Here is a 72,089-nt window from a genome sequence, read left to right as displayed (position 1 = left end):
AAAATAAACAAAACTTTTGGTTTTCATGCACTAGCATAATGTTGCAATATATAGATAGATACAGATTATTGGTAGTCTGTATAAATATAATGATCATATATAATTAAGTTTTTGGGTAAGGACCATTACTTTGTTATGTTTTTGTAAAGTATCTAGTACATCAGAGGTCCTGATCCATGACTACCCTTACTGTAATACAAATAATAATAAATAAGAGCATATACAGTGTGTGCATATGTATGAACATGCATATACAAGCACACTAAATAAAGGATATAATTTTTAAACTGATAGTGGTCTCAGTCCTGCAACTATCTTTGTTACCAGACTCCTTGCACCTGCGTAGAGACCCTTTGAAGATAATAGGGCTCCACCAGGGTGCAGGAATCTGCCTGTGCACAGCCAATTGCAAGACTGGGACCAGCATCTCTTCAAAATGTTGTGCTAGGAATTACTAGTCTTATTAAATAGATACAATCTCATTTACCCATTGGTCTATGTGGTATTTTTCAAGAATTCTGAGTTATACACAAAAGAAGAGACTTTATAAATGACTGTTCATTGAAAGGCTCAGGAACAAAGCCTCAGGCCTGTGATGCCATCAGCAGCATAACTTTGTTTTACATAGTCCTTTATTTCCTAAAACACAGACATATAGAGTGGAGCTAAGCTGCTCTCCCTCCCTCATGTCCTGCTGTTCTACATCCTCCACACCTGCTGTTCTCTGACTCCTCTAACTCTTCGCCTTTCTCCCTCCCTCCCCCCGAGGTTTTCAGCTCGAGACTGGTGGACAAAGGTTTCAGTAGCGCTTCCCTCGGCCATGCAGAGTTGTAACTCTTAATTTTTAATAAGGAGTTGATGTTGAGAGAGTTCACTGTGCTCCAAATTTAGCTTTTCAATTTAAAAACCTATAAGCTGGTGTGGCTGCAGGGAAGCAGACTCTAGGACTCCAGCTGGTCAGTTTCTTAAAATCAGCTTTTTATATTCTTTAAGAATATTGCAGCTGCTTAGCCAGTCAAAAGCCAGGTTACCTTCTTTAGAGATCTGACATATTGATCAATAATGGGGGCTAGCACAAAAGGGGGGTCTGAGAGGAAATGTAGCTTCCCCACTTCTGCTATATGCTGAGGGGATCTTCCTTTCCTGTCCCTGGCATGAGCTTGCAGTGCTCCCTCACAGCTCCCCTTCCTGTGGCAGTCTACTTTAACAGCTGTCTCTAGCCATTATTATTGAAAACAACAACTTTATTACTTATTGATGTGACTGTGACGTTCCCAACGGTGGCACAAGAGCGCAAGTACCAACCTCAGGGGAGACTGTTAAAAAAATGGGGCACAAACCCCAAATTGGTCATGCGTTCTAAATGCAGATTTCACCAACCAACTGCACCAAGTACAAACTCCTAAGGCACCTTAACAGCCTTAAATGGAATCACAGCCAGTCCCTTTGGAACTCCAGATTGTCTTGTCGCCCAGATGAGTGTATCTCTGTGACTGATGGCCCTTATGACCAAGAATCACAACAATAATCAGGTTACTCCTAGTCCCAAAGGACCAGTCACTTACTCCAGATCAATTACACCTTAGATTGCACACCAAGGACAATGTTTGTAGCAGATCCTAAAATAAACTATATGAAGATTTATTAAATAGTAAAAGGAAACGAGAGAGTTATTTATAAGATTAAGGCCATGTCTGCATTACAAATTTTGGTCGATGCAAGTTATGTTGGTATTAAGCCACTAGAGTTAGTATATCACTAGTATTACCTGCATAGCTATGTCAGTTAGAGGTGTGGGGTATTTTTTAATGGCACCACTTATGCTTGTAAAAGCCCTACTGTAGGTGTAGCTATACTTACAGTGGTTGGGAGAACCAGCATAAGCTATGCAAATCTAAGCACTTTTATATCAATTACAACACTAGAAGATCTCTCTGTAAATAAGGCCTAAAACTGTAATCTCTTTGGGGCAGGGACTATTTTTATTATTATTGTTGTTGTTGTTGTTATTTATTATATTTTATTTTATTTATTATTACTCCTACTCCCACTACCACATGAGCAGGCCAGGCACAATAAGACCCTCATCCCTAATAGGGCCACTGGATAGTAACAGTACAAATAATAGCCAACAGTAACGTGCAAATCAGTGTTAAAGTGCTATCCATACATTGTCATATAATATGCTTTTAAGATGAATAAAATATCCAGCCGTGGCAGTGACTTGAACTTGTTTGACACTGTTGTTATATTTTGTAAATTCTTCTACTTAATCTTCAGGTTTGTCTTGCTCTTAGTTTTTTTTTTTTAAGTGTAAAATATATTTATAACTTATATTTACCTAACTGTGTTTAAAGATGCAGTATCTTTCCTTCCTGTACTCTGAGATGCTTATGTGTTTTTACATCAAGACTGCTTGTCACATGAAGCAGTTCTTTCTTTTGGCGATCTCTTTCTTTCCAATGACTCACAAGGAAAGACTCCTAGATAAGCAGGCAGACAGGGTGCATAGGCAACCAAAGTTGTGTACACAATAGCACAGTGAGAGCCAAAATGCACCAACTCATTTGACTAAAGCCTGCTAACAAATTCCATCAATTAAACAATAAAACACAGAACAGTGAGCTGACAATATCAAACACTATGGCATCCAGGGTTCAGAGAGGCTATAGAATGAGTTCAGATTACAGTGCAACCAGAAGCTCTCAGCCAGTGAAAATGAAAAGCTGTCTTCCCATTATTTCTCCCTTATATAGCTGCTCTGCTCATTAGCAACATCATCACAGGACCCTCCTCTGGAATTCTCTTTTTTCCCCAATCTCTCTGGGTTGCATTTTCACTAATGAAAATAATAATATACTTTTTCATCAAAGGTTCTCAACCACTTTACAAAGATGAGCGAGTACCATTATTTCCGTAACCTGAACCACAGAGGGGAGAAACATCTTGCCCAAAGCTATGCAGAAGGTCATTGATTGGCCGGGCTTGGAAGAGAACCCCCGGTCTCTTGGCTCCCACCCAGTCCCGTGCCCCACCCACTGGACTTGCCACGTGCTACTGACACTGATAAAACAATGCTTTCCTCATCCCTCCAAGCTTAATGCTCCAAACTCATTTTAAATCCCCCTGTCCAGTCTAACTATTAATAATAAAAAAATTCTCCAGCTATGGCCTTGCAAATTATAACATTCCTATCTCCAACTTCACTTTTGTGGCCAAAGCTTAGGAAACATTTCACCTCTTCGTGTTTCACTTATTCTACCTGCTGCCCTGTCCAAATAGCTCAGGGAGCATCCTGAGCTACACAGCACTTAATCTGACAGTTTCACCCAGCACTAGAGAACAGCAGGCACAAAGGGAGAAGCAAGAAGAGGTCAGGAATGTTCCCTTTATTTTGCAATCAGGGGTTATATAATAGATGCAGTTCCCAGTTTTTCTAAACAAAAAAACCTGATTCAATCATATGCTTGGTCTTCGATGTATAGTACTAGTCTATACTACTAGCATCTGTTTATCTATCTTTGGCATTTTTCACACACCTATCACTGTGGCATCCAGACACCAGTATCTAGTACTAATGCAGTACCCAAGTGTTCAAAAGTCATGAGTCAGGCTTAAAAATATCATGCTCTTGGCCTAGAAATTATGAAATTTTTAAAAAGTGATACATTTGGGTTTCTTTTTACTTGTCTTCTGGTTTCTGATTTGAGGAGCAGGGGCTTAAGGGAAAAATTAAGACTTATGATTGTACTGGGGGTCCCCAGGTACAACCTGGAACTGTGGGACCACTGTGTATCCTTAACTCTCTTGCCTGGGTTGTCTCTCACAAAGCTATGCCAGTGACAAGCAGCAACACCCCTCCAGACACTGTGATCACTCAGCCATCAACATGTGGAGCCCCACACCAGCTGTATTACATGACTGCTCCTTGAGCCACTTATGAATCATACAGAGAGGCACCAATCCCCAGCCTTGGACCCCAGAAATACACCGTCTCGTACTGCTCAAGGTTCCCTTGGACAGTGTAAGCTCATTAATAAGTTCACCATTCTGACAATAGAGTAGTAGATGTGCCCTTGTTAGGTAAAGTTGGTTACCTAAGAAACAAAAATAAATTTGCAGTCTAAATTCTAACTTTAACAGACTAAGCAAAATTTGAATCAAATAGTCTCTGACCCTGCTGGATGTTACAGGCAGCATACAGTTCTCAATGCTCAGACTGAACACCCTTCCAGCCGGGGACCAATCTCCCTCGTTCCAAGTCTTTGTAGTCCAGATGATCTTTCAGGTATTGAGATGGAGGGAGGGGGGAGCGAGATCAAGTGATAATGAAACTGTCTCTCTTTTTATACTTTCTTCCAGCTGCTAGAAATATCCCCGCTGTGACATGGGGACCAAGCAGTCTCCATTGCTGACGTGCACTCTCTGGGAGAGTGGATTCTTTTTGATGGGCCATCAATGCCTGTCTGGCTCTCCTTTGTTGCAACTGAAAGGATAGCTGTGGATGTTTCCCAAACTCACAACATATTTCAGTAACACATATAGCAATACTTCATAACTTCACACATAATGATAGCACATAAAATCCAACAGGATATTAATGTTCAACTGATCAAGACTTTTAAAATGATACCTCACAAAGTATACTTTGTACAAACTGTATCATAATTATATCACAGTGGTGAATGTGGGGTTCCAGGGTGCTACTTTGAGGTATAGAGTGTCACAATGATACAATTGCAAGAGTTGGCAATATTGATTCATAGATTAATAGATTATAAATCCAGAAGAGACTATTGTAATCATCTTGCTTGACTTGAATAACACAGGCGATAGGACTTCCCTGAATTGATTACTGTTTGAACTAGAGCGTCTCTTTCAGGGGAAAAAACATACAATTTTCGATTTAATAATTCCCAGTGACGGAGAATCCATCAAAACGTTTGGTAAATTATTCCAGTGATTAATTACCCTCACTGTTAAAAATGTTTCTAGTCTGAATTGGTTTAAATTCAACTTCAAGCCACTGGGTCTTGTTCTACCTTTCTCGGCTAGTCTGAAAAGCCCTCTATTCTCAAATTTCTGTTTTCTTTGTAGCTACTTTGATCAAGGCACCCTTTAACCTTCTCTTTCTTAAGCTTTCTTAGGATGAGAAGACTAATAATTGGGCCTATCAATTTACTTTAATTGTGAGCTCAGCTGTAAAAAGTATGTGAAAGTTCATAAAATGTCACAATAACTATAATAACACATGTTGATGGAAAAAGGCACAAAAAGGAGACAAAGACTGAATTAGTCTAAACACAAAGGCTACTGATAGAACTCAAGGAATGTGTTAAGATCATGCTTGGTAAACACAAAATATGGGTCCAGAAATCAGTGAACCAAAATAGGTGTGTCGGCAACTAGACCTAATAGATGGGCAAAATAATGAGGGGATGGGCTATTCCACCCACTGTGCTTTTTGTGGGTCCTTAAAGAAAGAGCCTTTGTGGGAGGGGGAGAAAAAAGAACAGGATGGAGGCTACTGGAGCGAGCTTCGCCATCATCGCTACCACCCCACCATTTCTTGGGACCACAAGCCTTAGTCCTCCTGATCCTGAGGGATGTCCTGACCAGAGCAGGCCAGAGACAGGGATCCAGCTGACATCACCACTCCTACCCAAACACCACCTGAGATGAAATGGGATCAGACTTTAACAATAACGGCTCCAGCTTATCATGACAAACTTTTTTTTTATATGGAGATATACCTATCTCATAGAACTGGAAGGGACCCTGAAAGGTCATCAAGTCCAACCCCCTGCCTTCACTAGCAGGACCAAGTACTGATTTTGTCCCAGATCCCTAAGTGGCCCTCTTTTCCCCAAAAGGACAGTTATTGCTGTCTTTGATACCATCTAAGAAACTGTCTTTAAAAGAGGGGGGGAGGGCTTTCTGAAAACTCTCTCCAGCTAAAAGGAAAGGGGTCAAGGGATGTTGTTAAAACAAAAGACTTTTGTAATATTTTACATTTCAAATCTAACTGTTTTTCCTTCTTTTTTTTATCTTTAATAAAAAGTGAAAAGGATGTTTAATGAGGTGTGTGCCATGGTACTAAGCATGCTGAGGTCTCCTAAGGTCTGGGGTTTGGTATACACTGTTAAATGTCAGACAGTGACTGGATTATGTTAAAATCTTTGGCCCATATATTCCATCTAATCCAGTGGTCTCCAACCTTTTTACACATAACATCACTTTTTGAATGTAAGTGCAACCCAGGATCTACCCCGCCCCTTCCCCAAAGCCCTGCCCCACTCACTCCATCCCCCCTCCCTCTGTTGCTCGTTCTCCCCCACCCTCACTCACTTTCACCAGGTTGGGGCAGGGGGTTGGGGAGGGGGTGTTGGCTCTGGGTTGGGGACGAGGAGTTCGGAGTGTGGGAAGGGGCTCCAGGCTGAGCCTCAAGCAGGGGGTTGGAGTGAAGGAGGAGGTGAGGGATGCAAGCTCTGGGAGGGAGTTTGGGTGCAGGAGGGGGCTCCGGGCTGGGGCACAGTGTTGGGGTGCAGGAGGGGGTATGGGGTGCTGGGTCCAGGAGGGGGCTCAGGGTTAGGGGTTGTGGTACGGGCTTCCGTTGGGCAGCACTTACCTCAGGCAGTTGCTGGGCAACAGCGCAGCGGGGCTAAGGCAGGCTCCCTGCCTGCCCCAGCCCCACGCCACTCCCGGAAACAGCCAACACACCCCAGCGGCCCCTGGGTGGGGGCACGTGGCTCTGCGTGCTGCTCCTGCCTACAGGCACCGCCCCCGCAGCTCCCATTGGCCAGGAATGGGGAACTGCGGCCAATGGGAGCTGCAGGGGTGGTGCTTGCAGGCAGGAGCAAAGCGCTGATACCCCTGCCCCCGCAAGGGACCGTGGAGGCGTGCCGGCCGCTTCCAGGAGCAGCATGGGGCTGGGGCAGGCAGGGAGCCTACCTTAGCCCCGCTGCACCACCGGACTTTTAGCTGCTGGAGATTGCGATCGACAGGCAGAGGCTCCAGGATCGACCAGTCAATCGCGATCTACAGGTTGGTGATCACTGATCTAAACTAATACAACAGCTCCCTCAGTCTTTTAATATAAGCCATGTTTCCCAATCTTTTAATCATTGTCATGGCTCTTCTCTTCTCTGCAATCTATCAACATTCTTCTTGAATTGTGGACACAAGAAATGGACATACTATTCCAGTAACAGTCACACCAGTACCACATACCTGCTTGATATTCCCCGTTCATACATCCAAGGATCGCATTAGCCATTTTGGCCACAACATTGCACTAGAGCTCATGTTCAGCTGATTATCCACCCATACCTGCAAATCTCTTTGAGTTACTGCTTCCCAGCATAGAGTCTCCCATCCTGTAAGTATGGCCTACATTCTTTTTTCCTAGATTTATGACTTTACATTTGATCTTGTTGAAATGCATATTGTTTGCTTGTGCCCAGTTTACCAAGCGATCCAAATCTCTCTGTAGCAGTGACATGCCCTCTTCATTATTTACCACTCCCTCAATCTTTATGTCATCTGTAAAATTTATCAGTTGTGATTTTATTTCTTCCAGGTCATTGATAAAAATGTTAAATAGAATAGCAACAAAAATAGGTCCCCTTTTGACCCCACTAAAAACACACCTGCTCAATGATGATGCCTTGTTTGGTTACGTCTGGAGATCTGTCCATTTAATGTGTGCCATAAGTTGATTTTGTATCATTCTAGTTTCTTAATCAAAATGTCATGAGTTAGCAAGTCAAATGCCTTACAGCATTGTAAGTATATCACATTAACACTGTTACCTTTATCAACCAAATTTGTAATCTCATGATAAAAACAAGTTAGTTTGACAGGGTTTATTTTCCATAAACCCAGGTTGATTGGCTTTAGTTTTATTACCCTCCTTTTTCTTTGTTAATAGAGTCCCGAATCAGCCACTCTGTTATCTTGCCTGTGATCGATGTCAGACTGAAAGGCCTATAATTACCCAGGTCGTTCTGCTTACCCTTGGCACATGAGCCTTTTTCCAGTCCTCTGGAACTTTCCCAGTGTTCCAACACTTACTGAAAATCAACGTTAATATTCCACAGAACTCTTGATTAGCTCTTTTAAAACTCTTGGATACAAGTTATCTGGACCTGCTAATTTTAAAAATGTCTAGCTTTTGTAACTGGTGTTTAACATCATCCTTAGTTACTGTTGGAATGGATAAGAATGATATGGCTACATCATCTGGCTTTTTCCCAAATACAGAACAGAAATATTTATTGAACACTTCTGCCTCATTTGAATTATTATTGACAGTTCTACCATTTCAATCTTGTAATGGATCAAATCCATTTGTTAGGATTCCTTTTGTTCCTGATATACTTTAAAAACTCCTGATTTTCCTTAACTCTCCTTAAGTCTTTTTACTTCCTTAATCAATTTTCTACAATTCCTGTGTTATATTTGTTACTATCAACTTCCCCTTTCTTCTAATATTTTTGCATTTTTATAGCTGCTTTTACTTCCCCTCTAAGCCAGGCTGGTTTATTAACCAATCTGGCCTTCTTTCTCATTTGTGGCTTTTGGGGTATATAGTAAAATGTTCTTAATAAGTACCCAGTTGTTGTTTGCATTTTTCTCTTTAAATTCTTTCTCCCAACAGATTTAACTTATAATTGATTTCAGGTTAGTAAAATTGGCCCTTTGAAAGCAGTTTCAAACAATTATATATGACAATTTCCTAACTCATAGTTAGGACAATTTCTTAACATATATAAAATTGATTTGGATTTTATTCTATTTGCACATAACAAACATAATCAAATCATAAATCACTTGTATCAGAGGGCACGTCTTCACTACCCGCCGGATCGGCGGGTAGCAATCGATCTATCGGGGATCGACTTATCGCGTCTAGTGAAGACGCGATAAACTCGATCCCCGATGGCTCTGCCGTCGACTCCGGAACTCCACCGCGGCAAGAGGCGGAAGCGGAGTCGACGGCGGCGCGGCAGCGGTCGACTTGCCGCCGTCCTCACAGCCAGGTAAGTCGACCTAAAATACGCAACTTCAGCTACGTTATTCACGTAGCTGAAGTTGCGTATCTTAGGTCGACCCCCCACCCTGTAGTGTAGACCGAGCCTGAGCTACCTCTAATTTTAGTTCTGTGACCAGTTCCTCTTTATCTGTCAAGATGAGGTCTAATATTAAATCCCACCATGTTAGATGTAACCCTTTTTGAGTTAGGAAATTGTCATATATAAGTGTTCGAAATTCCAAAGTTGTTTTTTTAATACTGGTAGCATGAGACCTCCACCTTAGGTCACTCAAGTTGAAGTCCCCTTTTGCATGTGAGCGTGTGTGAGAGAGATTTGGTGGTCTGTAGAAGACACCAACTAGTTCCCCATCTTGTGCTTTATCTATTAGAACATTTATCTATCCGCATTCAAGAACATTTGCTTCTGAGTTGTCGGTGATAAGTAGTAATTTTTTTTGACATAGTATGGCACTCCCCTCTCTCTGTTTCTCCACTCCATCCTTCCAAAATAGATTTAACCCATTGATTTTTAATATTCTAGTCATGCCAATAATCCCATCATGATCCAGTAATACCAGCTAGATAAAATTTATGCTCACAACTGAGCAATTCCAGTTCCTATTGTTTATTATCCAGGCTACTAACATTGGTGAATAAGCAATAAAAGAATTTCTTCTCTTCATGCCCTTTGCTGTCACAGCTAATGTAGTACTAACTTTAGATATACTGCCACGGAAGACAGGAGAGGGTGTACTGCAGCACTCTAGGTACCAGGCATAGGGTCTACTCCCATTGACATAAATGGCAAAATTCACTTTGAGGCAGATCCTCAAAGAATGCTCAGGTTTCAGAGTAGCAGCCATGTTAGTCTGTATCCACAAAAAGAACAGGAGTACTTGTGGCACCTTAGAGACTAACAAATTTATTTGAGCATAAGCTTTAGCCCACGAAAGCTTATGCTCAAATAAATTTGTTAGTCTCTAAGGTGCCACAAGTATTCCTGTCTTTTTAAAGAATGCTCAGCACAACTGATGGGCTAGAACAAACATGGATTTAAGATAACTTTTCACTCCCCCAATCTTGGGTCTGGGCTGGGCTGGACCAGCCTTAGACATAAATTAAAGCAGCCTTTTTATGGCGGCTGCCAGGTGGACTGCCAAGGAACTGGGTAGGTGAACGAGCTTGCAGGCAATCAAGCAGAGTTCCATCAGAGTCAATGGACATTTCAATTTCCACAAATCGGCAAATTCTGATAAAAAATATTTCGTTAAAATTTTTCCGACTAGCTCTGTTGTCTAACCCACTTTGTGAACTACTGCATCTTCTAATGTATTGGTTTTCAACCTGTACTCCGTGGACTTCTGGGGGTCCGTAGACTATGTCTAAAATTTCCAACGGGGTCTGTACCTTCATTCAAAATTTTTTAGGGGTCCGCAAATGAAAAAAGGTTAAGAACCACTGTTCTAATGGGATGAACCTAGGTGTTGCTTATAAGTATTTAAATGTAAAAATGATTGATTTATTTTTAGGGCTGTCAAGGAATTAAAAAAATTAATCATGATTAATCGCACGATTAATCACACTCTTAAACAATAATAGAATACCATTTATTTAAATATTTTTTGATATTTTCTATATTTTCAAATATATTGATTTCAATTACAACACAGAATACAAAGTGTACAGTGTTCACTTTATATTTATTTTTGATTAAAAATATTTTCACAGTAAAAACCAAAAGAAATATATTCATCTAATACAAGTACTGTAGTGCAATCTCTTTATCATGAAAGTTGAACTTACTAATGTAGAATTATGTCCAAAAAAACCTGCATTCAATGTAAAACTTTAGAGCCTACAAGTCCACTGAGTCCTACTTCAGCCAATCACTCAGTCAAACAAGTTTGGTTACAATTTGCAGGAGATAATGTTGCCCACTTCTTGTTTACAGGGTCACCTGAAAGTGAGAACAGGAGTTCGTATGGCACTGTTGTAGCTGGCATCGCAAGATATTTACGTGCCAGATGCGCTAAAGATTCATATGTCCCTTCATGCCTCAATCACCATTCCAAAGGACATGCATCCATGCTGATGACGAGTTTTGCTCGATAACATTCCAAAGCAGAGCAGACTGACGTATGTTCATTTTCATCATCTGAGTCAGATGCCACCAGCAGGTTGATTTTCATTTTTTTGGTGGTTCGGGTTCTGTAGTTTCCGCATTGGAGTGTTGCTTTTTTAAGACTTCTGAGAGCATGCTCCGTACCCCATCCTGATCAGATTTTGGAAGGCACTTCAGATTCTTAACCCTTGGGTTGAGTGCTGTAGCTATTTTTAGAAATCTCACATTGGTGCCTTCTTTGTGCTTTGTCAAATCTGCTGTGAAAGTGTTCTTAAAATGAACAACATGTGCTGGGTCATCATCCGAGACTGCTATAACATGAAATATATGGCAGAATGTGGGTAAAGCAAAACAGGAGACATACAATTCTCCCCCAAGGAGTTCAGTCACAAATTTAATTAATGCACTATTTTTTTAATGAGCATCATCAGCATGGAAGCATGTCCTCTGAATGGTGGCCAAAGCATGAAGGGGCATACGAATGTTTAGCATATCTGGCATGTAAATACCTTGCAACACCGGCTACAAAAGTGCTATGCAAACTCCTGTTCTCACTTTCAGGTGACACTGTAAATAAGAAGCAGGCAGCAGTATCTCCCGTAAATGTAAACAAACTTGTTTGTCTTAGTGATTAGCTGAACAAGAAGTAGGACTGAGTGGACTTGTAGGCTTTAAAGTTTTACATTGTTTTGTCTTTGAGTGCAGTTATGTAACAAAAAAAATCTATATTTGTAAGTTACATTTTCACAATAAAGAGATTGCACTACAGTGCTTGTATGAGGTGAATTGAAAAATACTATTTCTCTTATCATTTTTACAGTGCAAATATTTGTAATAAAGAATAATATAAAGTGAGCACCGTACACTTTGTATTCTGTGTTGTAGTAGAAATCAATATATTTGAAAGTGTAGAAAAACATCCAAAAATATTTAATAAATTTCAATTTGTATTCTATTGTTTAACAGTGCGATTAATCACGATTAATTTTTAGAGTTAATAATGAGTTAACTGCGACTGATCGACAGCCCTATTTATTTTAACTCATTTTAACTCCTGTAGTTCTTCCAGACATACTAAAACAGCCCAATTTGCTGACAGTATTCCACTGCCTGAGGCATGGTCTCTTACATTACAAAGTTTGGTGTGAATAGCCAACCAAGCACTCCCTTTGGCTCACCTCTACTTAATGCTGTAGAATATAAAGGGTATACATAACTCACACTGTTTAATGTACACATAGCTAAATAAAAGGATAGCATATTTTAAATTTTCTTATGGGAAATGTGTTTTTCCATGCAACGGTTTTAGAGGGAATAAGACAGTTTTGTTTTCGCATTGTATTACTCTAAACCAGTGGTCACCAACCGGTCGATCATGATCGACTAGTTGATTCTAGCGGTTCTCCCAGTCGATCGCGATCTGTAGCAGTGTAGTGTGGCTGCTGCTAAGGCAGACTCCCTGCCTACCCTGGCCCCATGCTGCTCCTGGAAGTGGCCAGCGCAGCCCCGTGGCCCCGGGGGCAGGGGAGCCGGGATCTCCCTCTGCGCGCTGCTCCTGCCTGCAAGCACCGCCCCCGCAGCTCCCATTGGCCAGGAGAGCTGTGGGGGCAGTGCTTGCAGAGAGGGGCAGCAAATGGAGCCACATGCCCCCTGCCCCTCCTTCCCTCCAGGGCCGCAGGGGTGCATTGGCCTCTTTTGGGAGCAATGTGGGGCCGGAGTAGGCAGGGAGCCTGCCTTAGCCTCGCTGCACCTGCCGCCAAGTGGGAGCCGCCAGAGGTAAGTGCTGCTCAGCGCGAGGCCGCACCCCATCCCTGAGCCCCCTCATGGAGCCAGCACCCCATACCTCCTCCTGCACCCTGAACCCCCTCCCACACCTCAAGGCCCACCCTGCGCCCCCTCCCTGAGTCAGCACCCCAAACCCCCTCCTGCACCCCAAGCCCTGATCCCCCTTCCAGAGCCAGCACCCCCATACCCAGCCCGGAGCCCCCTCCTGCACCCAAACACCCTGCCCCAGGCTCAGCCCAGAACCCCTTCCCACACTGCGAACCCCTCGGCCCCAGCCCAGAGCCCGCACCCCCTCCCGAATGCCAACCCCCTACTCCAGCCCAAGTGAGAGTGAATGAAGGTGGGGGAGAGCAAGCGACAGAGAGAAGTGGGGATTGAGTGAGTGGGGCAGGCCTTTGGGGAAGGGGCGGGGCCTTAGGGAAGGGGAGGGGTAGATCCTGGGTTGCCCTTAGATTCAAAAAGTGATCTTGGGTGTAAAAAGGTTGGAGCTACTGCTCTAAACCATTTTCTCTGTTGCAAAGTCGTGTTGCAAGTACAGATTTAAGCAGATAAGGGTGAGATGATATTGACACCTAACTATGATATTGCATCTTATTAAACAGGTAATTCTCTAATGGATCAATGAAAACAAAACGATGACAAGTTGTGGTCAACAGTCCTTGAATGTGCTGATGGTTGTGTTCTTATTGCTCTTGTCAGCAGGTAATGTTTCTTCCAGAAATTTATTTTTATGTGAGCTGGGCGAGGGGATGAATGGGTTAAAACTTCATCAATCCCAAGTGCCTACAAAACTAACGGTACCATAAGTAACACTAAGAGTTGAAATAAAAGCACTGTGCAACTTAAAATCATAGAATATCAGGGTTGGAAGGGGACTCCACGAAGTCATCTAGTCTAACCCGCTGTTCAAAGCAGGACCAATCCCCAATTTTTGCCACAGATTCCTAAATGGCCCCCTCAAGGATTGAACTCATAACCCTGAGTTTAGCAGGCCAATGCTTAAACCATTGAGCTATCTCTCCCCCTTAGCTGTGCATTTGGTGACAGGAAGCTAAAACAAGAAGAGCAATACTATTTCATTTAGGAAAGTAACACTAATGAGAGACAGACAAGATAAACAGATTCAACATTTGACACTCAACTTTAATAATCATTTTCTTTACTATTTTAATTCTGAAACCATATAAATCAAACAATTCTGCCAAATGATCCACCTACTACAGACCTAGAAAGCAAGGTTTAATCATGTGTATTTTCACACTGGACAAAAGAGGTGGTGTGTCTATGTGTATGGATCATGTTAACCTCACACTCTGCCTGTTCATATTCTTCCGCTGCTATAGTTAAGTTTACAAAGGAGTTCCAATTAAAAGAAGTACTTTTCACAGGTTCATAACTTTCAGAAACTCACCAATTGTCTGAAATTTTCCATGTTTGTAATTCTGTGTGAAGGTGATTTACTCTGGGGAAGTTTAAGCAGAATCCCGTCAATTTTTTTCCTAGTTCTATAAGGGAGTAAAACGACATCCATCCCATTTTAAAATACTCTAACTGCACTTCTGTCATGAGGAATACAGCAAACACATTTGAAACTTGGAATGGATTGATTGAGGATGAATAATAACAACTAGCTCTTATATAATGATTTTCATTCATATTTCTTAATGTGCTTTATGAAGTTAGATGAGCATTATCCCTATTTTAGAGATGGAGAAACTGAGGCACAAAGAGGTTGAGTGACTTACTCAAGTTTACACAGATAGTGGCAGAGTCAAATAAATAGTCTAAAGGCAGGAAATGTGGGCAAAATAGGGTTGAATTTAGAACCTTTACTCTGCACATTGTTCAGGCTTGCTGATAACCTTTAATTACATGATCATAAGTTATCCCAAATACACGTGTCGACCTACATTGTAGGAAAAAATATATTATCATCTATCTCAGAAACAGCATGTCATATTAATAAAGACTATTTCATATGCATATGCACAGGGGATAGAGTTAAGTTCGTACCTCTGCCATAATGTTCATATTTACTGGCTTTTGAGAATTTTACTTTGCAACGTTAATGTTACACCTTGACTGTTCATAAAAATGGTTCAGCTTTGTTTTGGTTTGAAGATAGATTTTATAAGTGTCACACAAACATCTAGCCTCAAACCAGAACAAACCTGTTAGGTCTGAATTTAATATGTTTAGCCTTTTCAGCCCTGACACTGTCTCTTTGGAGGGAGGGGACATGCTGTCTGTAAAGAAATACGTCTTTGATTTTATCCTGTTTACATAGGATTTCTGCATATTATATAAATCATTGATAAATACCAGGCACTATTCTAGCATTTTATTTTATTTGTTTATGCATGAATACCTTATCCTGTCATAGATCCTTTATTATTTTTTGACATTTCTCATTAGCACATAGGGCATGGTGCTATGCTGCAAGATAGGTGTTTAAAATGATAATGGCAGCTTTAATTTATGTACCCCAGGTAGGATTGTCAAAAGCATTCGGTGCTGGCCTAACTCTGTGCCTACTGAAGTCAGTGAGAGTTTTAACCATTGGGAATGGTGTTAACCAGTGCCAAGTACCTTTGAAAATTCTATCCCCAGCCTTTACAAAGCATTAACACAATTGAGAGTGTTTTCTTGGCCTCCTTTCACATAAATGGCAAGTTGCCTAAAACAATGGAGGCATGTTAATTTTGTAGCAGCATCACAGTAACAAAGGTCCATAGTAACTTTGTTGATAACCAAAGTAATTACAGGGCAACTTGTGTTTATCTATGTAATCAACTCAGCTATATATACAATGTATGGCCTATATGCCCCAGATTCTGTAAAGGGATACTACTGGCTTTGCATAATTTGAATGAAAGAACTACAGGATGCTGCTTTTTACTGCAATTATATTAATTTCATACTTGAAGAGGAATGAAGACCTAATAGAAAGATTTCTATGTAAGCTGGTGCCTTATTTCAAGCATCATGATCTATTAAAAAGTAGAATATAGACAAACAAGGATATTTGAAGATCATATCTAATAATCATTAAGGGCATAGTTTCTGATCACAACCACAAGGCTGTGGTTGGATAACAAAGACTGGGATGACAATGAACTGACAAGTCCCAAGTGTACAGTGCAGCAGTTCTGGGGACATGGTTTTGGAGAGCCAGGCAGACAGGGAAGCAGCAACAGTGGGGGTAGAGAAACAGCTGGATAGTTCAGATAACAAGATGATGGGGTTGGTAGAAGAACCAGAATAGTATAGACCTAGACTGAGCAGCTTCAGCTGTGTTGGCTGGCCTAGGAAAGGAGATGCAGCTCCTTGCCAGCAGGCAGAAAGGTGTCTGAATAGATGGAAATAGGAATGAAAAGGAAAGCCTACGGTAAGGACAGGCAGGCTAGAACTCTGCTAGAAAAGGTGGTAGCAGAGTAGGAACATTGCAACTAGGGCTGGTCAGGAATTTTTTAATAAACATTTTTTGTCACAAAATGACAGTTCATCAAAACTGAAACTTTTTTGCTGAAACAAAAGGTTCCTCAGCTCCAGGATGGAAGAGAGTGACCCACCACAGAATAGCCAGTAACCCACTGCTTAGAGCACTCTCCTAGGGCCCAAGTTGAAGGCTCTGCTCTGCCTGATTTGGCCTAGTGGTTAGCCCGGGCAGAGCAGCGCCTTGAACCTGGTTTTCCCGTATCCCAGATGAGTGCCCTAATGGGAGGTGATGAGTCATCCCCGAACTAGAGCCTGATTAAGCCACACAGGGTGATGAATCATTCCTGTGTTAGGCTCCAGCCAGTCCACAAGCCCAGAGCCAGTCTGGTGACTCTCAGGGCAGGTATATAACTCTCAAAGGAGAAACAGCAGATCTGTTTGCTCAACATCACTTCATGGCTAGGGACTGTTCCCTACCTGATTGTGCTAACAGACTCCACAAGCCTTAGCCTGCTCCAGCCTCACTCTTGCTCTGATTCTTGATTCCAGCTCTGACCCCCTGGCTCCAACTACTAGTCCCAATTGCCACAGCTCTGACCACTAGGCCTGACCATCCCCAACTTGGTTTCTGACACTCACGCCCTGGGCTAGTGGCTCTTCTGAGGGGGGACAGGGACTCTCATGTTATTTTTATGAAAATTTTGAAAGGTCTTGGTTTCATTCTGATGTAGAATGAAAACAAATTTAGAAACCTTGACATTTTTCACTAAAATGGAATTTGTATAGGCCAGCTCTAGTGGCAACCCTTTGACCAATATGATTGAACTGGGACTACTAAGACTGTGATGGAGAGCAAGAAGATACAAAATTTAGGACTTATTGGTACTCACTAGTTTGAGGTGGCTGTACAAATAACTCACAATAAAGGGAGCCATGCATGCATGCTACAAAGAATATCTCCCCTGTCCGCTTTAACTCCTAAGCATATAGTTTGATTTAATTCAACTGACTGATGCTTTAGTTACAAAATAATGGGTTGAAACTCATTGATGAAGTTAGGGATGGTAGTGAAATTTTCCTGAACTTTCAATTCTATGAAAAGTTTTGATATTTCAGATATTCACCCTGATTCAGGATAAAAATAGATGTCAAAATATCAGAATTTTGATAGAAAATGGATAGAAATTCTGGTTTTCGACCAGCTCTCCTCAGAACCTCTGAGTTCCACGGCTCGGCTGTGACCTTAATCCCAAAATGGCATATTCTTCCTTGCAGTAGATCATAGCAAAGGAGTAATGCCAGGATTGAAATGCACTCATTTCTCTTAAATTTTTATTGGCACCTAATTCACTCAGGCGTTGTCTACAGCCAAATATACACCAGTTTAGTTAAACTGGTGCAAACTTTTGTGTGTACACTCTATATTGGTAAACTGACACAATAATAATAAGTAATAATGAGACCACCACCTACCTCTTATATAGAGCTTTTCAACAGAAGATCTCAAAGCGATTTAACAGAAAAGGTCAGAATCGTTATCCCAATTTTCAAACAAATATAAAAATATGAGTGTCCATGCACAAAGTTGCACCAGTTAACTCAATCAGTTTAAAATAACACCTTAATTGATTGGTGCAACTTTGTGTGTACAGCAGTCCCTAGTGTGTCTGTCTCAGTTCTGTAAAATCCGAATAAAAATACATCATTTCTCCCACATTTTGTCTGTGGTCTATATTTAGACTGTAAGGTCTTCAAAGGCAGAGACTGTGTGTGTAATGTGAGATGTGGCTTCAAGGCACTACCATAATACAAACCCTAAATAAATTAAAGTACTGCCAATGTGTGAGAGCTGGGGGTTAGCTACAGACCTCAAACTCCTACAAGGCATACTAACCACCACACAACAATTAACCTAGAGCCCACATTCTGGGGAAATATACAGAGATGATTTCTTTCTTTCAAGAGAATTGGCCAGCAAAACCAGTGTAACAAAAACCTGGAAAATGGTTTAAGAGACATAATACATGCTTTACATGAGAATTTAATTTAAAAAAAAAATTAAGATCTGAATAGTAATTGTGTTTCCATTGCTCTTGTTCTCGATATTTGTATATTCACAGTTGTTCAGCTCTGTTAGCATGGTAATATCTTTTAATTATTATTTTTGGCAGATCAATGCCTATCAAAATAATGACCTTTACAGTAGAGCAGATGTTTCTGACACATTAATAACAGCCACTGTAAATCATGTGCTTTGGACTCTTATTTCAGTTTGCATGTATGTTTTTCTGGGATAATAAAATCCTCCCAGAAAAATCTTAAACTAGCTTTTCTAGATCTTTGCTGATATCCCATAGTTTTAAAACTTCATAGTTGAAGATATGTACTTAAATATTTTAGTGTTCCCTGCTGTCCAAGATTGTGGTAGTTCTGGACAGCATTTCTTCTCTTCTGTTTAAAACATAAATGAATTAAAATAAAAAAAAGTCAGAAACATAGTAACTCAAAATTGAAAATATCACAAAAATGCTTTTCATGCTGTCAGTAGTCATATCAAATATTATAAGGTTGAAACTCCTGAAATACATGATTACTGTTTCTCAGAAGCCAGGAGAAATATTGTTTAAGATTAACAGAAAAATGAAAATGGATGTGACATGCAACTAACACATATGACTCACAAAGACAATATCAATCTTTGTTTTACAGCATTGTCTGCGCATTTTCGTGTCTGTGAGCCATATACAGACTACAAAGGCCGCTACCACTTTGGTTTTCACTGCCCACGTCTTTCTGACAATAAATCTTACATCTTCTGCTGTCACCATAACAACACGGTATTTAAATACTGCTGCAATGAGACAGAATTTCAGACTGTTATGCAGATGAACCTAACGGGGAATGCAGATGGATATATGCATAAGTAAGTAAATGAGTTATAAAGTACTCTTTACCAAATTATTCCGAGTCTAATCACATAATGTAAGTTATATTTAATGATGGAAGCAATTAGAATAATTGTACATACACATTTCGTTCCTAGAAGCTCTTCTGTACAAGTCTACTTCTCATGAAGGGGATGTTTACCTTTGCTTCTATAGCTTCGATGCCCATTATATAAATTCCTAAGCGCATGTATGTAAATTTTATAAGCATATAGGCTGTTTCTCCCCTCAAAATTGGACAAAACCGTGTTTAAATGTGTATCTGAAAACCCCAACAAGTGATAGCAAGAGAAAGGCAAGTTGACATTTTTCAGATCATCCCAAATGTTTTGCATGGATAATTGCTATTTTGAATTTGTGCATGTTTTGCATATTAATGACTTGCAATCACTGAGCTTGATCGGCAAAATGCACTTGGTTGTTTAATCACCTTGTCTGCTGCTTGAGATCCTTTTTCACATTCTCTTTTTAAAAGCAGCTCTGTGGCCTATTGTTAAAGATAGAATATGAGAACTTTTGCAGAAAAACTGATAAGGTAGTAAGTAGATCCTGAATTATGGACTGCCTATGCAGTGGGAGCAAGATTCTCAGGTCCAGACTGGCTCCTTTGCACTACTCAAGCATTCTCGCCATGACTGAATTCTCCTGATGGAGGGTGGAGCTCTAAACTGAGGTAAACCCAGCAGAGCCAGCTCCTGAGACAAGTGCCCCGCTCATCCTGGTTTAGGGGCAATGTCAGGGGAGGGAAGGTTTCCGTTTCAGAAGGAGTGGTAGGGAGCGTCATTGCACCAGTTTTCAGCTAGTGTATGATTCTCAGGTCTTGATCATGCACCATTGAAGTCAATGGGAGTTTTGCCGTTGACTTCTATGGGAGCAGGGGCAGTGCTGTAGGTCCCTTTGAGATTATATTCTCCTGTCATAAATTAGGCTATTTTAAGTCTCAGTGGTGCCCGGGCCAGCAGAATCAGAGAGCTAGTTATGCCTCCTTAATAGCCCCCTCACACTACTGTACTGAGAGGGTCTTGTCTACACACAAAAGTTGTACCACTGACTATGTCTGTCTAATTAAAACAGTACAATATCTCTAGTGTGGTCTCAGTTATATCAGTATTTAAGGTACTTTATCTCAGGCCGTGGCTACACTCGAAACTCCAAAGCGCTGCCACGGGAGCGCTTTGAAGTGCGAGTGTGGTGGCGCGCCAGCGCTGGGAGAGAGCTCTCTCAGCACTGCAGGTACTCCACCTCCACGAGGGGATTAGCTTACAGTGCTGGGCGCGTGACTCCCAGCGCTGGGGCACTGTTTACACTGGCGCTTTACAGCGCTGTAACTTGCTGCGCTCAGGGGGGTGTAAAGCGCCAGTGTAGCCATAGCTTCAGTATAGCTTATTCCCAAATGGGAAGAGGAATAAGCTATGCCAGTATAAGGCACCTTAATACTGGTATAAGAGCATCCACGCTAGATGTCTCAGTTAAAAAAAAAAATCACATCTCTAACCAAAACAACTATACCAGTATAAAAACTGACCATAGACCAGGCCTTGGATGCATGACAGAATCTAGCCTTATATTTTTACAAAAGCAATACACCAAAAGCTGTTCACTACCACCAAGTTTGTTACACCTTTAGAGAAAAACTTGCAAAGCGTTGTGTGCGGTTCATTCATGGGTTGTTTATTCTTGTCGCCAACTTCAAATTTGTTTAGTTTATTTTGAATTACTTAGGCAATTTAGCAATTTAGCTGAAATGTTCTTTAGCCTGTTATTTATGAACAGTGCTCTAAAGAGAGAAATTGGTAGCATATGGGAGAGAGGGTAATTTGGGGTCCCCGTTGGCAATCTAATTTTGTTTTTGTTACTTATAGAAGCCTAGAGCCTTTGATAAGCACCACTATTTATATATCTAACAATAATAATTAACAAATCATTCAGCTTTGCCTGGGAACGTGTTATTTCCATATTCCTTATGGGTGAAATTCACTCCAGTGCCAAGAACCAGCAAAAGGGCCATGTATCACTGAAGTCCTATTTTCAGGTTTGGACTGGGACTCAGTGGTGCATAAGTTTTGTGCTGCCCATCTGCACAGGGGTGAAATGTGTAAAATCATGCACAGTAGAAGAAGAATTAAAAAAATAGAAGTCCCAGGACCTCGACTTTAGCAGTGCTGCAGCTGAGCAAGTCTTTCCCTCCTTGAAACCTACTGGACTATCAGGAATGTGAAGGGATTGGCCAGGGTCAGGAAAAGGAGTGGAAGCTACAGATCTATGAGCAACTCTGGCCACAATCTTGAGACTTCCTGGTTAGGCACTCAGACGGGTTCTCCCAGGCAAAAATAACAAAGTCAGTTCCCACCCACACGGTCAGATCATGGAGGGGTAGTTAAACGGCATTAATGAATCTCCTCCCACCCCTCCCACCTTTTTCTTTTTTATGTGGCATTAATCCTAGTAGGAAAAAAAGGAAACATCTTGCTTTATAGCAGTAATTCTCCAGCTCTTCCTCCCAATCCCCACCACTCCTGCTTCAGCCATGTACATTTTTTGTGGAAAGAATACTGACCGCTATGTAGAAGGGGAAGGAGAATCCTGCATCGCTGCTTCCTCCATCCATATGAAACTTCAGTGCTTTTCCCTGCAGCTTTGTCCTCCAGTCTATATAGAGAGCCTGACCCAAAGCCCACTAACTTCAATAGGAGTCTTTCTTATAACTTAAATGAGCTTTTGAACATGCCCATTGTGAAGGGGGAGGGAGAGTAGCATAGGATATGTCTACACCGCAGCTGACAGTGAGCCTCCCAGCCCAGGTAGACAGGCTAGCAGCTAGTAAGCTAAAAGTAGCAGTCAAGGTGGTCAGGTGGGCTTGACAGCCTGAGCCATAACATCCACACTGCTGTCTGTCTAGCTAGACTGAGGCCTGGTCTACATCAGGGTTTTACATCGGTATAAGTACATTGCTCAGGGGTGTGAAAAATCCACACCCCTGGGAGACATAGTATAACAACCGAACCCCCGGTGTAAACAGCACTAGGTTGATGGAAGAATTCTTCGGTCGACCTCGCTGCCACCTCTTTAGGAGAATGGTTCTCCCATCGGCATAGGTAGTGTCTACACTGAAGCGCTATAGGTGCAGCTGTGCCACTGTAGCGTTTTGAGTATAGACAAGCCCTGAGAGGATCTCAGCTGTAGTGTAGACATACCCATAGGGAACTGTGTTAGGACTCTGCTAGTAAGATTAAACATTGTTCTGGTTAACATTGTTTGGACTCTAATATAGACAGAGCCCAATTTACAATTAAACTACCCTGTCACCAGTGTCCTCTATTAAATGAAAGCCAGCTATGAAAAGTATTGTTTGTGTAGACGTAATTTCACACATCATTGAAAGAAGGCTTTCATAAAACATTGTGTCCTCAGTAACTGTGGAGAATGAGGGCATGAAGAGCAGTGAATTTACAGCTGAGGATTGTGGTTTTAAAAGATAACATTGGAGAAATCTTTTTTGCTTTATTTTCCCCCTTCTCCATTCTTAGTACCATCTAAAGGCACATCTTATTTTATAGTACAATTGTGGAAGAAACTAATACAAATATAATGAATTGGAGCTCTTCTCATGGCATTCCAGAAGCTTATATCACTCTTCTAATGTTACATCCTATAATGTCAGCCAGGTTCATTTACATTTGTTCAGTTACCATAAAGATTAATACATTTTGGTAGGTGCAGAATATTGGGCTATATATCTGGTTAAAACTTTTGATGGCACAGACTTATAATTTGTAATATCCATTAATATAAATCGGTAAGAAAAGAATTGCGAGATGTGGCAGCAGTTTATTCCATCATTTAAATAGTTTCTGCATTTGGAAAATTCTGCTTTTAGATCAGATCCTCAACTATGATTTGCACTAGCTGTGAGTATCTGGCCACCTTTATTTACCTGGTCATGATTCCCATCTGCAGAAATTAAGATATACAGCATATATGAGAGAGTGTCATAACTGAGACATCCCTATGGAGTAGTCATTATCCCAGTTAACAGATAATGCCATTTGAAAAGGCTTAAGATAAAATACTGTACAGTTTTGAAAAAATTGATACCCACTGTATTTCATCTTTATTTGCTCTTTATTTCTTCTTCCTTTCATATCATTTCAGCAGCTTTGCTATTAAAAGAATCAGAGCTCAGAAAACAGTTTTTAAACTCATGGCACTACTCATACTGTCCCAGCTAAACAAAGGAAGTTATTACCATTCTCTCCCATGGAGAAATCTGTAGGAGGGAAAATCTGATCTGGAAAAATCTGTAAATTTCATTGCATGGCGTTCCAAGAAGTTTCCTGCACATCACCCTCTCAGGGGAAGGAGTTTGCAAGGCTATGAAAGGGAAAGGGAGTTTCTGTCCTCTGACCATGAAGATATCACAAGATCTATAGGGAAATCCCAGAGACCTCAGGGTATCAGCATGGAGAGCCAGACCCCTCACCCCCATATTATTTCTGGGTCACCCTTCTCTTAGCAACATGGCTTACACAGGAGCTGTGCTGCCATTGGCTCTCTAACATTCTTACCATAGAATCATAGAAGATTAGGGTTGGAAGAGACCTCAGGAGGTCATCTAGTCCAACCCCCTGCTCACAGGACCAACCTCAACTAAATCATCCCAGCCAGGGCTTTGTCAAGCCGGGCCTTAAAAACCTCTTAAGGATGGAGATTCCACCACCTCCCTAGGTACCCATTCCAGTACTTCACCACCCTCCTAGTCAAATATTTTTTCCTAATGTGCAACTTAGACCTCCCCCACTGCAACTCGAGACCATTGTACCTTGTTCTGTCATCTGCCACCACTGAGAACAGCCTAGCTCCATCCTCTTTGGAACCCCCCTTCAGGTAGTTGAAGGCTGCTATCAAATCCCCCCTCACTCTTCTCTTCTGCAGACTAAATAAGCCCAGTTCCCTCAGCCTCTCCTCATAAGTCATGTGCCCCAGCCCCCTAATCATTTTCGTTGCCCACCGCTGGACTCTCTCCAATTTGTCCACATCCTTTCTGTAGTGGGGGGCCCAAAACTGGACACAGTACTCCAGATGTGGCCTCAGCAGTGATGTGAATATAGAGGGGAATAATCACTTCCCTCGATCTGCTGGCAATGCTCCTACTAATGCAGCCCAATATGCCATTAGCCTTCTTGGCAACAAGGGCACACTGTTGACTCATATCCAGCTTCTTGTCCACTGTAATCCCCCAGGTCTTTTTCTATAAAACTGCCACTTAGCCAGTCGGTCCCCAGCCTGTAGCAGGATTGAAGAATCCCATGCACTAAGTGCAGGACTCTGCACTTGTCCTTGTTGAACCTCATCAGATTTCTTTTGGCCCAATCCTCCAATTTGTCTAAGTCACTCTGGACCCTATCCCTGCCCTCCAGTGCATCTACCTCTCTCCCCAGCTTAGTGTCATCACGAACTTGTGGAGGGTGCAATCCATCCCATCATCCACATCATTAATGAAGAGGTTGAACAAAACCAGCCCCAGGACCAACCCCTGAGGTACTCCGCTTGATACCGGCTGCCAGCTAGACATCGAGCTATTGATCACTACCCGTTTAGCCCGATGATCTAGACAGCTTTCTATCCACCTTATAGTCCATTCATCCAATCCATACTTTTTAACTTGTTGGCAAGAATACTGTGGGAGACCGTATCAAAAGCTTTGCTAAAGTAAAGGTATATCACGTCCACTGCTTTCCCCATATCCACAAAGTCAGTTATCTCATCATAGAAGGCAATCAGATTGGTCAGGCATGACTTGCCCTTGGTGAATCCATGTTAACTGTTCCTGATCACCTTCCTCTCCTTCAAGTGCTTCAAAATGGATTCCTTGAGGACTTGCTCCATGATTTTTCAGGGGACTGAGGTGAGGCTGACCGGTCTGTAGTTCCCTGGATTCTCCTTCTTCCCTTTTTTAAAGTTGGGCACTATAGTTGCCTTTTTCCAATCGTCCAGGACCTCCCCCGATCGCCAGGAGTTTTCAGAGATAATGGTGAATGGCTCTGCAATCACATCAGCCAACTCCCTCAGCATTGCATCCGGCCCCATGGACTTGTGCATGTCCAGTTTTTCTAAATAATCCTTAACCTGTTCTTTCATTACCAAGGGCTGCTCACCTCCTCCCCATACTGTGCTGCCCAGTGCAGCAGTCTGGGAACTGACCTTGTCTGTGAAGACCAAGGCAAAAAAAACATTGAGTACTTCAGCTTTTTCCACATCATCTGTCACTAGGTTGCCTCCCCCATTCAGTAAAGGTTCCACACTTTCCCTGACCACCTTCTTCTTGCTAACATACCTGTAGAAAACCTTCTTGTTACCCTTCACATCCCTTGCTAGCTGCAACTCCATTTGTGCTTTGGCTTTCCTGATTACATCCCTGCATGGTCGAGCAATATTTTTATACTCCTCCCTAGTCACCAATTAACGCTCTCCCCAGTGCTGAGCAGAAAGTCCGAAAGTGTTAATTAGAGCCCAGCGAATAATGGATTTTTTCAGTTCAGGGGTGGAACAGAAAAAAAATCTGGTTTGATCTGAACCAAAACCAATGTTTTCAAACATTTTCATCAAATCAAAAGCTCGAAAAAGAAACATTTCAAGTTGACTCAAAGTGAAATTTTTCTTTTTTTCGATTTGCTTGAAGTTGATCAAAATGCTTCCGTCAACTCTAAACAAACATTTTTTCAGTTTTTCATTTCAATTCAGCCTTTTTCAGGTGTTTTCACCCTTTTAAAAAAACTTGCCAAATTTGAATTTGAAACACTGTTTCAAAATGAAAAGTCAAAAGAAAACATTTTGAAACACATTATTTTGATTTTGAAATTTTTTTCCCAGCTGAAACTATTAGTCAAATTCAGCTCAAATACATGAATAGTTTTGGAGTATCGGAAAATGCATTTTTGATGCAAAAAAAAAAAATCTATTTGCTGAAAAAATGTCACCCAGCTCTCATGTTAAACCATGAAGGGCCAAATTCTGTGCTTGGTGTCAATTGGAGCAGCTCCAGTGAAATCAGTGGTGCTGTGCCAGTTTATACCCAGGAGAAAATTTGGACCTTTGTCTTCTGGGAATTTAATATGAAATTCCACAGGTTTGTCGGAGTTCAGTACTTGTAACATGTCTGTTCCCTGGCTTCACGCCTCTGACTGGGCAGTTCCTCTATTCACCTCTCCTAGCCACAAACCCTGACTGCGTGGGGTTTTTTTGCAGCACTGAGAAGCTTTGCAGCATAGAGGTTCAGTGAAAGAGGTAATGATGCCAGTCGGGCTCAGCTCTCTTTCCTCTGACAGTTTTGAGGCATTATAACAGAATTGCCACCACTTTAGTTCCCACCACTTTACGCAATCAAGGGGATAATCTAGGCTACTGTCATTAGGCTAAATCAGCTCCCTGGGAGGTGTCCTGATAAAGCAGCCATAACTGTTTGTAGGATCCTGCAACCCTTCTGCAAACAGAAGTGAATGGAAGTTTTGCCTACATAGGGTCTGTAAGATTAGACGTTAAGTAGAGTGTACGCTTATTGCAAGGGATTAATGAGAGCTAAGATTAGTGATTCTTGGTATGTATAGTACTGTGTTCAATACATACATTTCCTCTGGTCTCACTGTACGATCAGAGATCAAAATCATAAAATATAAATGTGTGCATGTACATATACCCATACAAAGGGCACACATCGTATATATCCAGCATCTCCTTCCGAGCCTATTGTTTAAATGCTTCCTAGGTTGTGGGTTATTACTTGCAGCCAGATTCTGCGAGCCTTTTTGATCGTGAGTAATAATTTACACCACAAATAGTCCCATTGGCTTCCATGCTAACATCAGTGGTGTTATATATGTGGCCAGATTTGGATTGATGTTACTGCAAATGGCCCCGTGTAATTGTGAGTACAAGATACCAGAGAAAATGATACCTAAATATATTTTATTAACCTTATTCAGCTATATTGTATGCATGTAAACCCTAATTATTGGTTAAAAACAGTGACAATGGTTCAGTTACAATAATGCCACAGAGCTATAGCTAAAAAGAAACATGCTTTAGTCCAAAGTTTTGGGAATCCACTTATTAAATGTGCAGCAGGGTGGTGGTGTGGGTAGTTAAGAGACTAGACTCAGACCCAGGAGAGTGGGTTTCAATTCAGCAAACTTCCTTTGTGACTTCCTTGGGCAAGTCATTTGGTTTATCCGTGCCTCAGTTTCCCCACTTGTAATATGAGAATTATAGCACTTTGCTACTTCAGATAGGATTTAGTGAGGATAAATAACATTAATGTATGTGATGTGCTCAGATACTACAGTGATAGTGGCCATAAAAACACATGGGAAGACAGATCTATTTCCTCCTCCCCACCCCATCATGTTTTGCGTTCTTGCTTTTGCATACAGTACCTTGAGGATAATAAGAAAAATGCAGTAAAAGTAACAAACAATGTAGGCTTTGTTGGGAAAGTAGGCCCAGGCTGTGATTTTCAAAAGAGCCTAAGAAAATGAGGTATGAATTTTACTGGGAGCTGGGCACCTTGTTCCCTTAGACTCTTTTACAAATCCCAGCCTTCGTGTTCTACTATTTCAGAGCTTTGAGAGGGTTTGAACTTAATTTTGGTCTGAATCTAGTCCTTTTATCTCTATATTATATTGGAATGAATGGGAAAACTAGAGTGAGAGTTCTATAAAGCATTGACCTTAAAACTTGCATCCAGAGTCTAAAAAGTAATACAAGAATTCCTTTCTCAAACTGACTGGGGGGAAACCCCTGTGATCAATATAAATGATCCTGAACTTAATCTACTCCTACCTGAGAAAATTAGCTTGGAAGGATACATTAGTGGACATAGTACCTCATCCAATATATTATGAATGTGGCACTGTTCATGGAGTAAGGTATTACCCAACATGAGTAAGTGGCAGAATCTGGCCCTAATAAATATCTCTGCTCTCTTGAGGCTTCATCCAAAGCCTTTTGAAGACAATGGAAAAATTCCTTTTGACTTCAGTGAACTTTGGTTCAGGTCCTTGAAGGAGCAGCTTTGCATTATTCATTAACTCAACCATTTAAATGGTGAATTAGTTTCAAAATGTACATTATGTACATGACCCTTTAGGTAGACTACATACGCTAGATTAAAACTTGATGGAATGAGCTCTACATGTGATTACATGAGACCTGAATGTGTCTGTTCTGTTCCTGTGGACTAGAAGGGCATGATAACTACAGATTACACACTGTTGCAACTAATGTTCTAGCTTGCATCTGTTTTAATTAGTCTGCAGAAGAGCAACTTGAGAATTGTTAGACAGATGAATGCTGGTCTCTAACCTGGTTACATTACAGTTTAGATCACTCACACCATTGGATCTCTTTTCCATGTGTTTAAAAAAAAAGTTAAGGCTTTTGCTAAGGACATCCAATTAGTGCTCTGTGATTCTTTCAATACAGAGAACTTTTGAGGTGATGTTAGATTGTAGTCGACTATAACCCACATACCCATATGAGAGTTATAACTGTTACCAAGCTGTATGAATAGTATTTTAACTCAGCAGAACTGAGAAAACAGGCTAAAGTAGCAAAATGTCTAGCAAAGCACTCGTTAACTTCAATGAGAGAATGCAGAGGTTCTATATTAGCTTGCCCCTGTAGTGCTGAAAATGTACTTAATTATGCTCCATACGTTTATGAAAAGTTTTACTTCTCTTTTAATATACTGCAAGAATTCTGTGAGGTTTTCAAAAGACCAGCTGAATTCTTTTTCCCAAAAGTTTCTGTTCAAGTGAAGAGGGATACATTTGGGGTGCTGTGTCAGCATCAGCCAAAAGGGACACACTTTTGACAATTAAATTATGGACTTGGTTTGGTTATGTGGTTTTCTGAAATACATCACATATGTGAAGTTTCCAAAAGATTATTCCCGCTGTCTTTGTTCTTTAAAAAAAATAGTGTTCATGGGCTGAACATATACAATACAAAATTTCTTTGGAAAGATATGAGAGATTGACAAAGCTATGGACATCTGAAACTAGCCCTTTAAAGTGGAAATGTTTGAGTGATTTTTACCTATGGGCATGCCTGTACCCTGTAATTTCATACAACTCTGATTAACCAAAACTCATAGTTCACCAAGTTTTAGTAATGTCCCCTGTGATTGTCCTATATCCTCCTATTTGCTGTGGTCCTTGTCCCTCAAGCTCTGAGCATATCTCTTCTCTTAAGCTAGCATCTCCAATTTTCTGAAACAGTTATTTAAAGCTGTTAGATGTCCCTCAAGATCTCTAGCTAATAGAGACTGTATACATATCAACTGAGCTTAAGCCCTGGCCCCAAAGATAGTTAGGCATCTACCTCCATTTGGGATTCACAACAATTAACCCTCTCCTGGAGTTAGACACCTAAGCCAGGTCAGCCCTTTCTCATGAAAAATGAGTGGTGGGGAGACAAGAGAGACAGAGAGTGAGAGAGACCATCTACCCTTTGTAGCCAATAGCCCAGTGATGAGGCACTTACCTGGGATGTGGGAGACCTGTTTCTAAATCTCCACTCTGCTGAATTTGGAGCAGGAACTTAATTAGGGTCTCCCATATCCCAAGTGACTGACACTTTTGGGGGTATCTCACCAGTCTATAGTGTCAATCTCGCTCTATTTAATTATTTATACAAAGCAGAACATCTTCAACAGAAGAGATAGAGAGAGATCCATGGCAGAATACCCTGGGGGTTAGAGCATTCTCCTGAAGGGGGTGTGGAGAGGGAGACCTGGTTTCCAAGACTCTTCTCCAAATCAGGCAGAGTGGGGATTTGAAAACAGCTTTCCCACAGTCCAGGTGATCCTAACCACTGGGCTACTGGGTATTCTGGGATGCATGCACACACACAAAATTCCTGAGCTGGTCACCCCGGCTGTCATTTGTGTGGGGCTCTGAGCAGGCCTGTCCCCATAGGTGAGATAGGTGGGGGAACACCTAGGGTGAGAATCCTGCCAGGGCTTAGGTGTGAGCTGGGGTGCCAAGCAGCTCAGCACCATTAGGACTTAGGCAGTTTTGATTATGCCCACCAGCAGAAGTGGGGGTTTGAGGATCTCAGTGGTGCCTAAATGTTGGACTCAGGAGCCTACAGTGGCAGTTAGGTGCCTAAGTCACTTTATGGATTTAGCCTTTAGATACCACGCTGATGGGCTCTCTAGAAAACGTAAAGGTAGCTCTGGGGACCTTTCTTTCTGTAACATATATGATAAATATAATTAGGAAAGGTCATACATAAGAAGTACACATGTCAAAAGGAGTCACTCGTCCTCAGTTATACAGGTATCTAACCATCATCAGCCATCTGTGTATGGTTGAGAGAAAGAATCTGAAATGCATTACTACTGTAATTATCAGCCCTGTTCAGAAAACAACACTCTCCTGGCTGTTTGCCTACATATAAATTATACAGCTGCATCGAGCTGTTTGCAAGTGTTTTTAAAAAAGACAAAATTGTAGATTCCCTGATGTACGCCAAATAGAAGCTACTGATTCTGATTTTTTTTAAATGCTCTGGTCCAATCCTGCTTGCTAGGTGACTGAAGAGTCTAGGGACCTGGTGCAAAATTATCTTGGAAGGAGGAACAACAAAAGTGACTGTCCCTTTTGTATCTAGGGTCCAATGTAAAAATCTCAGTAGGCTTCTGCAACTGGAAGGGGTGGAGATGAGCGAGAAAAGTATTTCCCACTCTCACAGGTCCTGATTCAAAGTCCACTGAAGTTACTCATGATAAGTCTACACTGCAATTAGACACCTCCCATGCCAGCTGACTCGGGCTCACAGGGCTCGGGCTAATAGGCTGCTTAACTGTGGTGTAGACGCTCTGGGACCCTCCCACCTGAACATCTACACCACAGTTAAACAGCCCCTTAGCCCGAGCCCTGCGAGACCGAGTCAACTGGCACGGGCCAGCCACGGTGTTTAATTGCAATGTAGACATACCCTCTGAGGCTATATGTCAGTATAGCTTATGTCATTGAGGGGTGTGAGTAAGCCACTCCCCTGAGCAACAGCAGTTACACCGACCTAAGCACCAGCATGGACAGTGCTATGTCAGCGGGACAGATTCTCCTGCTGACATAGCTACCAGCACTCGTTGAGGGCGGATTAATGAAGTCAATGGAGAGCTCTCTCCCGCTGGCTTAGAGAGGCTATACTAGAGAGTTTACAGCGGTACAGCTGCATCAGTGCAGCTGTAATCTCTCTAATGTAGCCATAGCCTTGGTCTTTTCATTGACTTCAAATGGACTTTGGATCAAGCCTATACTGTATTAGAATGAAAGCCAAAGTATTGGGTCATTGAGCTTTCCTAATAGGCCAATGAGTTAACCTGCTTCCAGTTAGTAGGTTAAAAGAACACTGTCAGGTAATTTATGCTCCAGATTTAGGTACTGTATTATTAAAATTAGCGATGGGCCTGAATAGGAACCTTCAAAATGAAAACCTTTGTGCTTCTTAGGAAGACACAGGGGAACGAGGGTAGAGAACGCGAGTTCAAATCTGAACAATAACACTCATCAGAATTACTTGACGTAGGGAATTTCTGTAATGGACTGAATCGAAATAACCCTGAATCTTACTCAGATTTGAAATCCACCGTAAACCTGGATGTGAATATTGATGTAAATGTTAACGGAAATTAAAATATTTCCTTGCAACCCAGATAATGCATCTACGTGAAAGCACAGGAGAACTAGAGAGTAGTGAAACTAACTAGAAATGTGAAACTTAGAGCTTGTCCACCTGGCATCACAGTGCACACTACAGGGGATGAGAGCTGCAATGCACACTGAATGTTATACTCTAACTGCCTGGTGCAGACCCTGCTAGCACAAACTAGAAGGTACCTAGTTCGAATTAATGTAGTTCTGTTTCAAATAGGATTATGTTAACCTGAACCCTTTGGTGCATGCTGCAATTCACATGTTCGCAGTGTGCACTACGGGGCCAGGTAGACAAACCCTCCAAGGAAAAACCAGTCCCCTGAACTGAGAATGAAACTGAGCTGTTCTGACTCCCAGTTCACTGGGCTGTCTGCTACACCTCACTGTCTCCCAACAATGCACAGTACAGTCTTGCACATTTTTTCATAGTATTATTTTTTCTTGATGCATGTGAAAGCTTTAATTTCAATATTATGTGTATTAAAGTTAATATTTTGCACCATCATAATGTGTAGCAACCCGTACCAATGTATGGAGTTTCTCCCTGTGAACAACCCATATAATTTATTAATTGCCTGTGATTTGCACAAGGCTTCTTCAACAATGCTGTTGTCCCACTATATTTTAATTAAAATAATGCAGTTTCATTTTTGTACTTGTCAGAAACAGCTGTTATTTACAAGGAACAGATGGAGAACCCACATACAGCATGATTAATAAATTGTTGCTTTAAATTGCAGTGCTCAAAATAGACCTAATTTTTCACTAAGCGATTTTTAATGGACAAAACAAATGCCTAAACACAACCATAAAAACGTCCATATGAAACAGCTAGAAGAAAAGGTAACGTTCCTACCTTCAAGTTCTTGCTAGCATATAAGTGACACGATTTCTAACTTTATGGGAAACAAAAATACATTTTCCTTCCCACTGTGGCCCAAATTCTGTTCCCAGAAGTGGGTCCTGGTGACTTCAGTGAGATTCAGTGATTACAATGAACAGGATTTCTCCTTGTGGAGCTCATCCTGAATCCTTCACGCCTGACTCCCCTTTCATTTTCTAATGGAGTGACTCCAGAGTTTTACCAGTGTAAACAAGAGTATATCCACTGAAAAATCAGGCGCATTGAAAATCTTTGCCCAAACCTCTCAGGTTATATTTTAGGCTCCAGTCCTGCAAAGCCTTACAAAAATTACCAGGGACTACTTGTAGTTCATAAAGTTAAGCACATGCACAAGTCTTCACAGGGACAGGCCTCTTAGAGGATCAGATGGGATTTTCAAAAACACTCAGCATTGGTCTACCTCTATTCCCACTGAAGATTTAATACTAAACACGATTAGAAATCCCAGCCTTAAACACCCAGTGTTTATTTGTAATTTTAAAGCTACACGCGCATAGGACCCGTTAAGGGGCCTGTTCCTCCTCTCGTTAGCACCTGCTTTATTCCAGTGTTACTTCACTGAAGTCACTAAAGTTACACTAGTGTAAATCCGTGATAAATGAGAGGTGAATTGGGCCCTTTAAATCTTGATGTGACAGGAACTCAGAATTGTACCTGAAATTTTGATTTAAAACAAAATTAAAGTTATATGAGCATGTTCTTGAATCTTTTGTCCCCTATTTCCTGGATAACAAAATCTGCCTTCAAAATGCTTTCATTTTTTGATTGCCTTTTAAGGCAAATTGTGGTGTCCAGCCATAATCTGTGTGACACACTGGACAGCTGTGTGTGTGTGTGTCTAGAATAACATAGAAATGTACGAAACTGATAATGCAGTTTCATTATGTGATAACTTTGCTGGAAGCGTTGACAGAAATACAGGAAAAAAGCATTGTGTTTGCAGGCTAGCACAGTAAATCTCAGGTAGCTATAACATGCTACATTGGTTCACAAGCACATGTTTTTGGACTTTGAATCATACCACTACTTAGTTTTTAGATATTTTTTTCATTTAAGAGCCTGAACCCTAACAGAGGCAAAATTCCCCTTGAGAGACGCCCATTGACTTCAGTGGGAGATAGATTTCCCCCCTCCCACCTCCCAGCTTTACAAACATATAAAAAGAAGTCGGACCCTGCCTTGAACTGCTTACAGACTCCGCCCCGTTCAACACAGAATAGCTTAATGAAGTAAATCACTGAATACAGAGCTGGGTTGAAGATGGCATACCATTTTTGTGAAGGATTTTTGAGATTTTTTTGAAATTTGGCTTTGTCCCAAATCAGATTGAAAACCAAACATTTCGAAATTCTCAAGGAAGGAAAAATTCTGGAAACAAAACATTTTGTTTCAACTTCAACTTTTTTGTTTTGCATTATATGTCATTAATACAAAGTATTTAACTATTCAAAACAGTCATTTCAAAACACAAATTCCAAATAGTTTCTTCTCAAACTGTCAGAATGGGACATGTCAACACTGTTAGCATTTTTTCTGGTTTTTCTTCCATCACAACATTTGGGGGAAATCAACCCAATTTGACAGAACACTTAAATTTCAGCAGAACTGCACATTCTGTTGGAATGTGGTTCTGTCAAAGTTTCTCTCACCAGCTGTAGCTGAATACATTCATTGCTTTCACTGCTTTCAACAGGGTGCTGGTGGGTGAATGGCAGGTTTAGGTCATTTGGAATTCCAGTCAATGATGTATGCCTAAAGCATTACTTGGGGGGCATATTGCAATTCTTTAGGTGGTTTTCAAGACTCTGCATGTCTATCTACTTCCCCTTTTGCTTCCTTTTCTTTTCCCACTCTCTGCCCTGCGTTTTTTCATCACATCAGCCCTTTTGTCTGGAACAACCTTTCTCCCCCATACACCTAGCAGCCTCCATTCTCCCACTTTAAATTCCTCCTCAAAACCTGCACGTTTGTTCTAGCCTAATTCTTTCCCAATCCCCAGTCTCACATACCAAATGCCAATAGACCTAACAATCAGTTAAAAAAAAAAAAAACAGCTAAACTTGCTGTCTCAACAGTGTTTTCCACTCTCCTTTGCTTTTATCTCCCTACTATGCTCTCTCACTTTAGTTGATATCTTTACTCATTCTGTTCTGTCTTTATTCAATTAAGCTTTTTGTGGCACTTTTGTTATAAGTCAATGGCAGGGTGGTAACCATCCTGATCTTACTCGTGTGTATATATATATATATATATATATATATGTTATAGCTATGCCAACTTTCACGGGTCTTTGTAATGTTGAGTTTTGATGTACTTTATACTAGTGAAATGCAGCATTTTGGGTAACTACTCTCTTAACACTACTCTGCCAAAAATACCTGCTCCTCTTAGATGAAAATCCTGATTATTTTTCAAACAAACAAACCAGAAAACAACCCCCCCTGATAAATAGAGTGATGACAGTGAATGATCTGTTAAATCATTTCCTTTGTTGTTTTCTTTTCCCCCCCCTCCTCCCCAGCAATTACAGTGCGTTGTTAGGAGTGTGGATCTATGGCTTTTTTGTTGTGATCTTGCTGGTACTGGACCTTTTATATTACTCATCAATGAACTACGATATTTGCAAATTTTACCTGGCAAGGTGGGGAATCCAGGGAAAGTGGATGACACAGGCACAGAGCCGATGGATTAACCCTGCTCAGAATCCAAGCCAAGTACAGACTCAGCCTCAGTCTCAGCCTCAGCCTCAAATGTCACAGGCAGTACATACTTTAAAAGGAGATGCTTTAAACCCACCATTGATGTCTTTTCAGAGTTCATCTGCCTGGTAAGTTAAGATACTTTTGCACCATATTCTTTTGTGGTATAAACAGTCAGCTGTCTTTTTGGAACATTATTATCAATTATGCGCCAGATCCTCAGTTGGTATATATTGGCATAGCTCCATTGAAGTCATCAGCAGAGGATCCGTACCATATAAATTTTACAGTATGAACTGCATTATAGAATCACCCCTCAGAAGAAATGCATCAGCTTCATGGAAAATTATGATAAAAATATGATGGTCTCTAGAGAAATGTGTGCTGGAGGTAAGTAAATTTACAGTACTGTGTGAATATAAATAGGTTTGGAGGGATTAGAATTTTATCAGTAAATATAATTAAATGTCAATTTCACTGTACACACACACACACAAACCAGCAAAAATATCTTTCCACTGATAATCGAAATATACAGATCAGCCAAGTAAGAAAAATGCTGCTTGAAAACTTAGAGTTTGATTTAAGAATATTTACTTTGTATAGTTTGACATGTGATGTTGACAATTTGTGTTTTAACAGTGATAAAACTTTAATTTTTTGAATCTCAATATCTACTGTCATTAAATAATTATTGTCTGATACCCTACATTGTCTGACCTTCCCATAATTTCTGCATACTGTTAAAATTTAAATCAATAAAATAAAAAAAACTTAAAAATAAACTGATATTATCTATCAACATTATAAAAAAATAAATAATGAATTCTGCCAAACTAAATATAAACAAGGTTACAATCTTTGCTTCTACAGTGTCCACTGAAGAGTTAATTATTAATCTAGCATGCAAATAAAATTCTAAATGTACCAAAGGTTTTGCCATGTATAGCAATTAATCTGTTTTCAGTTTAAAAAACAACAACACATTAACTCCAAGTGTTCAATGTAAACACTAAGAAGTGGAAAACAGTTTTAATTTGAGATGTGAGAAATCCATACTATCCACTGAGACACAGAAACAATGTGAAAACTAGCTTAATGTCTTATCTGCTTAGCCACAGAAATATAGCTGTATGTTACAGTGGCGAGAAAATTATTCTACGGATTTAAAAAGGAAAAGTGATAGCCTAGGCTTTTTTTTATTATTATTATTTCTGCTGTGTTGTATACATGTATATCAAAATGTGTTTTAATACCAACAGTTCTATAGCACTTAATGTTTTTAAATTATCTATTATTTGTATGGTGCCATGGGCGGATAGGGTACTCTACAGAAATATAAGAAGGAAGGGCCCCAACTCAAAGAGTTTATAATCTAAAGGAATAGCACAGTGAATGTAGACAACATTCTGACAGTGGTAGTGGAGGGGAGTTACAAAAGTTAACAATCAAGGGTTGCAAAAATTAATGATCATTTTGGGGTTTGTTTTGCTTCCTGTGAAGAGTTTATGCTCAGGCATTGGAATAGGGTTGGTGCGAACAGTTAACTGAAAGACATGTGTAGAGCTGGTCGAGAATTTTCTGATGGAAAATGCCCTTATCACAAAAAAAATCAGAATTTTAAGGCTGGGAGCCAGGGTAGTTAACCTTCAGCAGCCTGCCTCAAAGGTTCTTTGTAGTGTGTTGGTCCCAGGATATGAGAGAGACAAGGTGGGTGAGATAAAAATTGTGGGGGAAATTGGTGGAAGAGACAAGCTTTCATGCTTCACAGAGTCAGGTCTGGAAAAGGCAACCAGAATACAAGATGGAACAGATTGTTAAGCATAAGGGGTTAACACATGTTGCAAGAAACCCCTTGAAATGAAGTGGGCAATTAACACCACTACAGTCATAGGACAAAGGAGGAAGAGTAGGTTACAAATTGTTGTAAAGAGCCAAAAAAACAGTGTCTCTGTTGAAGCCAGGATTTTTAGTATCTAGCAGAGTTATGAATTAAGTTCCCAGGCTCATCTTTTGAAAGTACACCTCCACCTCAATATAACGCTGTCCCTGGGAGCCAAAAAATCTTACCGCGTTATATCGAACTTGTTTTGATTCACCGGAGTGCGCAACCCCCCCCCCCCCCCCCGGGAGCGGTGCTTTACCGCGTTATATCCGAATTCGTGTTATATCGGGTCGCATTATATCGGGGTAGAGGTGTATTATGCAAGTTTCCTTTGAGGATGAGGACTGATCAGATATGGAGTGATTGCTTTGTGAAAAAGTGTTCACCCACGGGTGACAGGGCATTTTTGTCTTTTATCATTTTTCTGCATAGGTTCATTCGTGAGTACAGTGATTGTTTGGTTTCACCCACATAGTTGTTGTTGGGGCATTTGATGCACTGGATGAGGTACACCACATGTTATGATGGGGATATATAGGAAACATGGATCTTGAAAGGTGTGTTGTAGGGGTGAGGATATTGATTATCATAACAATGGAGATATGCCTGCAGGCTTTGCATCTGTTGTTCTGGCAGATGCTTTGAGCTGGTGTATGGTGGTCTTTGGGGAGCTTGCTTCTGATGGTAAGCTTCGCGTGGTAGGGAGGCTGTTTGATGGCCAGAAGATGGGGGTTGGGGAAAGATTTCTTTCAAAATGTGGTCCCCATGAAGAATGGGCTGCATTTGTTTGGTGATACCCTTATAGGTTCGAGTGAGGGTTGGTAGGTGACAACTAGGGGTACAACTACACTTGCAAGTGGACACAGTTACTTGTCAGTATACTGCTAGAACCTGCCTGTACCCACATTGAGTGTCCACCTATCCTGTGCTGGGCAGAGGTATATGCCACGCCGTCATCCACACTGTCCCTTTCAGCGTGTGTCGTTAGTGCTAACATATCAGGGCAGTATCCCAGTGTCCTAGGGTTGCCACTCATCTGGGTTTTAGCTGAACAGTCTGGTTTTTGGCTTCTGTGTCCGGGTGCCATTTGACAAGCCCCGATGTCCAGTTTTAAGTGAAATGCATAAGCAACGCCAACAACCTTACTGTTTCAATATGTTGTTTAGTACTGAAATATACATTGTATGTTTCTGTGTTATTTTACGTTACATATGTGAAAATATGCACTGTTCATTCATTGAACTTCAAATGTCACGTAGCTAAGCCTAGCACTTTCTGGTGTCTCGTTTTGACATATATATTCCTCTTGGGGGCATTCTGCACCAAAAAATAAAAATTCTGGGCCAAAAAAATAAAAATTCTGCAACATTTGTCAAAATAACAAACACCAGTTTCAATTATTTTGGTAATTTATTTCAAAATACCTGTCAGCAAGTATGTGTGTAACAATGCAGACACACAAAATTTCCCCCAGAAGTAGAGAGTTAAAGAAACCCCTATGACAATCCAGTACCTGTTTCTCTGCCTCCCCCCAGTCCAGCTAGAGGGACTGGACCCACAACCCCTCCCCTCCCCCCCTCAGAGCCCAGCCACAGGGCGCCCCCTTGCCCAGATACCCACACCCCATCACTCCCCAGAGCCCAGCCATGCCCCGCCCCACTTGTTTTCGGAAACCCATACCAGTGCAGAAGCAGGTGGCTATTGCCCTTTGGAAGCTGGAAACACCTGACGACACCAGTCAGTCGCCAACCAGTTCAGGGCTGAGAAGTCAACTGTGGGAATGGTGGTTGCACAGGTTGGCCAGGCTATCAGTACTGTGATCTACCTATGGATAGTTGTCATAACACAACTCCCTGAAATTATAGTAAGATTTCAGAGGATGGGTTTTCCAAACTCTGCGGGGGACATTGACAGAACACATGTACCTATACTTTGCCTACTGAAAGGGGCCAGTGAATAAGTAAACTGTGACCATAAGCAGTCAGTTAATGAACACGAATGCAGAACACGTGGGAAAGGTCCATGACACCAGGGTGTTCAGGGCTGTACTGCAGGACAAAACAAAGGACTTTATTCCCCGGAAATGACATGACTATATATGGTGTTTCTGTGCTGGGGCCCATTCGGTAATCTGCCACTGCCCCTCCCCCCACCGGGGCACGAGGCTTGGGGAGCCTTAGCCTCCCCCAGCCTCCATTACATGCCACCCATGCTCGGGATGCCAGTGTGGCCAAAGCACTTTGGCTTATTGTAACATGCGGTGCTTTGCATAACGTAGATGAGGCTAAAGGGAAATACTTCCACAGCAAGTGGGCACAGTACAGAACTGCTTTCCAAAGGCTGTAGTGGCAACCTGACCCCACCCATGAGCACACAGCTTGTGGTTCCCAGCAGGCCAGGGAAATGTGTGATGCTGTGTGCTCATACATAGTGAAACAATAGAGAGCCAGAAGATGAGTTGGGCGTGTGTCAAGATACACTATTGTGATGCTAAGGTGCTGCTCAAAGAGCACACTAGAGCATGGCCACATATTTCAGTCACGAGATGCCTCAGTGGGTTTCAATCCCCTGCAATTAATGTACTAATCAAAAGCAGACAATTCGGGGAGGACCCTCCAGGTCAATATCTTTGGCCATGGCTTTGTGCAGTGGTGTAGTTTTCCAGCAATTATTCCTTGGGGTGGCCCATGAAGAGGTTGGCATATTGGGAAGCCATCCTAATTCCTGTGGTTTAGAGAAAGTGTTTAAATGTAAAGTTGTTATGGGTGAGGATGTGTTTGAGGTGAATATCTGAGTGCTGTCAGTGTCAGACTGCAATGCCTTCATGGTGAGGGATGTTGGTGTATAGGGAGATGACATCCTTGGTGGAAAGGATGGTATTTTGAGGCAGGTTGTTAATGTTGCAGAGTTTCTGGAGGAAGCAGGTTGTGTTCTGAGTGGTGTGAGGATGGTCTCTATGATATTCCCTCAGTAGTTCTGTTGCCATAAATGATGGGCCTGGGGTCCTTTGTTTGTGTATCTTGGGAAACATGTAGAAGTCCCTGGGGTGGGTTGGTGGGGGGGGGGTGTGAAAGCCAGCAAACTGGAAAATTCCATTTCAGTTCTCTCAAAACAGAATTTTTCTGGAAATTCCTTCCAAATAAATAAATTGAGCATTTTTGAATTTTCATCCCAATTAGGGACAACTTCATATTTTTGAAAACATGGTCCCAAATTGGGATGAAAAGTCAAAAATGCTAATTTTTTGGGAGGGGGAAGAGACTTCTTTTCCAGGCAGCTCTAGAAACAAGTGTTGGGTGGGGAGGAGTGATATTGATACAATAGCAAAGGAAAGCTGTTCTAAGTGAAGAGGTCACAGCGACACAAGTGGGAGACAGACCTCAGGAGCAGGCACAGCATATGGCACAAACAGGAGAAACTGAAGTGTGCGCTGTAGAGGCAGAATGGGGGTGGATCTCGATAGTGCACGTGTGTGGTTTTAACGTGATGTGGAGAACGAGAAAGCCAATTAAGAGCTCTGAGTAGAGTGGGTGAATTGGCAAAAAAGGAAGCTGGTTCTCCCCAATGGATCAGGGAGTTGTACATCAAGGCCCAGTGGACGGTTTTGGCAGTGGGGACTATGAACCACTAATGTATTTCACAAATGTTTCAAAATAAGCACTAATTTTTTTAAACAAACAGGGACAGTGTGTGTACAGTAACTAACACAATGGGGCCCTGACCCTGAGTGAGGCCTTTGGGTGCTACCGCAATGCAAATAATGAAGTACTAGTCCTATGATTACTATTTTTGCCTGACTTAATTAATAAAAGGAATCCTAGAGCACAGTTTTTTAATAATCCACATTCACCTTCATTTCTGACCAGGAGTTAGGAACAGTGGAAGCAGGCACACTTGGAACTGTAGTCAGAGCTGGATTCATTCAGTACAGATTCTACTTATGTATCTCAATGAGTTTTAGGCCTGGTCTACACTACAGAGTTAGGTCGATGTAAGACAGCTTATGTTGACCTAACTCTGTAAGCATCCACGCTACAATGTAGCTCCCACTGATGTAAGATGCCCACTACACCGACCTAATAATACCACTTCTGTGAGAGGTATAGTGCTTAGGTCAATGTAGTTAGGGCAACAGTGTCTGTCTAGATACTGCGTTACTTACATTGCTCACAGCTGGAGCCCCACGCGCGGGGGGGGGGGGGGGGGGGAGGGGGAGAGGTGTTCAGCTGTGAGCTCTGGCTGTCAGCCCCAGGGCCTCCAGCTGTGAACCCCGTGCCAGACTGACAGCCTGGGCTCTCAGCCCCCACTCTTAAGTCGGTGCAAGCGCTCCTGGTGAGGATGCACACCAGCAACAGAAGGAGGGCAGCGTGGACATGAAAAACTGCAGTAATTACTGCTGTGGCTGTAGGTCGATCTAACCTCGGTCAACTTAATTTTGTAGTTTAGACAAGGCCTTACTCTTTCAGTTAAAGAGCCTTTGTGCTACTACTTAAGAGAGAAGCTTATTTGTGCTTGGCTATAAATATTGAATCTCATTATGACTTGTTTCACATGCATCCCTGCCAACTCACTTTTCTTGCTCCCATCACTAGAGATGGATCCAAATAAAACTCCCAATTCTGAAATCCTAGAACTGTGTGTGCCCCCAAACCAGCTCCCATCTGAATTTGATAAGTGGCCTCTATCTTCATAATGGGCTGCATGAAAACTCCAGCGCCAGACATCCCTGAACTTTTAAGCATCCAAAATCCAAATCTGGTGTCCAACTTTATTGATTGGATCCTTTCAACCCACCACAAAACCCTTTATGCCTATTCTGTCTTCCAACAATTTTATCACTGTAACCTAAAGGAGCTGTGGCTAGCATAGCATTTAACAGCTTCTAACCATTGATGTGTGATGCTTTCTTTGAAAGAATGGTTGAAAATGCATGTCAGATACACTCTCTTTTCACAAAGGCAGGCTTGGTTTAAAAATCAGGGGGAATAGAACCCTGATATTTGTAAACAAGCAGACTTTCATCATCATTTGTATACTACTAGAAAAAATAAAATTAAGAGCAGCCAATATGAGACTTTATTCCACCTATGCTGAGTGTTTTGTATTTTGCCTGCAGTTTCAATTCGATAGCGTTGTGTTCTTAGCTTGCTGTTCTAAATTGTTGTGTGCAATTAAACAGCTGCTCGTTCTATTTCAGTGCTGGGAAAAGTGATTCCTGTGTAAGCTTGTACAAAATGCTACAGTAATTAAATGTTCAGGTTGCACGGTATAAATCCCGCTTGAGAAATGCTAAAGTTAAGGTTCCTGTGCTGTTGATTGTTTTATGGTATCTAGCTTATGACAAAGAGTAATACATTATTTACCTACACAATTACCTAGAGAAATAGAAAAGTGGCTGAAATGAAGTTGCTGTTGGAAACTTAATGCAACATCTTAAAATCACAAAGAACGATGAAAGTGATTAACAGTCTTTTAAATGTATTTTCCTGAGATTTTTTTTTTTAAAGGAAACAAAGCAAGTGGGGCAGATTATGTGCTTAGTAAGTAGACCTTTAAATTCAGTTCACATGTTAAAATAAATCTCAGTACCCTAACAACTGATATGATATACTCCTTCTGTCTTTGTTTCCCATGAGATTATAATTACTCCTGCTCTCTCTTTTGTTAAGAAAGTACCTACCACATTACAGGTGATACTGGAAATAAATAATTATAGTTAGTCCCAATTACACTTTGAAATTCATTCCTCTGAATGGGGTGAAGAGGGATAAATACATTCCTTTTACTGCTGCTATTGTGTGGCTAAAGAAATTCTATAGCATCAGATCCTCAGCTACTGTGAATTGGCATCGCATCTAGCCTCTCTTCTACAAGGTTGGGTCAATAGGACTGTAGCACACCGATATAATGGGGAAACTGTATCTTGGTAACCGTAGAGAACAGAAATTTCAGCTTTTGTCCAAAACTAAAACCAGACAAATATGGCACCTTCTTACTCAGCAGATCTATGTCCTGTATGTATCTAGTGTTGGATTTGTTGACTTTATGGCAAAAAGGGGCTTTTAAACACCATTTTACTCCTGTTTTCACTATGCAGCTGTCACATATCCACAGGAGCGGTGCTATGACATCAGCTTTGGAACAATCTCTGGAGGAACCCCTTCCGTGGGTCAGACCTCCTAGGGCAGTGGTGTGCAAAGTTGGGGGGGTGGGGTGCAAGAGGTTCTCTGGGGTGGGGGGCATGAAGAAATTGGGACCTCACGGGACCCACTAATAGCAGGAGTGGGGTAAAAATAGACTGAGTATTGTGAGACAGGATGGGAGTGGGATTAAAAAAATAGTCCTCCTGAGCCACAAAAAACATGAAAGCCCTGGCCAGCAGCCTCCACTCTACGGCCAACCACCAATTAGGGCTGTAACAAATTCCATGAATGGTAAGGGTGTGTGTGACTGCAATAATTTGCACAGCACTGCCCGGGGGGTGGGGGGGGGTTGTCTCATTCTTCCTCCAGGGCAAGCCACGCGACTTCACTGCCTCCTTAGGAAGGAGCTATGGTCCTTCAGCACTCCTGCTTCACACCATGAACTCTGTTCAGCAAATCTAACAGAGGCAAAAATTGCAGAGACCCTAAAATTAGATGTGGCCAGGGGAAGAGGGGTTCCTTCTGTGATTTTCTCCTTACCTGAAGATAGGATATTTTTGAGAATTTTGCTGTATGTATTTCATAAGACACAAACTCTCTCTCATGCACATTGTCCCAGAAGCAGCCTTTGTGCTGGTTGGGTTGGAGAGGGAGAATGTGCAGTGATGTCAGAAAGGGCTTCTTTAAACCCTATAGAAAGTTTTAGGACATTTACCCACAGAGCGTGCACGGAAGTATCGTTCAACCAATCATAGCTTCTGTTCATTTTTAATTCCTCTCTCCATCCTCCTATTAAACTACCTGCCCTTCATTAAGTTTCCATTTTTGCTGTACACCGAGTTCAGAAAAGTTTGGTTAATGTATAGTTACAATGAGACCACTGTATTTTTTCAGTTTCTCCTAACTCAGAAATGGGTAAAGGTCCGTTGCTTTTGTGAAATTGTAGTGCTTTAGTATGAAAAGAACTCTATAAATGTAAGAATTAATTTTCATCAGATTATTTCACCCATGCATTTCCAGCATATGCCACTTTTCCCCCCTCTATCTCATTTTGGGAACGGAAGGGATACAGTGAGTGACACTTTTGAAAAAAGAAAGAAACCGCTCAAACCAATGTTGTTTAGAAATCTTTGATGATAATAAATCAACCAGGACAACGTAAAAGAGAATGTTTCAAGTGCCACAATTTCTTTGTTATGAAAGCTGAAACTTAAAAGCAATAGTTTACATACTGCAGTTGCTGTATCCATTCTTAGTGAGGATTTCCACAAAAGCTCCAGGATGTGTCTGCTTCTCTGGGCATATACAAATCACAGCCTTTTAAATTATACACCGTCTCATATGAAAAACAAACAGTAAACATCACATCACAGTGTAGATGTTAACTTTCTGCAACTGAATTCCCATATTTGATTTCATGACAACTGAGTAAAAGAAAATACTCTGGGGATATAAAGTAAATATAATGAGACTCAATGCCAGCGGTCTTGATTTGGGTTGTTGTTTTTTCTTTTTAATTTAAATATATCTTGGTCTCAAATCTTTTTACTACATTTATAAGGATTAATATTCCAAATTCGGAAGCCTTGCTGCACACTGAATTCTCACTTTCTTCAGTGGTAGTCCCAATACAGACTAGGGCCCTAAGGTGCACAGTAATTACTCAGTTGCATAGTAATTAGCCAACTATAGTACTATGTAAATATAAAACTCTTAATACTGTGACTGCATAGCTATTCGTTTTTTTAAATATATAGGGCTCAGTAACATGGTTGGCAATTTTACTGTAACATTACTAATAAAAAGAACTCCTGTCTTCACTTGTTAAACTTTTATAGATAACTTTCAATGATTTACCTTTTTTTCCTCCCTCTTCTCCTGAAGCATTAAACGGGGATCATACGTTAGGATCAGGTGAGCATATCCCACATGCTCAGTCTCCTGTGACTGCAGGAGACAGGCAGTGGTGGGTCCCACTCAGTGTTCCCCCTGTCTTTCTATGTTTTCCTCCATCCCCACACAAAGCTATTCCCTTTTCTCCTAAAGTCTTTAGTTGAAAGAAAAAAGTAGGTGCTTCCTTTAGTTGATCCTTATTTTCCCCTCCTATTTCAGCAGGTAAGACACTGCATGATATAATAGTGGCTCAGATCAAGTATAGTATAAGTGTCATCTCTGAATAGGGTGACCAGATGTCCCGATTTTTTAGGGACAGTCCCAATATTTGGGACTTTTTCTTATACAGGCACCTATTACCCCCCACACCCTGTCCCGATTTTTCACATTTGCTATCTGGTCACCCTATCTCTGATACAGCCCATATTTGGGGAATGACCTCAAGTCTTCTCCAATTTAATTATTATGCTATTAATGAACAAAGTGAGGTGCAGGTTCAATATCGTAATTTTTTAGATAGCCCTTTATCAAATTATTGACACACTTTCCACTTTATATTTAAATTTTCATTGCTCCAAGTGCAGATTCCAGGACCTTGAGGTATTTCAGCAATGCTGTGATTCCAGCCATAAAGCTTTTAATTTTACATAGATGCTTATTAAGTGTCTCAGACATATCCAAGTTTCCTTGCTGGTTAATGAATCAGTCTCCCTCTACTTAGCAAACTGAGGTGTTTTTTTTTTTTTAAGAATTGGCAGTGTCTTACTGGCTAACATAGTTTCTGTATATAATTAAGCTCTGTTTCAACTCAATAATAAAACCTCATATTGAAATGTTAAGAGATTTATTGATATGTGACATAGTCCAATTTGTGTGCACAGAAACACACGCACACACACAGAGAAAGTAACGCATATAAATATAAACTAAAGCGTTGCTGAAATTGTAAAAAGAAAATTTCCCCAGAGTATAGTAATTCTTACTTCATATTATCCCCCAAAATGTTTCATCTGTCTTGCTTTCTATATGGTGTCCAGCTCCTGAGCTTTGATGGTGCATGACCCGACAGCCTCAGTGTGTTGCAATTAGTTTAAAATACAAACTGTTTTCTGGTCTTGCAACACAAAAATTTACAATATGCAAGTACACCAAGAACAATCATGAGGCTGACAAAGGGTCATGCATGCAATGTGTATTACATTTTACCTCAATAATTAGATCAGTGTGCAATTTCTTTTCTGTGGATAAAAGAAGGGTAACTTACGGTAGCTCACCTGGAGTCTGTTCCAACATTCTTCATGCACCCAAACAGGCGTTTTGGATAAGCAAAGGAATGCAGAATCCAGCTGTTCCTAAACATCTCCTTTTGTCAGTTTTAGGATGCACTTATTTGGTAGAATTGTGCCTTCATCTTTGAAAAGAATAATTACAAAGATAAAAGAAAAAAATTAAAAACTACCTCTAAATTAAGAAACATTGGGGCAAATTCTCTGCTGCCGTAACTCCACTGAAGTCCAAGGGAGTTACACCAGCAGACAATTGAGCCCATTAGCTTTACTGATTTGCTGAGGAATTACTCCATGAAGCCCATTTATCTTGGTTGATACTTTCTTTGTTGAAATGTCTCATGAAATATTCATTATTTGAAACGAGAACTTGGAATGTTTTTCTACTCTAGCTCAGACGACTATTGTTGTAAATTTCCTGACACCGCCTACAAATCTGGGCCTGCTGCTCTGGCTGAAGTTATTGGGGTTCGGAGTCTCCTCTCATATTGTTAATTGGTGTCAATCCAGAGTAACCCTATTGAAGCCGGGGCGTTAAATTGATGTGAAAGGAAAATTGGGTGCAAACAACTGTCCCCTGTGGTTGCTCTGAAATGTTACCCTTTAATTAGTATGTCCCCTCTATTTCCCTTGCAGCTTCCATTGGATGGTATTGTTCAGCTCTTGTACTACACTGTTACGGGTGCAATTAAATGACTGCCCATCCCAGAGGTGGATGCAATATGGCTGTGGGGAAAGTGATGGCTATCTGCTAACTACTGGTTGGCAATTATGCAGTTGTGGGGAGAGAGGGGATGTGAGGATGCAAGGAGCCATCTTCTTCTCCATGCGTGGCTTACGTAAGGGCCAGGCAGAATTGCAGGCCCCGTGCTTCACTAGGTACCAGGATACACCAGAGTAAGTGAGAGGAGAAAACAGCTACCCAAGGACCTTAGTCTCTCCTTTCCTACTCCTCTAAGGTACCCGTCACCCCGTGGGCAGGGATCGGTGGGGAGGAGGCAGACAGATTGCTCCTTCTGTTGCCATTCCCCCACCTGTTCTGGTCAGCTGAGCTGGCTGGTCATACAGAATGCAGTAAGTATGCTTTAAATCAAGACTGGATGTCTTTCTAGAAGATTGCCAGAGCTTGACCAGCAGTTATTGGCTTGAAATCACAAACACTGGGTGAAATTCTATGGCTTGTGTTATGGAGGAGGTCAGACTAAGTGATCCTAATGGGCCCTGTCTGGCCCTAAAATCTATGCATACCCAGGAGTTCAGAGAGTCGCTCTGCCCCCTTGAGACAGCAGCTGTCCCAGAGACCTTAGAGTCTAAGAAATTGTCCCCAAATCATAGTCTGTAAAGTGGACTGGGATCCTTCTGCATGATGTGCAAGTTACTACTTTCTCTGCACAGAACCATTTATTTCCTGCCCCAATTCAAATACTGTATAAATCTTATTCTTAATATTTCAGTTAGTGGTTTTCATATCCTGCAACTAAGAAACTGAGGTATTTAAAGGGACAAGTCTGTCCAGTTTCCTTCTCAAAACCATGGTGCACTCTATAAAGGGTAGAGGTGGCCAGAAATGTTTAAACTGTTTGTCATAGCAGACCACTTCGGTATTTGCTTGAGACAAAGAGGGCCATGTATAGTCATATTATTATTATAACCAAAGGAGTCTGGAATCCATTACATGTTCTGCTGCCTGCTCTGTAATAGGGTTGCAGTTTGGTGCAGGGAGAGGAAAGAAAACCATAAATCTCAGAAACAGTAACTCTGATGCAGCACCGTTATTCTAACTCAAACAGTGAGTGGATTGTACAGGCCAACTAACAGAGATTTTTTCTTTAGTATGGAAGCCATCTGAGGGGCATTCAGTGGCCTGTGGTCTGAATCCAGGGCCTGGTGGACGTACATCCACAACACAAGCCAACACCATCACACGTGGCATCAGCCTCAGAAAAGAGGTCAACGACTGACTGAGACTAAACTACTCTTTCACACCTCAAGGTGGTTCCTTCAGATCAGCACTGATGTACATTGGCAAGACCTTGCCTATGCTACTTATTATTGCTTTTAGTGGGAGTCAGGGATTTACCACACAAGCAATCTCTTTGAAAAATACACAGATCAGACTTCAACCAGCAGCAGGTAAACCGTTACTACTGTGCAACAACATACAGGCCACACATGTAATGCAGTGAGATCTGTAATTTGAAGGGCAGAATCAAAAATGTATGAGTATTGACAAACAGTACTCTCACATCCCTGTGAATATTTATTAAAAATCTGTTGAAGATTAGGTCAGATTGTGGTACTTATGCCACACTCCTGTATGGGGGTCAAGGGGTGGTGCAGGGGTGCACCAACCCAGGAGGAGCACGTGAGCGACACTGCCTTGCTCCTAGGCAGGCGGTCTATCCGGGGTTGTGCTGTGCTGTGCATTATCTGATCCAGATGGACCAGATTAGCATGCTGGCCCTACCCAGTGGGATGGTGCAGAACGAGGCTGAGGCTAACACTGTGCCTTCATTCCATTCCCAGCATCCGCCACCATCAAGGAAGCAGCAGTGAGCAGATCACAGGGATTGCTGGTGTAAAGGCTCCTGAATGCCTCTCTGCTGGTGTGTGGTAGAGCAAGGAGCACATACAATCTGGCCCAAAATGAGATCAATTCCATAAAATGTAAATTTTCAATGGTCTCCTCTGAAATTTTGGTGTACCTAAGCTTCAATCTGGTTCCATACAACATATCAGCTGTAGTTTCTGCTCACAGCAGTTTAGACTGCTGGTTGCCACCGCTATACTCCTTCCAGTCAGGAAGGTGGATCTGTCAGAACTCAGATTTATGGTACTTCACTATGTCCTGGCAGGCTGTAGTCCTCATAGTAGGCTAAAGATGATACTCTATTGTCAGCAAAGTACCCTGGCCGTCTTAAATGCAGAGGGTGAGGTGCATGACTGACATGTTTCACATGAGGGCACTGGCTCCCTTTGTGCTAGTGGTGGCAGCCATGTGTGGGGTGGTAGGTGCAGAGAGGGAAAGGCTAATATGGGAGCTAAGGAATGGAAGAAGAGACACAGAAGAGGGGGAGGAAATAGTTGAGAAGTGGCACAATGGAATGAGGGGACCTCTTTCACCTGTTTGCATGGAGGTCCATAGAAAAATTAATGTAATCCCATGCATGGGACCTACCTATATGACCAAAATGCGCAGAATTTGGGCCATTTTATTCTAAATCAGAATAAAAATAGACTAAAGAAAACCTCAACTTGTGCATACACTGAATCCCCACATTAAATAAGGGCAATAAAACTAAGCAATTGTAAGGTGTAAAATAATTGATCAGAAGGTGATTTACTTTGTAATAAATTAGCTGTGCTATTTACACATACCCACACACCCGAGACACTCACTGAAGTAAACCAAAGCCACCTGAATAGCCTAATGTAAAAATAAATTAGAAAACTAAGTCAGTTTGGTGGGTTTGATGCAAGAGAAGCTGAAGAATTAATGTGATTTAAAGTCAATGCCTAGTACCAAATGTCAGAAAAGGCAAACCAAACCCATTTCACTGTATGTTCATCCTGGTCGCTTAAAATCCATTATGCAAAAATAATGCATTTGGAATGCAAACTGCTATTCTTACAAGGAATCTAATATCTTTGCAAGGGACTGCACAATGTAAAATAAACTAGCGCAAAATTATTCTAAGGTGGTTCCTAGGGAAATAACTTTGATCTGCTCCAAAGCCCTGATCCTGAAACTTGTTGCACATCGGTAGAGCCCCTCCACCTGCACAAAGTGCCACTGAGGTCAAAGGAGGGGGAGGGAAGAAAGGAGTGGGAGTTTCTAACTGTGCACAAACATTGCAGGATTGGGGCCTATAGGTTCAATCCTGCAAGGTGCTGAGCAGCCTTGCCGCCCTAGTGCCTGAAACCACAATAATACCTATGAGAAGAAATGCACTTTTAAATTGTTATTTGTATTAACATAATTAAAAGAATTTTAACTATTCACTAGCTGCTATTAGCACATGAGATTAAAGCAATATGTTGAGGCTCTCCCACACTGGTGTGAAACCAGCCAGTCCTAGAATATGTGTACAGCAGGTGCTGCTTCACTGATGTACAAGTTCTTCCATGTAAATTGTTCATTTTGTGTCTTATTCTCCGGTTTCATTTACAGGCAAAAAGAAAGGCCATAGAAAGCAATGTTTTGATTTTTATCCAGTTCTTGCTGTCCACAAGATTCGTGGATTTTTAGGTGGGTCTGGCTGTAACAACTCTGTTCTGTTCCTTGAAATAGGAACCCGTTGTCTGCTGGTGGCCAGCTGCTTTGAGTCTTTCATCTGACTCTACTGGACCTTTATGGACTGTTTTTGTTGGACAGAATTCAGATCTGCCTAGAGTTTTTCCTGCCCAGCAGGGATTCAATCTCCCACTAAGACCAGGTGTATGGTATCTATTTCTCTCTAGCAGAGATGAGTTTGATCAGGAGATCATTGCAAGCATCTGGACAGCAATGGGTACCTAGAGAATGGTGTAAGTAATATGCCTAGCACAATAAGTTATAGGCATATTCAACCTGCCCATGGCTTCCAGGAGACCTATCCCGGTAAGCCCTTTGAGATAACTGACGTACAGGGGATTGGAGCCCCTTGGGTCAGACTCGCCCACTATGTGAGAAACTGCACTGCACTGATAGCTCAGTGGTTTGAGCATTAGCCTGCTAAATCCAGGGTTGTGAGTTCAATCCTTGAGGGGGCCATTTGGGGATTTAGTTGGGGATTGGTCCTGCTTTGAGCAGGGGGTTGGACTAGATGACCTCCTGAGGTCCCTTCCAACCCTGATATTCTATGCCCATACAAACTTAGAGCAGGGAGGGAAGACTTGGGCGTTAGGGTTGCTGTTGGGGAAGGCCAGTGCACACAGAAAAACAATGGTGTGCCTAACTGGTTACAAGACCTGAATTTTGCACCCGACTAGGCCAACAACAAGGGCAGAGCACAGTTAAGATTCACTGGTACGTCTCAAAACAAGTAAGGTGGGGATCGGAGGGAGGAACCAAATCTGTCCCATTGGCAGTAACAGGCATAAAATTAGAGTAAGTGAAAAATCAGGCTCTTAATATTAAAGAGGCCTGCAAATATGAAAGACGAAATTTATAAAAAAATAACTTGTAAACTGTCCTGGGCATAGAAATGCATGGGAGAAGGTTTGGTATATTTAATCACTAGACCTAATAAGCTGCAAGCTCGTGGGATTCTTTTTTACAAGTTCGAGTGTCTTAAAAAGCAGTGCAAATTGAGCTCTGCATGTTCACCCCCCTTAATGTAACATAAGCTTGTTTTCTTGCAACTGGGGTTTCTAATGTCAGAGAAAGCACAGCCAGTATTTCTAAAGCGTTATGGGGTTTATTTATTTAAAATCTTGACTTCTTTGTCATCGTGATCAGCAGACTTTTTTTTCTTTAATATATATAATGCAAGCGTATTTGTGGACAATATTTTTCCTGTACAAAGTATTAAAAAAAACCCAGTGTGCCTGGAGTGCCTGGTGAAGCATAAGGCTAATGGGCGATAGCTGCAGGGGTTTGTTCTGTGAACTGCATGGTATTTCATTTTACCCCTCTCTTTGCCTCTCCATCAAACTGGGACTGCTGCATTCAGCAGCATTTCACTCACAGCCAGGTCCATTTGTTACTTTGCGTTAAAAGCCTTCTGTGATTAAACTAAATACCAATGTGGCCATCTGCTTGTGAAGTATTGTCAGAAAATAGCAACTCAAATATTTTAAAAGGACAATTAAAGTCTGTTCCTGCCTATGCAGACTGGGGGGGAAATAATAAATATAGTGGAAATCAAGTTTGACCACCACCCACACTTGCACTTTCTATAGCATTTCCAGCAGGTATCTTATGGCCTGAGTGTGAGCTTGGATACACTGGTATGAATCAGAAGTAGCTATTGTATTAATTGGAGTTATGATTAAATGTGAAATCAGAGTCAAGTCCAATTGAGTCTACAGCTGGATTGCAGTTGGGTCTTTTTTGTAATGTCATATCTGTGTTTAATTACCCACACAGGAACGAGGTGTGTGTCATTACTAACCTCATCACCAAATGTCTCACTCTCTCCATTAGATAAAAGCCATTTACCTTCTAATTATTGTCTTTGAAACATACCAAGAGTTGCAGCACCCAGTGCATCTTACAGCCAGTGTAGTTTGGTTGCTAGTACTTTTTCCTACCCATCTTGCTGGGACCCAGACACTAAATAGTTCTTTAGAGGCACATACGTCTCTTTGAAGTTCTACTTCACATAGAATAACAAAATTGGAAGCTGTTTGAAACTCCACATTTTGCTGCTTAAATGTCACAGTAAAACTTGAAATCAAGCCCAGCCACTTCAAGTACAGCTGAGTGCAACAACTGAACTTCAAAGAAAAGACCCACATACCTCATTCAGTTTGGCCATTGATCTCAATAGCACTTCAAAGATGTCCTGGTTGGCTGATTTCAATTTCATTTTGCATTTAAAAAGCTAAAATCAGGCATTGACAATCACTCCCAATTTAGCCTTTGTAAATACAGACTCAACTGGAAATCAGAGTAGCTGCCTCTGAAGTGCTATTGAGCTGGAACGCATGGAGAGCATCAAAGAGAAATACTAAGGCACTGGATTGCTCCCAAAATTTACATTGGATTGTGTAGCCTCAAATTGCTGAATCAAATCGAACCTAAATTAGCAGTGACCAAAAACTTACTGTTGGCATAGGATTAGATGGCCAGTGCTAAACCAGCGGGCAACCTTAGCGATGTCCGCTGTTCTAGGGGACACCCTTGCTCACATTCTCAAAAGAAGCCAAGGACTGAATGAATACAGAGACTGTACCAACATCTCACCTCTAAAGGGGACCCCCTCCTGACATTGGTGTCGTTGTGTGAAGGTGTTTGCACTGCTGCTGCCAGTGTGTACCCATTTTACGAACGGAGTACTTCCGTCTCCAGGACCATCAGTTCTAAGCTTCTCCCAAGCAGTAAATAAACTTGTTAAAAATGTGCATGTGCGCACCCACACACCCGAGAGAGAGATGCAGTCATAACTAGAGATAGTTGAACTTTTTCCCCCATCAAAACTGTTTTTGATGTAAAATTGTGTTCACAGCTAAACAAAAATTTTCAGGCAAAGATTTACAGTTATTGAGTTTTTAATTTTTTTCAACAAAGTGAAAATATTTCACAGGAAAAAGCCCCTCATTCCTGACCAGCTCTACTTACAGCTTCTCGATTATGATGACAATGTTTGGATGACCCAGCCAAAGTGGGGGCCAATTGTGACACTGACACACACAGTCTATATTGCAGCTAGAAGGGTGCTTCTCAGCATGGGTAGATACCTGCTAGCTCTGCTCAAGCTAGTATGCTATAAATAGCACTGTGGCCACAGCACCCAGGTGCCAGCTCAGGCTAGCTGCCCAATTACAATCCCACAGGACTCCCTGGGTACATACTCAGGCAGCTAACCAGAGCTGCCACCAGTACCACCACAGCCACATGGTTATTCTTAGTGTGCTAGCTTGAACAGCCACATGTTGGCTCTGCCTTCCTGCATTGGGAAGCGCACACCCAGTTGCAGTGTAGACTTAAGTGATAGTCCCTCTCCTAAAGAGATTGCACTCTAAAAAGAGAGACAAGTGAGCGTGACAAAGAGCTTTGTGAATAACTGATTCTTTGGTTCACTGAGAATTCCAAAACACTGACGTTTTTTTTTTTTTTTAAATTTTGGCAAATCAAAAATTCAAAGTGCTTTGTTTTGAGTTGAACAAAATGCATTTTTATTTTATTTTTATTTTTAAAATTAAAAAAAATTGAAGGAAATTTCTAAACAAAAATCCTTTGGAACTGAAAAAAATCAACGTTTCACATTTTGAAAATGGGAAATCTTGGATTTATTTTTATTCAGCAAAACTGACACATTCGCAAAATGTTTAGGTGTCAAAGTCTTTTTTCCCCCCACAAAAAAAGTGTTGACAGAAAAGTTTCTCTCGGCTCTTCTGCCCTATCAAATGCAGGGAGAGATCAGACTCATAAGTTAGGGGGGCTCAAGTGGGTTTGGTTTTTTTTTTTTTTTTTTTTTTTAAATCAGCTAGCCCCAACTGAAGCCCAACCAAACTGTCATTGACCCACCTTGTCAAAGCTCAAAAATCACGAAAGAAAACTAGTTGATCTTATATCCCTATGGACAGATTCTCATTTTTCTAACCTAAGTGTTAAACCCTGAGTAACTCCATTGAAGAAAGAGAAGTTACTCGAGGGGATACACCAGTGCTGATGATTTAATTAATTCTGACAGCTTGCCCTCAGCATCCACTTCTGCAGTAATTTTTCTAGCACTTTTCGCTTTCCATTTCTAATTAGACAACTTAAACCCTGTGTGTTATTGTGTGACCCAGCTCCTGAGATTAGGGTCACCAGATTGTCCCTATAAAATTGGGCTGTCCCAATATTCAGGGTGTTGTCTTATACAGGCGCCTATTACCCCCCATGCCCTTGTCCCTATTTTTCACACTTTATGTCTGAACACCCTACTCGAGAGATCTTTTAAATGAGAATGAAAAGTAGAAATTGGCCCTGAGTTGGGAAAACACACCAGCAAGGCTGCTGACTGAAAGAAGCAGATGGAATGTTTGCAGTGGAACTGCAGAAAAAGTTGAGGCCAACTAAGGTTGAGGGGGGAAAGAGTTAAATATATTTACAAAACATAATTAACGTTCATTTAAAATAATAGGCAGCGAGCAATACATTTATCAACAAGATGATGTAGCTTTCTGTAATCAACTGTGTATCATAGTAGAAAGATATATTGCATAAATTGGGAAAATAAATTTAAAATTAAAAACCAATATTTAAACAAAGAGCCATATTATAATAGAACACCTTTTCAGTCATGTTTTAGGGCTTGATCTTGCAAAGTGCTGTGCATTTGGCCTTGATCCAGTAAAGCACTTATGCACATATGTAACTTAAACACACACTTACCTTTATGCATGAGAAATTAATTAATCAATACAACTATTCATGTGGTTAAGGGTTTTGCTGGATCTGGTCTATTATGCTCAGCACCCTACAAGATCAAGCCCTTAGGGCATTCTCCTGAAAAGGACCCTGGTCCATCTGCAGAAATGGAAACAATGTTTCTTTAACAAAGGTCTCAAGGGGTTGGCACACGAGGTTGTTCACAAGTAATTTCAGATGTGTACTAATAGAACATTCAAGCACAGTACTGAGCCAGATTCTATTCTTGGTTGCATTGGAGTAATTACTCCTTGCACTATAGAGTGGTGCTGCAAGGGAGAGCAGAAACAAGCCCAAAATACAGTCATGCTTTATTGCTGTTTAAATTCATTACTATAATGTAGGGCAATTTAAAGTAGTAATTACATCTGTGATTCATCAAAAACTAAACAAATTAAATAATCACTAAACATTTCTATTAAGCGTGGCTTAGCAATATCAGCTTTGTGCAATGTCATCAGAGCTGGTGTTTGTCCCAGGATCTGAGTAACACCAGGTGGGTGAGATACCATCTTTTATGGGACCAACTTCTGAAGAAGAGCTCTGGGTAAGCTTGAAAGCTTGTCTCTTTCACCAACAGAAGTTGGTCCCATAAAAGATATTACTGTACTTCACCCACCTGGTCTCTCATCAGTTTTAATCATTTTGAGCAGACTCCGAGCACGCGAGTTCTTTTCCGTTGTTTCTTCAGCTTTTCATCTCTCAACAAAGATGTTGCAAGTCACAAGGAAACTTGTTGAATATGGTCCATTTTTGGACTTTGAATCATAATAGTACATCTCAGCCCAATTTTAACAGAAAATAAGCCCATCTTGAGCGGATTTTGTTTTGAAATTGTCAGGCCTTTGCCGTCGCTGAAAATGTCTCAAATTTATCTTCATCTGCTGGAATTAGATCAACAAAAATGCTGATCAACAAGACTGAAATCACCTAGAACAATGCTTGTCAATCGGTATTTTCAAGGCATCATTTCAAATAAATTGCATGAGAAAATATGTGACTGCTGAATCATCTCTCTCTAGCTCTGCAGCAGTAATATGTTGTGACTAAATGAACCGTACTATTTTCTGTGAACAAGTGAGCCACGATAAAATCACTGACAAGTCTTCAGCTGAAAATACAACCTAATTGTGGTGATGTTTGAAACAAAATCACTTAGGGCCAAATTCTGCTACCACACTAAGGCTGGTGGGACCTCTTAGTCTGGGTTCAAGAAGACTACTCCAGAGTAAGGTATTGCTCAGTTTATGGCAGAGTCCATTAATCATACTAAACACATACCTAGAGATGATGTAAGCCATAGTTTTTTGTAGGTGAAAAGTGCTACATGACGTGTTGTTATAGCTGGAGCAGTAGTGACACCTGTTCCCAACCCCTTTCTATTATAAATTCCTTTATGTAACTTGGGCAAATTTTACCCAGTCGGACTGAAATTTTGAAGGTTTGGTCACTGCTTCAGGTTGGATTTTTTGGGAAAGTTTGACCAAAAATGGTTCAGCCATTTTATAGAACAAGGTTCGTGAGAAACAGGTGATTTTGCAAATGTTAATTATTTTCCTTACTTTTTTATTCCAGCTTTAGCACCAACAGAGTTTGGAGCAGGAACTTTAAAGCTATCTATTAGGTACTCATATACCCCCCATTACTGTTGTTGGAGCAACTCACAACACTCTCGTGATGTAGGAAAGTGCTATTTATTCTCACTTTACAGATGGAGCATGGAAGCACAGACGAATAGATCCTCTAAGGTATTTGAACACCTAATTCCCACTGAAATCAATGAGTTAGGGCCTAAATATGGTTGAGGATCTGGGCCAGAGAGGTTAAGTGACTTGCCCAAGGTCACACAGGAACTCTGTGGTGGAGCAGAGACTTGCATGCAGGTCTCCCAATTTCCCAGTAACACACTAAACACTGGGCAAACTTTCATCTCTATCAGATAGGCGGATAGTCCTAGGATCACAGAGGTTGACTTTTGCTGTCCCTGTAAAAGGCCACTCAGATTTTGCTAAATTATAAGCAATGGAAAAATCACTATTTAACAGTGGGAATTAGGAACACCCCCCCACACACACATACACCCCTGCCCCCCATCATTCAGTGTTTTGCATGCCCTCAAGTGGATGGTCCACAAAAAAGAACAGCTTACTAATGTTACTGTTGCTGGCTAACAGTTATTCATTTAGTTCAAGTGGTAGAGGTCTGGGCTGTGGAGCCAACAGTCAAACCCTATTAAGTACACATGCAGGGGGTAATTATGATCATTGCATAAAGAGCAAAAGGCACACAACAATCATGTACAAACATAATACAAAGGGACATAGAGATACAGTGTGATCCAAATACTGTAACCATGCTCATTAACTATATACAATATGCAAGGGCTAGCTATATATATATATACACACACACACACACACACACAGCTCCGGCAGAGTTCTGGAACATGAAAGACAGTGAGGGCATTAGAGGGCTCACAAACTATTTAAAGAGACACTACTCAACTCAACATGAGCACCCATTGCAACACGATGGCTAAGAGGGCAAAAGTGATCCTGGGAAGCATAAGGAGGAGAATATCAAGTAGTTGTAGGGAGGTGTTATTACCTCGGTTTATGACATTAGTGAGACTATTATTGGACTACTCCTATGTCCAGTTCTGGTGTCTACACTACAAACAGAATGCTGTCAAATTGAAAATGGTTCAGAAAACAGCAACAAAAGTTATGAATTTTGGAAAATTTGCTTTATATTAAGAGTCTTGAACTCAAATCTAAGCTCTTTCATTTATCCAAGGGAAGGTTAAGCGTTGACTTCATCACAGTCTATAAGTGTATACTTGGGATGAAGGTTTCTTGATATTTTTAGGCCTGTTTAAAGTAGCAGACAACTGTATGACAAGACCCAGTGGTTGGAAGCTGATGCTATACAATTTCAGATTAGAAATGAGGTGGTGGTGGTTTTTACGAGGGTAATTAACCATTGGAACAATTTACTTATGGGCATGGTGGATTCTCTGACATGTTCAGCTTTAAATCAAGATGTTCTCACACAGATATGATCTAGCTCAACTAGATGCTATGGGGCTGATGCAAGAATCACTAGGTGAAGTTCTATCGTTTGTCTTATGCAGGAGGTCAGACTAGATGATCATATTGATCCCTATTCATTTAGCTAGGGATCTGTGGAGTTGTGGAATAGAGTTTCCAGCAGATTCCCAGCCACTTCTGTTTTTTCTGGCCCTGCCCACATGGCATCCGTATCAGGTCTGCAGACCTGTGAGAGAATGTGGATTAGCAGCTGCACATCAAAACCTTATAAAATCTTTTTGATTGTTTTGTTCCCCACAATATGTTTTTAACATAGGAGACAAACATATGTCCCCCCACCGCATCCCACAGAGTTGCTGGTTATGCAGCTGCTGCATAATAGCAACTGATGTCAATGGGCGTATGCAGTGATTATATATAGTCAGACTATAGAATGTATCAATCTGAAAACAGAGGGGGAAATTCTGCTCTCAGCACCACCTGCCAAATCCCATCTCTAATATTCTGCATGCACAGAAATCTGGGTTAGTGGGGTTTCTCTCTCTCTTTTATATATATATAAAAACACAAAAACACAGACATAGCACACCAGGATTCTTCATAACAGTGGGTGTGGGTGTGCGTGCGCACTCACTTGTGTGTAATATTTGTAGAGAGTGTTGAATTATTCATTCTGAATTTTTACTTCCTTTCTGTAACTCATCTCACCTGAAACAGTCAGCCATCCCAGTGTAGTTGCAACAAATAAATACTCCTGATGTGAAAAACGGATACACAAGTTAATTGCTAATAACAAGAACAAACATGGAACCACCACCACCAGCTGGCAGCTATAATCGTTCAAAACAAAATCTCCATACTTCATAAATCATCATTCACACCAAGCCAGACTCAGTAAAGCACCTCAACCAGATGCTGCTGAATAAGTGAAATATTGCAACAAAACTTGTTTTTCTTTTGTGTCTACTTCTATTGTGACTCAAAAAGAGCTTCTCACCAGGGGCCGGGCCATGCCATGCATCGATTCATATGCATAGATCCTAGTCCAGCCAAAGGGAGTTTTACACATGGTCAAATCAATACTAAGATGCGGCCCTGAAACAGTTTTTAAAATAAACACAGCTCCATTGCTGGAGTCAAAGAGCAAAGAGCACTCTTTGTAAAGAGAGCAACTACAACTGGGGTCACCTCAGAAAACCCTGTTTTCCTTCTTCCCCCTCTCCTTTCCTTTCCTTCTCCTATTGCATTAACACTCAACACCTAGATTATTTCATCTATCCCTCCCCATGTATCCAAGTGCACCTCTCCTTCTCACTTTCCAACATCTCCCCAGGGTATGGTACCACTTCCTGAAACCATACAGGGCTAAAACTAAACTTCCATCTCTTCTATTCCGTTGCCACTTTTCCTCCCCCTATCACCAGTCATAACTCCACTATCCTCTAGCCACTCAAGCTCACAACTTTGAAGGCCTTTCTTTCCTCTCTCCTCACACCTACGCTGTCACCAAATCTCTTGTCGTTGCCCTGTACCACACTTCTAAAATCCATCTCTACTACAAAGTTGATATAAAAGCTATATCAAAAATTCTACTCTGCAAAGAACAAAGTGCTGAGAGGATATGTAACCAGGGACTGGCAATACAGCATGAAGCAATAGATTGCATCACATGATAGATTTTACTGGCTAACTTTTGAGCTTGGCTTTGAGTCAACAGCAAAGTAGCATCTCAATGAATAAGAATCCATTAAATTCAAGCTGAGAGTCTGAAAGAGGGCCTTTTCTCCCACCCATATTTGAATTTTACCTGGGACAGCATGCTCTTTTAAAGTCTTCCCTACTCTTCAGTGTGCTGCTTTCCAATTTAGTTTTTAGATATACACTCTAGTATAAAATAGTTCTGCAAATATGAAGTACACCTGTATATTTTATATACTGTATATATTTTAAAGTCCTTATGTGGAAATACATTTACAAAATCTGTGACACAGGCTTTGGGGGTTTGGGATGATCTGAAGTTAGAGACATTCAGAAAATCCAGTCTTCATCACCAGTGTAGAACGGTCTAAAAGATCATTATTGCAATTTTCTATTATATGCAATGAGATTGGGACACATTGTGCTAGACATTGTGCAAACGCATAATAAGAGAGACACGTATCCTCAAGGGTGCTTTGAAACCAGTGGGAAGTTAGGTACCTAAATAGCTTTGAGACTCTGGGCCACAATCCCTGACCTGATGAGCTTAATCTAAAAAGCTAAGAAACAGTGGGAGGGAAAATAGAGGTGAAGTGGCCTGACTCAGTTTACACAGCAATTTGGTGGCAGTCAAGAATGGAAACCAAGCCCGAGTCTCAGTCTAGTGCCCTACCTAGCAGACCACACTGCCTCAGGCATAGTAGTTCTTTGAAATGGCCTCTCGATATTCATACTTGTGAGAGGCATCTTCTAGTGCCACTAAACTTCAGGAATTTGGTAGAAAAGCTGTACCCCTTTGGGACTGCACAAGTAACCCTGACTGTTTGGAGCTGACATAAGAAACTATGCAATCCAACCACCTTAATCTCTTCTTTCTATTGCTAGCTGCAGGTGAGGGCATTCAATTACTGAAGAGAGCTTTTCCTTGATTCATCCACCAAAATCTCCTCTTTTCTTATTATGGTGCTTGTAGATTTTGATCACTTTGATAGTTTGTAAGTAGTTTTGGTGCCTTGTGCAGTTTAAATTCCAGACCACCTCTGGCTCACTTCCAGAACAACTTGTCTGATCCAGACACTAAAGATCCAGAGGAGAAAAAAAAAAACGCTCCAAGTCCCATATATATTACAATGATCCACTCAACTACCCTACAGAGAGTCATCTCACTACATTTCAGAAATATGAATAATTTAAAATAGCCCAATTCTGACTTTGATAATTCCCTTGTATCTTGACTTTTTTTTGTGAAGACATGAAACATTAACTACAACCTTCTTTAGCTGAGCAAGAGGTCTGGCTTCATTACATATTATCTCTATTCAGTTCGACATACTAGTTCTGTCAAGGTTTGACAAACCAACCACATTAAATTAAGGATGTCAGAACTATACATTCAAATGTCCCCACCTGATCAAGCCAGTTTTCCTTGTGACCCCTGTGAATTAAATCGCCATGTTAGTTATTTTACGACCACTATACATTAAAATGCATGATGATTTCTGGACGTACACAGCTGGATGAATTAAGGACAGATGTTTCTGCCTAAATGAATTTCCTTGCTTTGGGCAGCATGGGCAGGACTTTAAGGATGTGATTTTCAAAGCCATTTAAGAGATTTGGGTGTCCAGTTCCTATTAAATTTCTAATCCAGATCCATCCAAATGTGAAAATGTGATTTAAAAATCTCAACCGAAATATTTTAAACCTTTCCCCCCCCCTTTGATAATATACTTTAATGGGGGAAGGAGGAGAATTTCTGGTCATTAAAAAACTGATAATATACTCAGTGAGCCAAGAAAAACACACACACACACACACACACACACACACACACACACTTACTTTTTAGGTTTTTCAGCAAAATACTCCAGCATTATCTTTCATGTCCGTAAGTCTCCTTCATCTGTTTCCCTGTTCAATACATCTCTGTTAAAGTTTGCATACTTCCCTTTCAGAACTTCTGAGACTTTAAAGAAATGTGAAGTCTGAACTTGGATATATTTCCTTTCTAAAACTCTCAGCTGCAAACCAGATGAGGGACTATCAGATGAATACCGGTTAAAATTAATTTATAGCTACTTGCCTTTCAAAAATTTAGGACCCAATTCTGCAACCCATGTTCACAATGAGTAACCTATTCATGCTGGTAGTCCCATTGAATTCTCACTGCTACTAATTGCATGATAAGGCTGCAAAATTTGCCCTTTCATTAAGTAAATATAGAAAACTGCATTCTGTGTGGTTTCATTTTTTTTTCCAGCAGAGAGACCTGGGATGTATTTAATTGGTGCAGATATAGCCATTTCCAAAACTACAGAGGCAACCTATTTTCTCTTTTACAATTGACTTATCCTTAGCCAACGCCAGGACAAAATGTGGTCTACCATATTAAAGATGTACCGTTATGCTGTGCAACTCATGCTGTTACCAGTAGGAGTTTTCTGCACATGGAGGATTGCAGGATCAGCTGTCCACATTTAAAAACACAATGAAATATCAATGTAAAAAGCTGTCTATTCTCCCAGTCAAATTTCAGTGACTGAAGGGAATTATCCACTCCCTTCATGTGCGTCCGTAATTTCCATTAATAGTAAAGGGTGTTATATATGCATATATTCAGAGATGACCAGAGCTTTAAGTATTACCTACTGTAAACAAATGCTTTACACAGTTCATTTGGATTCCGTGAATCTTCTGCATATTAAAAAAGCACTTGCCGTAGACTCAATAGATTCAATTATGCAGCATAAGGAAGTACCAACATAATCTAATTACCTCCTAATGAAGAAGTCAATGTGTTACTCAAGCTATTAGCATGGGAGCTTTAAGTAAACGCAATTTATTTAGGAGCCAAATATTATGAGCCACGTAGGACCAGATCAGTGACCTCCCTGCATGCCTATGTGGGGGGTTACTTTACTTCCCTCTGCCAGCTACCCACCCTGCACACACCTGCCCTGCACTCCCAAATATGCCAACCAGTGCGGCTGCACCGGGGAAATAAGCTGTGCCAGCTACACGGCTGGTGCAGGGTACATCCCCTTTCCAAGCAGGAGATAGCTGACAGGCAAGTTGTGACCAAGTCATAATCTGTTTCCTAGCCTGGTTTATGGCTGCACTGCCCCTACACCGGGTTTGTGACAAAGTAACAATTGATCTCATAAGAAGTAGAAGCTGCTGATACAGATACAAAATATTCTTCATACAAAAGCTATTTTTAACTGTAGGAGTTAACAAACATGGCCAGACCCATTAGGAGCCAACCATAAGTGATTAAACTATACAGAGGGCCAGATCCTCAACAGTATAAATCAGCATAGCTGAGTGCAATCAACAATTAACAGCAGTTGAGGACCTGGCCCTCATTATTTAACTGGTTCTCAGGGTCAGACTCAGACTTACAATGGTGTAACCCTTCTGTCAGGTGAAGTCTGCAGCAACAAGGGCCGAGTTCAATATCTAGGGGTTCCTCTTAACATTACAACACAGAACTGGCTTGAGCCCCCACCCTGTAATGGGGGAAAAACTTAACTGCATCCCGGCTGCCTCTAAGAGGCAATACTTGCCCACTCTCAAGCACTGAGTCGGTGTATAACGGAAGGGAACTTTATTAAAAAGGAAAGGGAACCAAGCATTAGTTTGGGAAAACATCACAACCATATTCAGACATATGCGATCATAAGCCAAGCCAACTCCACAGTGTGTTAGGCAGTGTCCTTGGCCTCAGTTTCCCACTTTTTTTGTGGGGGAGGAGGGAGGTCCAACAAACGAACGTCCTTTTAACACACTGCTCCCCTCTCCCTCCACTGCACCCCCTACACAGTTGGCGGTTCTAGGTCAGCAAAGCCCCAGAGTTCAGAGGTGTATTCATGTGGGTTCACCTCCCACCCTCTGGTGTTTCAGATACCAAGCACAGGGCAGGCAGAATGGACAGGGATAGAGCAGAGAGGAGAAAAGCACAGGAAAAGGAGAGACATAAGCAGCAGGAGATGCTAGCCCTTCTCAAGCAGCAAACAGACATGCTGGAGACTCCTGCTGACCTTCAGGCTCTGACCTATGCTCACCTCCCTCTGCAGCCCATAGAGAACTACATTCTGGGACCTCCCTACACCCCCCCCCCACATTCCTGGGGCATCCAGGGCCATGGCATTACCCCTACCACGCCACCCCAGGGGTGAGTACAGACAATCACAGCCACACTTACACCAACCGTGTTTCTTACAAGTCAGCGTGTGTGTTTGTGAAAGGAAAATGACTGATCTTTTCCAAGGTTCTTTTCCCTTTATTTATAAAGTTTCATTCACTTACTTGTATGTCTGTTTGCAGTGTTTGGAATAAAAGTCTATTTATGAAAACAATCATTTTATTAGTTCACATTATAGGCTGGCTGGGGCGGACATCATTCATAGTGTGACAAAGTCCCTCCTCTATCTTGGTGGGTCCTGCGCTTATTGGCAGATTTCCTTGCCTCAGAGATTCACCATGTGGGTTGGGGAACAGCCCAGAGACCTTCTCCTCTGGGAGAACCCACAGTCCAGGTCAATTGGGAGGTTTGGGGGGAACCCGGGCCCGCCCTCTACTCCGGGTTCCAGCCCAGGGTCCTGTGGACTGCAGCTGTCTATAGTGCCTCCTGTAACAGCTGCATGACAGCTACAACTCCCTGGGCTACTTCCCCATGGCCTCCTCCAAACACCTTCCTTAGTCTCACCACAGGACCTTCCTCCTGGTGTCTGATAACGCTTGTGCTCCTCAGTCCTCCAGCAGCACACCCTCTCACTCTCAGCTCCTCACACTCGCACCACAAACTGGTGTGCGCTCCTTTTTAAAGCCCAGGTGCCCTGATTAGCCTGCCTTAATTGATTCTAGCAGCTTCTTCTTAATTGACTCCAGGTGTCCTAATTAGCCTGCCTGCCTTAACTGGTTCTAGCAGGTTCCTGATTACTCTAGTGCAGTCCCTGCTCTCAGGGAACAGAAAACTGGTCACTCAGGGAACAGAAAACTACTCATCCAGTGACCAGTATATTTGCCCTCTACCAGACTCCTGTACCCCACTGGTCTGGGTCTGTCACAATAGCTAATAGCAATAGGTGCATTTGCAATGTTATATTGCCACACACACACAGAGAGCACACAATACAAGATTTATACTGGGGTGCAAAAAAAAAAAAAAAAAACCAAAAAACCCAATGCCAGGAAGTGCACACATTACTGTGGCTCACTGTTAAAATAGTCTTTCAAAGCCTCTCTGAGCCACATAGCTCTCCACTGAGTTCTTATAGCCCTGTATCTGGCTGCTCGAATCAGCAGACAACTGTTCCACCTCCATCCTCCACTCCACTGGAAAAATTTTCCCCTTTGTGTCACATATTAGGAAGCACACAGCAGGCAGCTATAACCATTGGAATATTTTTTTCACTGAGGTCTAATCTATGCATAGACAACGCCAGCGGCCTTTCAAACACCTAAAGACACATTCAACTTTCATTCTGCACCTGCTGAGCCTGCAGTTGTTGCACTCCTTGCTGCTATTGAGGTGGCCGCTGTGTGGCTTCATCAGCCATGGGAGTAAGGGGTAGGCTGGGTCTCCCAGAATCACTATTGGCATTTCAACATCTCCAATGGTAATCCTCTGGTCTGGAAAGAAAATCCCTGCTTGCAGATTTCTGAACAGGCCTGTGTTCTTAAAGATGTGTGCGTCATGTACCTTCTCTGATCAGACCACACTGATGTCAGTAAAATGTCCTGGTGATCCACTAGGGCTTGCAATACCATAGAAAAGTAGCCCTTGCTGTTAATGTACTGTGTGGCAAGATGGTCTGGTGCCAAAATAGAGATATGCATGCCAGCTATCGCTGCACCGCAGTTCAGGAACCTCATTGCCAAAGAAGCATCCAGTATGTCCTGCACATTGCCCAGGGTCACAGTCCTTTGTAGCAGGACACAATTAATGGCCCTGCACACTTGCATCACAGCAGCCCCCACAGTGGATTTCCCAACTCCAAATTGATTCGTGACTGATCGGTATCAATCTGACATTGCAAACTTCCACACAGCGATCGCCAATTGCTTCTCCACTGTCAGAGCAGCTCTCGTTTTGATGTGGCTGCGCCAGAGGGCTGGGGTGAACTCTGCACACACTTCCAGGAATGTGGCTTTGCGCATCCAGAAGTTCTGCAGCCACAGTTTGTCTTCCCATATCTGCATAATGATCAATCCCACCAGTCAGTGCTTGTTTCTCAGGCCCAGAACCAGCACTCCACTGTCAGCAGCTGCTCCGTGAATGCCAACAACCACCTTGAAAAGAATTGTTTCTTTCTATGTCCCACAGCATGCTACCATTCCCCACTGCTCCTTTGGCAGCTCTGCAACTACTGCAGGATCAGGCACATTGTGCTTGCAGCGCTCATCATTATAACACAAAGTTGGGTAGGATCCACGCTTCTTGCAGAGATAGTGGACGTGCGGGTTTGTGGGGCTTTTGAAAAGAGGCATGAAACATTATGGGGTGCAGATAACATTATGAGATGGAGAAAACTGCATCATGGGACACTGAAATCATGTTCCCAGTCACCCCTGCATGCACAGGTGCCGGCTTCTAATTTTTCCCAGGGGTGCTCAAACTCAGGCCCTGCCCAAACTCCACCCCTTCCACCAAGCCCCCACCTCTACCCAGCCCAACCCCACCCCTTCCCCGACCCACCTCTTTCTACCCCATCCCTGCTCCTCCCCCTCTTTCCCAGCACCTCCTGCATGCCACGAAACAGCTGTTCCCCTCCCTCCCAGTGCCTCTTGCACACTGTGGAACAGCTGTTTCGTGGCATGCAAGAGGCACTGGGAGGAAGGGAGAGGAGTTGATTGGTGGGGCTGCTGGCGGGCAGGAGTGGAGGGAAGCGTGGGTGCTAAGCACCTGCTAATTTTTTTCCATGGGTGCTCCAGCCCTGGAGCACCCATGGAGTCAGCGCCTATGCCTGCATGCCTCATTTGCCCCATGAGTCATTGCAAACCCTTCCCAAAAAAATCAGCCTCCGCTAGATGGTGGCGAGTTGCACAGTGGGATACCTACCCATGGTATTGATGCAAGCACTGGAGGTAAGGACCCACAACGCTGATACAAGGAGAGTAGTGTGGATATACAAAAGCGATGTAATTACTACGGTGGCTGTACATCAAAGTAACTTGGGTTGACTTAATTTTGTAGCATAGACTTGCCCTAAATCTTCAGCTGAGGGGTGGGCTCACATCCCAACTTGCCATGAACTAAATGTCTGTACAGACAAGCCCTTAGTGTCTCTTTGCCTTACTTCCCCAGAATGTAAAATGAACATAATAGTACATCCGTACCTCACAGGGATGCTGTGAGGATAAATACATTAAAGACTGTAAGATGCTCAGGCACTACAGTAATACAAATACCAAAAATACAGAGCTTTCCTAACTTGGACCCCTCAGAACCTGCATTTGGGTACCACACCTGAAGAGTCCTGCACAGGCCTTGATGGAGTGAGATGGCCAGCTAGGGTAGAATTTTCCAAAGTGGGTTAGGAGAAGTTCTACTGAAAGTAATTGGGACTTGTGCACCCAAGGGCATGCCTGCATGGTGGGGTAATGTGCACAATGGGGTGGGGGGAGTGATTTCTAAGTGTATTAACATGTTGCACATTAATTGGTACATGTAGACCCTCCCAGTGCACACTAAAGGTTTCCTCGTGTGCTTTAACATAGAGATAGGGAACCTTTAGGTGCGTAGAGACCCTGCTGGTGTGCACTAGTCATGCCCAACATGATAGTGCGCTTTAGAAATCACTCCCCCATTGCAAAACATTACCCCACCAGGTACACAAGCGCTAAGTAATTTAGCAGCTTTTGAAATCCCACCTATTGTGCTTACTTAGCTGTTTAACCCCACTGGCATAGTATAAGTCTGTGCCCCATTCAACTGCTATATATGAGAATCCCATCCTGAGGAATGAGATCAGGGGAGGTACTGACCAGGTGCAGGACTAAGTGAGTCGCAGTGCAAAGAGTGCCTCCAACTGATAACCTCTGTTTAAGACGCTTTGGTTTTGTTTCTTAATTGAATACATTCCTAATCCCTCTCTTTTTAAAAAGGTTTTACAAAACTTTGGAAATTACATCCGAAAAGCCACATTAAAAGAATATTAAGGTTGCAAAGTTAAGCATTCAAAAGTAGGAAATGCTAGAATTCAGATTGCTCATGCATAAGGAGAATGACCAAAAAAACAAATCTTGAAAGGTACCCAGTCAGTGAACACTGTCCATCTTGAGCACTCAGTGAGGCTGGAGTGAATTTAATAGGCAGCAGGTTTAAAACAAACAAAAGGAAGTATTTCTTCACACAACGCACAGTCAACCTGTGGAACTCCTTGCCAGAGGATGTTGTGAAGGCCAAGACTATAAACAGGGTTCAAAAAAGAACTAGATAAATTCATGGAGGATAGGTCCATCAATGGCTATTAGCCAGGATGGGCAAGGATGGTGTCCCTAGCTTCTATTTGCCAGAAGTTGGGAATGAGCGACAGAGGACGGATCACTTGATGATTATGTGTTCTGTTCATTCCCTGTGGGTCACCTGGCATTGGCCACTGTCAGAAGACAGGATACTGGGCTAGATGGACCTTTGGTCTGATCCAGTGTGGCCATTCTTATGTTCTTATGAGGTGTCACGGATCTAGGAGAGTGCCCCCTCTGGACCACTCACCAGACTCCTGTGAGTGGATTCAACTACTGGATCTCATGTGCTTTAAGCCTTGGGAGTCTGAAATCAGTCCAGGCACTGCCCTTAGCTTGAGGTCCTTAGACACACCCTTGGAGCACTGATCCTCTGTCTAGCACACCCCCATTCTCAACCCCCGAGACCTATGACTTTGCCATCCAACTTGCACATCCTTGTTACCCATGCTGAACCCCAGGCTCCCTCATAGGCTGTGTTCACACTCCCTCCCAGAACTCCAGCCATGTGGGTGTTCTGGACCCACAGTTTACCTCTTCAAAGGGCACATGGTAGATGAAGCACATATCTCAGAATCTTGTGCAAAGTAATCCTCTAAGGGTACGTCTATACTTACCTCCGGGTTCGGCATATAGTTAAATGGAAATTAAAAGGTTTAGTAACAAGAGTGAAATGCCTCCAAGCTGCAGGGTAACTATTTTAAAATACCATAATAGAGGCTCAGACTAAATGTATACCCCCCCAAAACCAACAAAAAAACAAAACAGTAAGATGACCAACCATGGCTAAACAGAGTAAAAGAGGCAGAGTAAAAAAAGACATCCTTTAAAAATCGGAAGTCAAATCCTCCTGAGGAAAATAGAAAGGAGCATAAACTCTAGCAGGTCAAATGTAAAAGTGTAACTAGGCAGGCCAAAACAATTTAAAGAGCAGCTAGCAAAAGACACTAAAACTAACAGCATTTTTTTTTAAGTACATGAAAAGCAGGAAGCATGCCAAACAATCAGTGGGGGCCATTGGGAGACATGCCAAACCCACGGGGAAAAGAAAAAAAACACACGCAGAAATTGGGCTTCGTTTTGGCTTAATTGGCTTGTGAGTTGTTGGCTAGTTTTGGGCTTGTAGCTTGTTTTTTTTTTTTATCAGCTCCCAGCAATCAGGGGCAAGGGGGGGGGAGAAGAGAGTCGGGGTGCACAGCGGGCCCACCACAGTCCCAGACTGCACGCCAGGGGGATCTAGTCACAGAGTGTTGGGGTTCTTAGGGATTGGCTTGTTTTGAAATGGGATTAGCTTGATTTTTAGCTTTTTGTGAACGTTGGGATGCTTATTTACCATGTGAAAGTTGGCAACTGTGGCCATTGGATGATCGAGGTGCTACAGGAGCACTCAAGGAACACAAGGTTATTGTGGAGAAGCTAAACTCTACATCAGTTTTCACTGCAGAGGATGGGAAGGAGATTCCCACATCTGTGCCATTCTTTTTAGGTGACAAATCTGAGGAACTGTCCCAGATGAGGTGTCAACAGAGGAGGTTTGGGAACAAATTGATAAATTAAACTGAAATAAGATACTAGGACCAGATTGTGTTCACCCAAGAGCTCTGATGGAATATGAAATTACAGCACTACTAACTGTGGTATGTATCCTATCACTTAAATCAGCCTCTGTACCAAATACAAATAACTGGTGTGATGCCAATTTTTTTAAAAAAACACTCCAGAGGCTATCCTGGTAAATACAGGCTGGTAAACCTAACTTCAGTACCAGGGAGATTGGTTGAAACTATAGTAAAGAACAGAATTATAAGACACGTAGATGAACACGATTTGTTGGAGAAGAATCAACACAGATTTTGTAAAAGGAAATCATGCTTCACCGATCTATTCCAATTTTTGAGGTTGCATGTCAACAAGCATGTTGAGAAGGGTGATCCTCTGGGTATAGTGTATGTGGACTTTCATAAAGCCTTTGACAAGGTGCCTCACTGAAGGCTCAAACAAAATAAGCAGTCATGGGATAAGAGGAAAGGTTTTCTCATAGATCAGTGACTGGTTAAAAGATAGGAAACAAAGGGTAGAAATAAATGGTCAGTTTTCACAGTGGAGAGAGGTAAATAGCAGGGTCCCCAAAGATCTGTACTGGGACCAGTGCTGTTCAATATATTCATAAATCATCTGGGAAAAGGGGAAAACAGTGAGATAGAAAAGTTTGCAGAGAATACAAAGCTACTCAAGATATTGCAGTCTGCTTTGGATTTGCCTGAGTTACAAAGGGATTTCACAAAACTGGGTGACTGGGCAATAAAAGGGGCAATGAAATTCAATGTTGATAAATGCAAAGTGATGCACATTAGAAAACATAATCCCAACTATATATACAAAATAAAGGGTCTAAATTAGCTGTTACCACTCAAGAAAGATGTTGAAGTCATCATGGATAATTCTCTGAAAACATCCGCTCCAAGTGCAGCAGAAGTCCAAAAGGCTAAAGAACATTAGGAACCATTAGGAACGGGATAGATAATAAGATAGACAATATAATAATGCCACTATATAAATCCATGGTGTGCCCACACCTTGGATACTGCGCACAGTTCTGGTTGCCCCATCTCAAAGAAGAAAAAGTACAGAGAATGGCAACAAAAATTATTAGGGGTATGGAACAGTTTCTATATGAGGCGAGATTAAGAAGACTGGGACTGTTCATCTTAGAAGAGAGACGACTAAGAGAGGATATGATAAAAAAGTCTATAAAATCATGAATGGTGTAGAGAAAGTGAACACCACAATAACCAGCGGTCACCCAGTGAAATTAATAGTCAGCAAGTTTAAAACAACCATAAGGAAGTACTTCTTCACACAACACAGTCAACCTGTGGAACCCATTGCCAGGGGATGTTATGAAGGCCAAAAAATATAGTTGGGTTCATAAAAAGAATTAGATAAGTCCACGGAGGA

General features: G+C 41.7%; 1 protein-coding gene across 1 annotated transcript; it reads left to right on the top strand.

Moving 5' to 3' along the window:
* The first annotated feature begins 13,576 nt into the window (after positions 1-13,576).
* On the top strand, positions 13,577-45,592 carry SHISAL1 (shisa like 1). The gene is made up of 4 exons (XM_065423585.1): positions 13,577-13,643; positions 19,089-19,302; positions 35,469-35,774; positions 45,559-45,592. Exons 1-4 carry the CDS (start codon positions 13,577-13,579, stop codon positions 45,590-45,592), a joined length of 621 nt encoding a protein of 206 aa, XP_065279657.1.
* Positions 45,593-72,089: the final 26,497 nt, after the last annotated feature.

The sequence above is a fragment of the Emys orbicularis genome, chromosome 1, assembly GCF_028017835.1.
Source record: "Emys orbicularis isolate rEmyOrb1 chromosome 1, rEmyOrb1.hap1, whole genome shotgun sequence".
In the NCBI taxonomy this organism is placed as follows: domain Eukaryota; kingdom Metazoa; phylum Chordata; order Testudines; family Emydidae; genus Emys; species Emys orbicularis.
The sequence above is the reverse complement of the archived record's forward strand: the minus strand, read 5'-3'. Positions and strand labels throughout refer to the sequence as shown.

Bases quoted from the DNA above. Each gene is read 5' to 3' on its own strand.
- SHISAL1 (XM_065423585.1), top strand. From the start codon at position 13,577: ATGACAAGTTGTGGTCAACAGTCCTTGAATGTGCTGATGGTTGTGTTC. The intron at 13,644-19,088 runs GTAATGTTTCTT...TTTGTTTTACAG, and splicing joins CTTATTGCTCTTGTCAGCAG to CATTGTCTGCGCATTTTCGT. The intron at 19,303-35,468 runs GTAAGTAAATGA...CCTCCTCCCCAG, and splicing joins GCAGATGGATATATGCATAA to CAATTACAGTGCGTTGTTAG.